Source organism: Oncorhynchus nerka, linkage group LG24 (genome assembly GCF_034236695.1).
Source record: "Oncorhynchus nerka isolate Pitt River linkage group LG24, Oner_Uvic_2.0, whole genome shotgun sequence".
Taxonomy (NCBI): domain Eukaryota; kingdom Metazoa; phylum Chordata; class Actinopteri; order Salmoniformes; family Salmonidae; genus Oncorhynchus; species Oncorhynchus nerka.
Genome location: NC_088419.1, coordinates 56,571,078 through 56,636,490, shown reverse-complemented (window position 1 = coordinate 56,636,490; position 65,413 = coordinate 56,571,078). Strand labels below are relative to the sequence as shown.

Below are 65,413 nucleotides of genomic sequence, written 5' to 3'. Positions count from 1 at the left end.
CTCAACTGGCCAGTGTGATTTTTTTTTGGAGAGGGCAGGACAACAGTGACATTGGCCAAATGTATATGCTTTTGTTGTCAGGATCATTTACACTTCAAGGATATTCGTACAAGATACGTCTTCGACTACCTCCGGAGGAGGTGAGGAATATCTCATCACAATCAGGTCACTATGCGTCTTTTGATTGTCTACACCTGTCGACAAATGTTGGCACAATCAGAATGTGGACAAGATCAGGACTACTGACGCATGTTAGAACCAGGTATAAACAGGGTTTTAGAGAGGCTGTTGGAGAGGACTAGTTGTAGGCTAGACCAGACCCTTCTACCGTATTTACAGTAACACATAACCATAGCCAACAGATATTGTAGAGACGTGAAATTAAATCTGCAATAATGATTAATCACTCAAATTAAATGTATTCATTGTAGATTCAGGACCACGTTTGTAATGTGTGAGGGCATATACTCATGTCAAAAGATTTCAATAAGCACATCTTAGAAAGTGAGTGAACTCACAGGGATTTTTGAGAAAGTTACAGTATACATAAACTCAAAGAAAAGCCCCCATAAATCAATCTGTATTAAAATCTTAATCCAACTTTTTTGCATTGCATTATTCTTCCAGTGAGCGATCACAAACGTATGATACTTTGCTGTTTGATATTCCAAATAGCATGCCTGTCTCAAAGGGGTTAAGTTCGAGCCAGTTAAATGGACTTTAAGTACAGCAGCTCTGACTCCTGAAGGTCCTGTCCATATTTAATGTCTAATGTCTCCTGCTATTGCTGTTTCTCCATTGCCTGATGCCACCTCTGTGCCTGCCAAGTAGAGGTCAATGTGACGGCACATTATTAATAGAATCAACTGTCGGTCTCTCTGTAAAATGGAAAGATATAGTACCATGATGCGCTACTGTCTTGTCACTGTCAGTAAGACACCTCCAGAAATATACTATTCAGGATGGGATGGGGGGTGAGGGGGGGCTGTACTGCATTTCCCCACACTGATATTAAAGCTTTTTTAACATTTGATGACTTGAGAAGACCATACTCTGGTCTGACCTCTTTGGGCAGCCTGGTAGCTTATGTAAGTGAGTTTGTTAAGAGTTCTGTCCTTTGGTGGCCCTGTCAAGTATACTGTGATGGGAAGTGAGAGTTACAAACCTTCCCGTGGAAGCTAGGTTGGTGAGTGCTTCTTCTACACGCCATTATGTCAGAGCTGGATGCCTTAACTTGTCCTGATATTACAGTTATTCCTCGAGAGTCACCATGCCCTCACTTAAAGTGACACGTCACCATTTTTGTAAATGATTGATTCATATTTTTCTTACATTGGAATCCATCTAAATCAAACACAAATTAGCTTACAATCACATAATCTACTCTCACTGGGACATGAAGGCAGTGGCAGAGAAGCGTACAAACAGTTTGTTGTTTGATGCTCTGCAACTAGTGTTGGATTTATAGCCGGGGCCCATTGAGGAAGAGGAATGATCTCCTGGAGGTAAGAGTGATGCCTCTTACCAGGTCGATGTTAACCATATATGGGCTTCTGGCGAGGAAGAGGGTTCAGTAGATATAAAAGGCTATTTTCATTAAGCTGAGCTTGCTGATCCTCTGCCACCCCATTTTACCAACCTGGGAAGTAGAGTGGAGTACGTCAAACGTTTACTGTAAATGTGCTAACTCATTTAACACATACACCTACATGACCTGATTTGGTTGACTCAGCGGAAGAAACTACTATAAAAGAAGTGACCAGATGCTGATCGAATGGAAAATATGCATTCTGTGTTTCGCTGAATCGGTGCATTTCATTTGAATCCTTGTAGAGGAGATCAAGCCAAGGAAAACAAATCAATATAGAATGGAAAACGCACATCAGCCCCTTTTCCTGCAAACTCATTAGAATAGGAAGCAGGAGTCAAATGACTATAGCCCTGGCTGTCACTTACACTGTGTATTGATGTGTTCAATAAAAAGTGAGAAAACTGAAGTCAGCAAGCTCCAGGCAACAAATACTTATATTTTAACTTAATATGCAATATTGATATATTTGACACTATGAATCAGTAATATTGATTTACACTGTATGTTGAAGGTTTGTTACCTTGCTGGTCCATTTTGACAAAGACTATCAATACCAGCACCAATTCAAATTCTTAAACAAGATAATACAAACCTTAACTATATTTTTATCAAATATACATTTTGGGGCTAGATGTTTGGAATCGAAAAACTCATATATATATATATATATATATTTGGCTCAGTGTTCCAAAAAGGCCATTATTAGTATTTTTACTTCCTGCACCTCCTATTGAATATTAGCTCAAACAATTGAGGAGTTCCTGTACCTACAGCAAGTATAAAGGGTATCGGCACCTACAGTATTTCAGTCCAAGTCAAGCACTGGCCTAAACATGCATACATCATCAGATGGAATTAAAAGCAAGCAGTAGGGAGGGGGTAGAAAAACAAAAGGGATATATGTTGACAATAATAAATAATAATACATTTTCTTTGGAAGATGCCTTTCAGGACACTTAAGAATATGCTACATAAAATCTAATCCTGTACATAAAATACATTTAAGTTAGGCTTATGAATTGAATTTGAATTATGCTTGGTTACTTAACAGAAAAAACTAAAACAAATTGTAAAAAAAAAATAACATTCAGCTTTTCAAATTGAAAAATAATGGGAGGGTTCTGGCACGTCACTTTGCACTGATACCATGTGCAGTAGCTATCGCTGTGTAGGCTAGGCTACACTGTGTAGGCTACTCACCGTTAGCTAGCTAGCTAACACTCACAAGCTAACTTGGCTAGCAAAAACAAGTAAAATGGCCAAACAAAGCTCCGTTTTTTTCAAGAGACCGTGTATAGAAGAGGATGTTATTCGATGTCATAGAGTCCCCCTCTATGTCAATCAGTTTCAGTACATTCAGAGACAATGATCAGCACTAAGATGCTGTTTTTAGAAGTCATGAAACACGCTCCACTTCGACTCCCTCCTTCCACTGAGACATTGACCATCAGTCCAGTGAAATAAAAAAACAAGTTATTTACATGTATTTTTAAAATTTAACTAGGCAAGTCAGTTAAGAACAAATTCTTATTTACAATGACGGCCTACACTGGCCAAACCCTAACCCGGATGATGCTGGGCCAATTGTGCGCGGCCCTATGGGGCTCTCAATCCGGTTGTGATACAGCCTGGAATCGAACCAGGGTCTGTAATGACACCTCTGAGATGCAGTGCCTTAGACCGCTGCGCCACTTGGGAGCCTCACTTATTTAAATGTATGCTCTGATGTGCCTCACAAGTAGTAGGCTATAACAACTGACCTTTTACCAGTGTTATCTTATAGCCTAGCTACAACAACTGACCTATTACTGGTGTTATCATATAGCCTAGCTACAACAACTGACCTATTACCAGTGTTATCATATAGCCTAGCTTGAGAGTCAAGTTTTTAAATATAAGGGACTCTACATTATTTATAATATGGGGTAGGCTAACATAGAGGAAATTGAACCTCTCTTATTATATATGAAAATAAGCAAATTCACGAATCAATATTGATTTCCAGTCAATGTAAACAGCCTATAATTTCTAGGAATTGAATTGGAAATAGATCTTTGCCCCGTGCTTCTCTGCCCATGCACTATAGTTAGGCCCTATAAGCTAATGATCATTTAACTGATATCACAAAATCCATTGTAGATCCACTTGATCACCCACGCCCAGCAGAGAATTGCACTCGGCTTGCTCTTTGACTCATAAAGTGATCTTGACTAAGAAAAGGTTCTAGTCTATACAAGCCATGGCTGCCTGTTGTGATTATTACTGTGACATCAGGGCATTATGTCCTAGTCTCACAGTCTATTAATTATATACCTATGGTTTATTATGTGTAGGTCTATGTGAGTTAGTCGCACGTTACAATGCAAGAGTCATGGATTTACGTAGGCCTACAATACTATTTAGTCTGTAAAGCGAAATCGCGTTAGAGGGTTTGTTGTGTGCGATCGATTACAGCCGGGTATAGGGTAGACTATGCTTTTATGATCATTTCATGATGATTTCAGTGCCCAAATTTGGGCCCATTTTTGCTGGCCGTGCCATCAACGGATTTCTGCCTACGTCACTGCTACACATACATGCATGGCCTATCAGCCCATTCATTGCATTCCAGTACATTGTAAATTAAGCTGTGGCGAGGGTCGATGAGAGCTTCCAGAAACGTTGCACAGTGGCCAGTGGTTGATGACGACGTGGAACACCGTAGGGCCAGGACAGCACCATAATTGCGAAATGGATTCAACTTATTCAGGAAAAAAAGCCTTCATGTTGGAAACAAACATCATTATATTGTCATCCAGAGTTACATGTGGTTATTTTTCCAAGCTATAGCACGCAATATTTTACATAGAGAAGGTTTTTAAAGGACCAAAGAGTTTGGTCTGCTTCGTGTTTTCATTTTTGCCATGGAAAAGATATTGTGATGCTGGTATCCTCACAGCCCTAGAGTAGTAGCACGGTGAATGCTTTCACACAGCGATCAGTCACCCTGAGCCCTGAACAGCAGAGCCCTAACCATCTGTGGGGTCTGTATGGGTCACAACCTTCAGACAAACACACTGTTGCCGTTGGTTATACTGAGCATGATAGAGGAGGCTAAGTCAGGTCCGAGGTCAACACAGTTAACAAGGGGGCTGATGGAGTGGCTCATTTTTGACCTGACCAGCTCAAAGAAGAATCAAATGACATGGTTTGGAACATGTCCTTCCTGTCTTAACATCCTAATTGGGAGGTTGAACTTCCCAAAACCAGTTAGCTCAGGGAGAATATGTGCAATGTTGAAACAAAAAATCCTTTGGGAGACCACCCACTGGGCACACGCTGGTTGAATCAATGTTATTTCCACGTCATTTTAATGAAATTACGTTGAACCGACATTGAATTGATTTCTGCGCCCAGTGGACAATTTTGCTATGAACTTATTATCATAATGAGTAGCCTGTCTTTGAATAGACTGTGAGAGTGGTTAGGGTAGCCTAGTGGAGAGCGTTGGACTAGTAACCGGAAGGTTGCAAGTTCAAACCCCCGAGCTGACAAGGTACAAATCTGTCGTTCTGAACAGGCAGTTAACCCACTGTTCCTAGGCCGTCATTGAAAATAAGAATTTGTTCTTAACTGACTTACCAAGTTAAATAAAAGGTGAAAAAACTATGCAAGCACTTACATAAATGTACATTACCTCACTTGGGAACAATTTAGAATCACACACATGTCGTTGTTTGCTTATGTTACATTTTAGTGGGTTGAGTTGTATATATCAATGAACATGACATTCTTTCTTCTTAAATCCTGAAACCCGTTGGCTAATTGGACTGAGCACATTTACCTTCCCCGCGAGCATCACTTTATCTGCGCTTAAAACTCCCCACCATGTTTATTTGACAGAAAATTACGAGGCCGCTTGTTAGAGATAGTCCAAACATTTGTAATCCAGAGGTTTCTTCTCTGACAGGTAGGCCTCTAACCCTAACCTCCTCTGTCTACCCCCAATCGGGATCACCAGATTTCCTGAGTATGGATGGTTTCCACCAGCTCCTCCCAGTTTCCTAGTCAGTTGTGTTTTTGTTCAGGTTGTGTATATTTTGACAGAGACGCTAATGGAGAAGAGGATTATAAGTCCGCTCTTTCCACCCACCACCTCTGTCAGAGACCCTCATCGGCCCAACACACAGGACAGGTCACAGGTCAGATTACTGTGGCTAAATAACCTGAGGATTACAGTGGTCAAACACACGCTGTAAACCACGTGTCAGGGATTCTTAAAAGTAGCACAGTTAATACCCATTACCCCATGTCATTTACCTTTCCGATCAACAACTGAACATCATGTTCATTTTATACAGAGCAGGGCAACGGGGTATTTGTTGGCCACTGATGTGGTCTGATTTGAACCAGAGCGTTTACAGATGATTAACTATGCCAATGTTTATGAAGTCTCTGAGTTTTCTTTGAATTACCCCTCAACCGGCAACATTCCCTTGTGGCATATACAAACTCTCACAAGTTTCCCCGAAAATGAGTTGCATGACTCACATTTTCTTTTTTTCCCTGACTTGTTTTTTTTTACTCTCAATTTCATTTCTCCCGAGGGATTCATTTGGACAAGCATTGATATTATAATAAAAATGATAATAAAATGATTATATATAAAATGATCATAGTTTTGATAATCAATATAAACATAGTAATAATATTATTTACCTAATTGGCTGACAAAGTTGTGGTATTGAGTTGACTGTACCCAGTTACACATATTGTCCTTTTCACTCACATCCACTAGACCAAGAAAGATCTGAGAGTCAGCAGACCTCCCCTCAGTGATATTCAAGCTGCATGGGGAAAATATGTAAAACAGAAAACACAAAAGTCAGTCAAATGTTCAAGGGCAACATTTCCCAACCATTGACCCAGAAAAGAGTCTCTAAGAGACTGTAATATGACAGAGAGGACACAAATGGACCACTGTTTGTTTTGGACCACCTCTGCCAACAGACTTATCCTTTTAGAATAAAGGTGCATAATGTTAATTAAACATTGCTTAAAACAATAGTTTCTGGTTGGAAATGCAGCTGTGTTGCATTTGGCCAATAACAAATCAACATTGGCTCATGAAGAGTATTTGGTGGAATCAAGCACAACCTCTTTATCTCTTTGTTTGACTGGCCCAATAATAAGTCACAGTTTCCCTTAAAAGGAGTAGATAAGATGAGATTTTAGGAGACATAACCTAAGTATGTGAAAGAGGCTCAGGGGGTACTATTTTTAACCAGCTTTAACAAGTCTGAAAAACAAGAATGAATATCAAGTTAGTGAGAATGTAGGCTTAATAATAACAGCTATTCCTGATTATGCTGCAGTGAGGTATAAGGAGCTGTGTCACAACACACAATGGACAGTCAGCTAATCATCCTCCAAACTAACAGTCCCACCACTGAATAATTTACCGAATGCTGAGCCCAGGGAATCCAATACACTCTGATAAACAAACTTCTCAAGTTTGGCTGGTTGAATCCACGCACGCACCAGTGGCGGTCGATGCCGTTTAAGATGAGAGAGGACCAAGCCAAACCTTCATATCATAACCACTAACTGCTACACACATCCTACATCAGTGTCACCATATTAGCTAAAGTCATAGTCAACATAGCTACTAGAACTAATGTGTTAATAAACCCGCTGCAATCATGCAGTACAGTGCACAGTCAGTAAGCAGTTTAGCAGTTACACCGGTGGGCCCCGGTGGCAATAAATTAATCAAATCAAAAGCTTACCTTGACTTGAAAGAGTTCCAGTGTTGGATAGCCAGCTAGCTAACATAGCATCCCTCTCTGTTTGAACTGCATTCACTAGCTAAGTGAAAATGAAAAAAATACAACTAAATCTCTCTCTTACTCTTGCTTCTCCATAATGTTTAAATAAATACATTAGTTTAAAACTGTTCAACTATTGTTTTTCTTTTTGAGTCAGCTATCCACCACATTTTATGCAATGCAGTGTTGTGCTTTCAGTACTAGATTATCTGATCTTTTGATTGGGTGGACAACATGTCAGTTCATGCTGCAAGAGCTATGAAAGGTTGGAGGACGTCCTCTGGAAGTTACTGTGTCATAATTACTGTGTAAGTCTATGGAAGGGGGTGAAAACATGAGCCTCCTAGGTTTTGTATTGAAGTCAATGTACCCAGAGGAGGACTGAAACTAGCTGTTCTCCAGCTACAGCATTGTGCTACCCTACAGAGGGCTGTTGAGGCTACTGTAGACCTTCATTGCAAAAGTGTGTTTTAATCAATCATTTGGTGACGTGAATATGTTTTATCTAAAAATAATCAACTTTAATGTTTCACTATTTACATTATGAAATTCATTGAGGAGGATAGTCCTCCCCTTCCTCCTCTGAGGAGCCTCCACTGATACACACTCATACACACCTAAGATAACTAAACACACACACTCACCTACAGAAGCTAAACACACCTAGGGTAGCTAAACACACCAACTCCCTTTCCCAAATGCATGCATTTGCACACACACAGACACACGTGCACATACACTTCAACAGAAAAGTAAAATATGTCCCTGGGGCAATATTATGGCTGTTAAAAGGTTCCTCTTGCTCCTTTCAGAGGAGAGCTCTCTCTCCCAGTCCCGTGCAGAACCTAATCTGAGGGAAGATGACACAGTTCTGCTCTCTGATAGATGGGAGCAAAGGTACTCTATAGCCCACACTGATTAAAATCACGTTTTAATCCCTCCACTACAGAACTGTAATCGGAGTGATTTTACGCTGACATTTTCTGTAATGTATGAGCTATATGTCCAATATCTAACAATTTCTTAGAAAGATTGACTTTTTAATGTGGTAATATCGTAATCATACTCTGTATCGTACCTTACGTTGTGTGATCGTACTGGAAAGATGTAGCTACAGTACCTTTTATGATTTGTTTTCCACTGAATGAGCTGTGGAAAAAGGTGGCAGTGATGCATGGCTGAGAAGTTAACATGCTATTATTTTCTCTGTCTGATAAGCCCTCATGGAAAAGGTGTCATGCTAATCTTGACCGGTTAATTGCAATCAACGCGCAGCTGCAGTTTAGGGCTGGATTTCTCCAAATGCGACCAACGGGAGATTACCTGTACATGCGTGTTAAAACAAACTTGCTTGCAACAAAGAACTGACAGGAAGTTGATCTTCAGTTGTTACTGTATCAAATTAGTTAGGTACCAGATGGCTGCGTCTAGGTTATTTACTCGCGGCCCCAATGAAAAGAACAAGGCTGGTAATTAATCAAAAATATTTATTATATATAGACTGAGTGAATTGTAAGAAACTCGAATAGAGTATGGTACAGTATATTATAGTTCAGTAGAGTACTCTACTGTCCTGTACTGTACTGAACTATACTCTACTCGAGTTTACTGTTGAGTAAAGTACAGTATAGGAAAGTACATTATAGATGTCTATGTTCAAATATAATTTGTCATTTGACATATACCTTGAATAGAATATAATTTAATGAAAACATTCATGAAAACAATTTTAGATGTAGACAATTCAGGAATACTTTATTTTTCCTTTTTGATAAGAAATTACCATACTGTATTAAAGAGATTCTCCGGTACTTTTATATATCTTTTAGACAGTATTTCTGAAAGTAGCCTCACATAGAGTGCATTCGTAAAGTATTCACACCCCTTCCCTTTTTCCACATTTTGTGTCGAGGCACAGATCTGGAGAAGGGTACCAAAAAATGTCTGCAGCATTGAAGGTCCCCAAAAACACAGTGGCCTCCATCATTCCTAAATGGAAGACGTTTGGAACCCACCAATCAGGCCTTTATGGTAAAGTGTCCAGACGGAAGCCACTCCTCAGTAAAAGGCACATGACAGCCCGCTTGGAGTTTGCCAAAAGGCACCTAAAGGACTGGGAGAACCTTCCAGAAGACCAACCATCTCTGCAGCACTCGATCAATCGGGCCTTTATGGTAGAGTGGCCAGACGGAAGTCACTCCTCAGTAAAAGGCACATGACAGTCCACACCTAAAGGACTCTCAGACCATGAGAAACAAGATTCTCTGCTCTGATGAAACCAAGATTGAACCATTGGCCTGAATGCCAAGTTGGAGGAAACCTGGCACCATCCCTACGGTGAAGTATGGTGGTGGCAGCATCATGCTGTGGGGATGTTTTTCAGCGGCAGGGACTGGAAGACTAGTCAGGATCGAGGGAAAGATGAATGGAGCAAAGTGCAGAGAGATGCTTGATGAAAACGTGCTCAGGACCTCAGACTGTTTACCTTCCAACGACCCTAAGCACACAGCCAAGACAATGCAGGAGTGGCTTCGGGACAATTCTCTGAATGTCCTTGAGTGGCCCAGTCAGAGCCCGGACTTGAACCCAATCTAACATCTCTGGAGAGACCTGAAAATAGCTGTGCAGCAACGCTCCCTATTCAACCTGACAGAGCTTGAGAGGATCTGCAGAGAAGAATGGGAGAAACTCCCCAAATACAGCTGCACCAAACTTTTAGCGTCATACCCAAGAAGACTCAAGGCTGTAATCACTGCCAAAGGTGCTTCGACAAAGTACTGAATGTAATATTTCATTTATTTTTTTGACATTTGCAAAAAATCTTAACCTTTTTTGCTTTGACATTATGCTGTGTTGTGTGTAGATTGAGGGGGAAAAACTATTTTAGCTATTTTAGAATAATGCTGTAACGTAACAAAATGTGGGAAAAGTCAAGGGGTCTGAATATTTTCCGAATGCACTGTATGTACAGATACTGTATTAGCACCATGTCATTGCTCTCTCTCTCACTCCGCTGTGTGCATCTCGCTAGCTGTCATTCAAGGGGCTGAAGCTCATTGGCTGGAGCTCAAATTGTGGAAATTTCCATATGGGAGAAAATGGAGCAGCACAGTTTCCAGAAAAGCAGTTGCTTTCAAACTAGGGATTTTGTGGTTAATTTAGGTAAAACAATAATTCTGCCCATGGATTAGGCATGTATAAACTACACATTGACACAACCAGCCCAAAGCGGGAGGTTTAGAAAATACTCAGTAGTTGCTTATTAATGGATTAAATACATTGGAAATGAAAAGTAAACCAACACAAGCTTTACATCAATAAAATGTGGAGAGTAAATTGCCACAGTAGATTATTTCTGGTAAACGAGGAAATACCTAATTTCAGTTGTACGGAATGATAGTCAAATGTCTACATCTGTGCTTATTCTGCTCAAATATTAGGTTTAATTGATACTGAAGAAAACACCCGACAGAGGACTAAATTGTTTAAGAAAATGTTGGCTGCAACCAGGACTTAACACTGACATCAGCTTTAGGGAGTGGTAACATGATGGCCAACAGTGTTGTAATCAATCATCTGTGCGGGTGATTGTAGCGCATATTGATGATTTAACAAGAGATCACCTCATGTTGAGTTGGTGCTCAATGTTGGTTGCGATTGACCCAACATGTCTACATTATGTCTTACCATCACTAGAATTCAACTACTGACATTTCCCCTCACTTCAGTGACATTTCCCAGTTCTCACATGTGTATATACTGTATGTCATTGACAGATAACAATGCTTCCAACTTAATTTAGTGAACAAAGAGCAGCCCTTCAAAAATCAGTTTGAAGTTCCAGAGGTGGATCCAAACTGTTGTTATATATACTTGTGTGCTTAGTCCCCTGCTGTGTGCTCTGTGCTTAGTCCCCTCCTGTGTGCTGTGTGCTTAGTCCCCTCTTGTGTGCTTAGTCCCCTCCTGTGTGCTGTGTGCTTAGTCCCCTCCTGTGTGCTGTGTGCTTAGTCCCCTCTTGTGTGCTTAGTCCCCTCCTGTGTGCTGTGTGCTTAGTCCCCTCCTGTGTGCTTAGTTCCCTCCTGTGTGCTGTGTGCTTAGTCCCCTGCTGTGTGCTGTGTGCTTAGTCCCCTGCTGTGTGCTGTGTGCTTAGTCCCCTCCTGTGTGCTGTGTGCTTAGTCCCCTCCTGTGTGCTGTGTGCTTAGTCCCCTCCTGTGTGCTGTGTGCTTAGTCCCCTCCTGTGTGCTGTGTGCTTAGTCCCCTCCTGTGTGCTTAGTTCCCTCCTGTGTGCTTAGTCCCCTGCTGTGTGCTTAGTCCCCTGCTGTGTGCTATGAGCTTAGTCCCCTCCTGTGTGCTGTGTGCTTAGTCCCCTCCTGTGTGCTGTGTGCTTAGTCCCCTCCTGTTCTCCCTGTTCATGCACGACTCCAACACCATCATCAAATTTGCTGACGACACGACGGTGGTAGACCTGATCACCGACAACGATAAGACAGCCTACAGGGAGGAGGTCAGAGATCAGAGACCACGTTGTGTGGTGCCAGGACAACAACCTCTCCCTCAACGTCAGTAAGACCAAGGCGCTCATCATGGACTATAGGAGAAAGAGAGAAGAGCACACCCCCATCCACGACAGAGCTGTAGTAGAGCGGGTCGAGAGCTTCAAGTTCCTTGGCGTTCACATCACTTAGGACTTAACGTGGTCAACACGCCGAGCTCCCTGCCATCCAGGACCTCTATATCAGTCGGTGTCAGCGAAAGGCCCGAAAAATGTACTGTTCTTTCAGAAAGTATTCACAACCCTTGACTTTCTTACACATTTTGTTTTGTTACAGCTTGATATTAAATTGATTAAATTGAGATTTTAAGACACTGACCTACACACAATACCCCATAATGTCAAAGTGGAATTTTTAAATTTGTTTTATTACAAATTCAAAAAAAATGTAAAGCTGAAATGTCTTGAGTCACTAAGTATTCAACCCCTTTGTTATGACAAGCCTAAATAAGTTCAGGAGTAAACATTTGCTTACCAAGTCACAAGTTGCATGGACTGCAATAATAATGTTTAACATGATTTTTGAATGACTAGCTCATCTCTGTACCCCACACATACAATTATCTGTAAGGTCTCTTAGCCGAGCAGTGAATTTCAAACACAGATTCAACCACAAAGCCCAGGGATGTTTTCCAATGCCTTGCAAAGAAGGGCACCTATTGGTAGATGGGTAAAAAAAGCAGACATTGAATATCACTTTGAGCATGGTGAAGGTATTAATTACACTTTGGATGGTGTATCAATACACACAGTCACTACATACAGACGACCTTCCTAACTCAGTTGCCGTAGATGAAGGAAACCGCTCAGGCATATCACTATGAAGCCAATGGTGACTTTAAAACAGGTACAGAGTTTGACCGCTGTAATAGAACACTGAGGACGGATCAACAACATCGCAGTCACTCCATAAAATACTAACCTAATTGACAGAGTGAAAATAAGGAAGCATGTACAGAATACACATTTTGCAAAACATACATCCTGTTTGCCACAAGGCACTAAAGTAATACTGCAAAGGAACAATCTGAAACATTACATCTAGTATTACAATGTTCAGGTCTTACCAGAACTAATGCACATTTACTTTAGTTATACACTGTTTCTTCCAGCGTAAAGAACCACAAGTTTAAAAAAATACAAATATTTAAAAACCACGAGAGAGAGCATGCCACGCAGGAGTCTCCAATAACAGTGGTCACCACACATGTCAACCTGTCCAATGGTCCTCAACAGCTACAAGTGTGCACAATCTGTAAGTTCAATGGCAGATGGATTCAATCAATGTGCAGGTTGTGCAACGATATTACCACCCAAAAATCATTGGCTTTCTTTGTTTGAGTTCATCTTGAGCCATATGTTCATCTGAAAACTTTTGCATTCTTGAAATAATTAGAAGTTTTATGTGGGGAAGTTTAATGATGTCGTGGTGGGCAGGATTTACTGAATTGTTCAATGGTGGTCCAGGTGGTGCTTAATACGTTTCTATCAGCTTCCCTTTAGCTCTCGAAATACAGAAATCATCCCCGTTTGATGCATTTCGCATCATTTGATGGTGCATTTTGCAACATATGATTCAAAATGCATCGGGATGATTTCTGTATTTTGAAAGTTACATATCTTGAAAACTTGATTGCTGACAAGCAAAACATGTTGGGACTATGTCAACAATGGACGAATGAAACAAATACCAAAGGATCGTTTTTGGGTGGAATTACTGCTTACCGGTTCCTTTTCTGCTACTCTGTGAATCCATATGTGTGCCAGTAATTTTCCTTTAAGAACGGGAACAGTGGCGACCCATCATTCAGGGCATGTGGGCCAGAAAAACAGAACATATGTATGTGCATGCACGGTTGACGTCGGAAGTTTACATACACCTTAGCCAAATACATTTAAACTCAGTTTTTCACAATTCCTGACATTTAATCTCAGTAAAAATTCCCTGTCTTAGGTCAATTAGGATCGCCATGATTTATTTCAGCTTTTATTTATTTTAACACATTCCCAGTGGGTCACAAGTTTACATACACTCAATTAGTGTTTGGTAGCATTGCCTTTAAGTTGTTTAACTTGGGTCAAATGTTTCGGGTAGCCTTCCACAAGCTTCCCACAATAAATTGGGTGAATTTTGGCCCATTCCTATTGACAGAGCTGGTGTAACGGAATCAGGTTTGTAGGCCTCCTTGGTCGCACGCGCTTTTTCAGTTCTGCCCACAACTTTTCTATAGGATGGAGGTCAGGGCTTTCTGATGGCCACTCCAATACCTTGACTTTGTTGTCCTTAAGCCATTTTGCCACAACTTTGGAAGTATGCTTGGGGTCATTGTCCAGTTGGAAGACCCATTTCCGACCAAGCTTTAACTTCCTGACTGATGTCTTGAGATGGTGATTCAAATATCCACATAATTTTCCATCCTCATGATGCCATGTATTTTGTGTAGTGCACCAGTCCCTCCTACAGCAAAGCACCCCCACAACATGATGCTGCCACCCCCGTGCTTCATGGTTGGGATGGTGTTCTTCGGCTTGCAAGCCTCCCCCTTTTTCCCTCCAAACATAACGATGGCCATTATGGCCAAACAGTTCTATTTTTGTTTCAACAGACCAGTAGACATTTCTCCAAAAAGTACAATCTTTGTCCTAATGTGTCCCCAATCCCAGAACAACAGCAAAGGACCTTGTGAAGATGCTGGAGGAAATAGGTACAAAAGTATCTATAGCCACAGTAAAACGAGTCCTATATCGACATAACCTGAAAGGCCACTCAGCAAGGAAGAAGCCACTGCTCCAAAACCCCCATAAAAAAGCCAGACTACAGTTTGCAACTGTACATGGGGACAAGGATCATACTTTTTGGAGAAATGTCCTCTGGTCTGAAAGAAAAATAGAACAGTTTGGCCATAATGACCATCGTTATGTTTGGAGGAAAAAGGGGGAGTCTTGCAAGCTGCAGAACACCATCCCAATGCTCTGTGTTCAAAATAGTCAGACGAGGACACCAAAACCCTCATTACTCTTCGAACAGAAAATGAGGAGTTGTTTACAGGGAAACTGAATGCTGCAAAGATGGGCCGGGACTAAGTGGGGGAAGAGGATGGAAGTCCATACTAACCACAACAAATGAAAATGTAACATACTAAGTAATAAGTTATGGATTAGTAGTAGCACTACAGCAAATGTATAAAATATTGGTCAACAAGCTGGTGTGTAAGGAAATGGGTGTTTGCTTTGCATAACAGGGACCCGGGTTCGCTTCCCTGCCCCAAAAGTTCCCTAAAATATAGTATTTGAGCTGTCAGGTTCTTGTTAATGTATGATTACTTAATGTAAAAATGCTTAGGAACAGTGGGTTAACAGCCTTGTTCAGGGGCAGAACGACAGATTTTTAAAATTAATTTCTTTACCTTGTCAGCTCGGGGACAAGATCTTGCAACCTTTCAGTTACAAGTCCAACGCTCTAACCACTAGGCTACCTGCCGCCCCATAATGACTGCAATAGCATCGAATAGCCCCCGTGATATGCAACTGTTCAGGGAAGTCAGGAACCAATACACGCAGTCAGTCAGGAAAGCTAAGGCCAGCTTCTTCAGGCAGAAGTTTGCATCCTGTAGCTCCAACTCCAAAAAGTTCTGGGACACTGTGAAGTCCATGGAGAACAAGAGTACCTCCTCCCAGCTGCCCACTGCACTGAGGCTAGGTAACACGGTCTCCACCGATAAATCCACGATTATCGAAAGCTTCAATAAGCACTTCTCAACGGCTGGCCATGCCTTCCGCCTGGCTACTCCAACCTCGGCCAACAGCTCCACCCCCCCCGCAGCTCCTCGCCCAAGCCTCTCCAGGTTCTCCTTTACCCAAATCCAGATAGCAGATGTTCTGAAAGAGCTGCAAAACCTAGACCCGTACAAATCAGCTGGGCTTGACAATCTGGACACTCTATTTCTGAAACTATCTGCCGCCATTGTCGCAACCCCTATTACCAGCCTGTTCAACCTCTCTTTCATATCGTCTGAGATCCCCAAGGATTGGAAAGCTGCCGCAGTCATCCCCTCTTCAAAGGGGGAGACACCCTGGACCCAAACTGCTATAGACCTATATCCATCCTGCCCTGCCTATCTAAGGTCTTCGAAAGCCAAGTCAACAAACAGGTCACTGACCATCTCGAATCCCACCGTACCTTCTCCGCTGTGCAATCTGGTTTCCGAGCCGGTCACGGGTGCACCTCAGCCACGCTCAAGGTACTAAACGATATCATAACCGCTATCGATAAAAGACAGTACTGTGCAGCCGTCTTCATCGACCTCGCCAAGGCTTTCGACTCTGTCAATCACCATATTCTTATCGGCAGACTCAATAGCCTCGGTTTCTCGGATGACTGCCTTGCCTGGTTCACCAATTACTTTGCAGACAGAGTTCAGTGTGTCAAATCGGAGGGCATGCTGTCCGGTCCTCTGGCAGTCTCTATGGGGGTGCCACAGGGTTCAATTCTCGGGCCGACTCTTTTCTCTGTATATATCAATGATGTTGCTCTTGCTGCGGGCGATTCCCTGATCCACCTCTACGCAGACGACACCATTCTATATACTTTCGGCCCGTCATTGGACACTGTGCTATCTAACCTCCAAACGAGCTTCAATGCCATACAGCACTCCTTCCGTGGCCTCCAACTGCTCTTAAACGCAAGTAAAACCAAATGCATGCTTTTCAACCGATCGCTGCCTGCACCCGCATGCCCGACTAGCATCACCACCCTGGATGGTTCCGACCTTGAATATGTGGACATCTATAAGTACCTAGGTGTCTGGCTAGACTGCAAACTCTCCTTCCAGACTCACATCAAACATCTCCAATCGAAAATCAAATCAAGAGTCGGCTTTCTATTCCGCAACAAAGCCTCCTTCACTCACGCCGCCAAGCTTACCCTAGTAAAACTGACTATCCTACCGATCCTCGATTTCGGCGATGTCATCTACAAAATGGCTTCCAACACTCTACTCAGCAAACTGGATGCAGTCTATCATAGTGCCATCCGTTTTGTCACCAAAGCACCTTATACCACCCACCACTGCGACTTGTATGCTCTAGTCGGCTGGCCCTCGCTACATATTCGTCGCCAGACCCACTGGCTCCAGGTCATCTACAAGTCCATGCTAGGTAAAGCTCCGCCTTATCTCAGTTCACTGGTCACGATGGCAACACCCATCCGTAGCACACGCTCCAGCAGGTGTATCTCACTGATCATCCCTAAAGCCAACACCTCATTTGGCCGCCTTTCGTTCCAGTACTCTGCTGCCTGTGACTGGAATGAACTGCAAAAATCGCTGAAGTTGGAGACTTTTATCTCCCTCACCAACTTCAAACATCAGCTATCCGAGCAGCTAACCGATCGCTGCAGCTGTACATAGTCTATTGGTAAATAGCCCACCCATTTTCACCTACCTCATCCCCATACTGTTTTTTTATTTTATTTATTTATTTACTTTTCTGCTCTTTTGCACACCAATATCTCTACCTGTACATGACCATCTGATCATTTATCACCCCAGTGTTAATCTGCAAAATTGTATTATTCGCCTACCTCCTCATGCCTTTTGCACACATTGTATATAGACTGCCCATTTTTTTTCTACTGTGTTATTGACTTGTTAATTGCTTACTCCATGTGTAACTCTGTGTTGTCTGTTCACACTGCTATGCTTTATCTTGGCCAGGTCGCAGTTGCAAATGAGAACTTGTTCTCAACTAGCCTACCTGGTTAAATAAAGGTGAAATAAAAAAAATATATATAAAAAAATAATGAGAACCTCAAGGTGACAGCCCCAGCCGTGCAGTTTGTGGACATCAAGGTGACTCAACTATGTTCATGGCCTCTCTAGACAAACGGAAATCACAGTTCATGTCTTTCTGAAAGTCACGGTAGATCTGAAGAAGTGGCACAATGGTGTTCATTGTGGTGTAGTGCACCAAGGGAACTCTCTGTAGAAAACAAACAATGGAAATGTTAAATTGGTCATCTTTTGAAATTAAAACAAGTGGCTCATACTTATGGTGCTTTCAAGACAACTTGGAACTCTGAAAAATATGAGGTCAAATCATGACATTACTAATCTTCAGGTTGGAAAGTCGGAACTCTAGAATGAGGCCCGACGTGGCGATTTTCCCCAGTCGGAGTTATAGTTTTTTTCAAAGTGGTCATGAACGCACATACTGTAACAGTTCCCAGGTGTTTTAACACAGGCGCTACTGCCAACATGAGCATCTACTGTAAACAGATTTAAAGCAAGTGTTTCAAGCTAATTTGACTTTGATATACATTTCAGCCATATAGATGTTGTCGCGTAAACACTGCAGTTAACAGAGGGTGCTAACATTGCTAAATTTGCTAACTTTCCCTGACACATTTATACATTATAATTTTCAATTTACCTGATATGTTCGGTTGGCAAGCATTCTAAATCTGTGGATGCATTGACTTTTGGCCAAGATAAGGAAGGCTATCGTTATTGACTGTAGAACATATAAAGCACACACAAACAACAGTTTCCATGATGACTGACAACACAACCATGGAACAAACGACTGACGAATTTCCGGCCAAGGGTGGTCCATTTAAAAATCATTCCTTCCTTCCTTGCCCTGCAAGTTTCTACTCTTCTGATGATGTCATGATACGTCATCAGAAGAGTCCACTTAATTTAAGGGCTGAGGGGCTAGGGTGTGTCTTTTAAGTGTTTGGACCGCAGCCAGTAGCTTTATGCTCTAAAATGCAGGTGTTTCAGCCTAGCTCAGGGCTTTCTGTGGTTGTGGGGCAGGCCAGCAGAAAATAGGAGGCGCTATGATTGGCTCAGCATTGCACCGGGATTGTCTCAGTGTTCTGTCACTCATGGGGAAACTACATCACCCGCCTTTAGTAAGGGTAGACATCAAGAATGTGAGCCCTTTGGGTGCTGCCATAGAGTTAAATTAGAAGTGCCCTTCCAAGAAGGCTCAAGGTCATTGGCCACAGATAAAATGACGTAAAATCACGTTATATCTACAATAGCTTTGATTGGACTGATGATGCTGAATGAACTGTTTAACTACCAGACAAGTCTCTGCTGAATGCCAGGTTTAGCAGTGGTAAGATGTTGGGACTCTGCTGTTGCGACAGCTTTATGTAGGCCCTAACAGTTTGTGGGCACCGTTTGTCACTGTTATTGTGCAATTAATGTATTATTTAGTGTTGTGTTGTGTAGTGTAGTGGCTTTGCTTGCATGCATCCCACTTTTGTTTTTTGCCCCACCAAGATTTACATGCTAAAATCGCCACTGAACGGGAAGCATAGAAATAGCACACATAGAACAGTTCTACCGCTTCATAAACTTGCTTTCAATGAGAAAGGCAGACCTACAGTATAACTTACTATAATGGCTGGGCTAAAACGGTGTTCTTTAAACCATCACATTATGTCGAACATTGAAGTAAACACTTTGATTGCAAACAAAACCAACTTTTCCTTTATGGACAACAGATCCATTAAATATGTCAAGTTTCAATGGAAAAATGTTTTATTTTATCTCATTTTATTTGGTCTACTGCTGAGCTACCAACCATAGTAGCTTTAACGGTGGTAATATCAACAGTTTTCTCTTTATATAACACATCCCATGTTTTCTCCTTCTCATGGCTGCTGGATCCAATTAGGTTCTGGCTGCTTCTATAAGGTCAAGTTTCAACACAAATTTACCAGTTAATTGAACTCAGAGCCAAATATTGAGAGAGTTCGGCCAGGTTTCAGAACAAACGCCATGTTAGTGCCTTTATTCTTGAAATGTTGGTGATTTAACAATACTAGAGCGCCTCCAACAATTCCCCAATGAAATGACCTGCTGTAAACAAGCAAAACAGAGCAGTGAGTTTAACAGATGTTTTTATTGATTAGCATTCTGGATCATTTGTATCCAATCTGTACCGTGTTGTGGTGTCTACAAATTGAATATCTACTTTTGGACATCTTCATAGCTTTTCAAAAGCTATCAGAAATAAATAGCACAATGTGTCATGCAATAAAATGCAAATTAGTTACTTAAAAATCATACAATGTGATTTTCTGGATTTTGTTTTAGATTCTGTCTCTCACAGTTGAAGTGTACCTATGATAAAAAATGACAGACCTCTACATGCTTTGTAAGTAGGAAACACTGCCGATTTTGCAGGTTATCAAATACTTGTTCTTCCCACTGTATATGACTCTCCTTGAACTGAATATGATCAGTTGTGCCAATTAAGAAATATGGATATAAATACTACGAGTAGGCCTAGGGAAGGGTGGGGTAAGTTGAACCACCCTTGTTTATAGGAAAACATACACGAAATGTATAATTTGAACAAATATTTGATGCTGAATGTAAAAAATGGCTCAATTTACCCCACTTTTATATCACTACTGTTACACCAGAACCTGTACTACTACAGCAACAGCTTCTATAATAAAAGACATAACTGCATTTCAAACAGGCATCAATTATGTTTCACAGGAGTTAAAGCAGGGCTAAAAGAATAGAGTAGAGTCTTTATTATCCCGAGTGCAATTCATTTTGCAGCATGTAGTGAAAAACGCAAACGTATGACAATAAATATACACAAAAACAAAGGATGAAGTAGAGTGTAGACCTGTTTTGTTTTAAACTTAGGGAGCTTGTATCTGCGCTCTGAGGGAAGCATCGTATATTAATCAAATAAGGGATGCTGGGACTTCCTTAGAACGGATTGAGCCTTGCGTATGACTCGTGTCTGATACAGGTGAGAGAACTCAGACCAAAGATCCTGCTACTTTGTTTCACAATGTTACCCAGCCTGTTCTTACCCTTTAAATGAAGATGACCAAAATATCAAAGCATATCGAATGTTAAAATGGATTCAATTAATAATCTGTAAAAGATGGTCATCAGCTTCCTTGAAACTGCAGAGTTTCCTCAGGAAGAGCAAGGGCTGATTTCTCTTTGCACAGATAGCATCCACATTGGCCTCAACTCAGTTTGCTGTCAAAGAGTCTGCATGGGGCATTTTCCTCATGCAGAGGAACAATACACATATCATTGGTGTTATTGACATCAACCTTTACACTCGTGGGAATTGACCTACCATAAATGGATAGGGATAAATTACAATGTTTCTTACAAAAGAAATATGAAAAGCAAAACCATGGTAGCAATTGAAAGTGAACAGTTTGGAGATTATTGGAAAATAATTAAACTAAAGGTGAGGACAAAACAGTTAATCTGATACAATGCTGAATCCAAACATTGCACTATGTGCATTTTACATTTACTGTAGTTTTTGCCATATTTGTTGATAATAAAATCTGAAAATACTCTGGATACAATCAGTAACATGATAAGAATATTCATGAAAATACAGGGGTAGGTGCAACATAAGCAAAAAAACAAATTACAAGGGTTTGAGTGAGAGGTCTAACTGGAGAACTATAAGGTTTTGAACTATAAGGTGCTATTTTGAGCTCTCCTAGCTGTGCTGTTGAGGAACTAAAGCAATCAGACTTGTCGTTGTTTTGTTTGGAACACAGCCCTACATCTCCTCCATCACACAATTACTGTTGTTTACGTATTCCAAAAACGATCCTTTTTAAATCCCAATCTAGTCAGGTAGTCATAATTTGAAAGCATGTTCTACTGCCAACATGGATAGGTTAGGTATGAAATACAATCTTACAGTTTTAGGCTTTCACAAAGCAATTCAGAGAAGCTGATCGTAACTTTGGTGCGTATAGAATAGTCACGAGTACATTCAGATGTGTGTTCCCAGCTAAATTTCTTCACAATATGACAAACAGGCTCATTCTGTTCAGAACAACCCAGAGTATGACACCATGTCATCTCGTAACTGTACACCAAGCATAGTTATCATACACTTTGACACTGTATATAATATGAGTTTTATGATATGGAATTGTGAAGTGCACATTTGGTGTTTGGCTTGCTTCTTTGACATCAAAGCGCTATTTATTATAATCCTCAGTCTCATCTTTCAAAATGCATAGAGTCCTCTTTATTTACAGCATTTCCCTCAATCAGAAAACAAAAAATGTCAAAAAGTTGCTCAAATAGTGGGAGGGAGGTGGGCAATTTCTTGTCTCACGTGGTGTGGAAGTTCAGAACCGCTGTCACGGCTGAGATCCTTTGAACATGTAACTTTGGATAGCCATGCTAGATTTTCCTTCATGCCGGTGCTAGCAAGCAAGCAGATATCAACAGTCAATCCAGTAGTGGCTGAAAACTATAGTGAGCTTCGATTTGTCAATAGCAACGCAACGTCGTTGAGTACGCAACAAAAGTACAGCTTTCCCAAACTTTGGTTCCCCCCTGCTGGCATTACCCAACGGTCCCCTGGCCAATTCGCTTCCCTTCATTGAAAATGAACGGGCTCCGTTGTTTTATAACCCCCAATGCATTCAAAAACCAACACTGCGCTATGAAGCAGAGACCTCAATCTCTGACGTCATGTATAGCCTGTTATTGTACAGCTACTGCGTTCCAATTTAGGTGCTTATTAGTGTTCAAATTTACTTGGCTGATTACGCTCTAGCGACTCCTTGTGGTGGGCTGGGTGCCTGCAGGCTGATGACGGTCATCAGTTGAACAGTGTTTCTTCAGACACATTGGTGCAGCTGGCTTCCGGGTTAAGCGGGCGGGCGGGTGTTAAAGAGAGAGGTTTGGCGGGTCATGTTTTGGAGAACGCATGACTCGACCTGGGGAGTTGCAGAGATGAGACAGGATTATAATTAAAATTAGGAGATAAAGGGGGTAAAATATGAAAAGTTCATAAATGCCTTATTTAAATAAGTATTCAGACCCTTTGCGATGAGACTAGAAATTGAGCTCAGGTGCATCCTGTTTCCATTGATCATCCTTGAGATGTTTCTACAACTTCATTGGAGTCCACCTGTGGTATATTCAATTGATTGGACATGACTTGGAAAGACACACACCTGTCTATATAAGGTCCCACGGTTGACAGTGCATGTCAGAGCCAAAACCAATTAGTGAGGTCGAAGGGATTGTCCGTAGAGTTCCAAGACAGGATTGTGTCGAGGCACAGATCTGGAGAAGGGTACCAAAAAATGTCTGCAGCATTGAAGGTCCACAAGAACACAGTGGCCTCCATCATTCTTAAATAGAAGAAGTTTGGAACCACCTAGACACTTCCTAGAGCTGGCCTGCCCGACCAAACTGAGCAATCGGGGGAGAAGCGCCTTGGTCCGGGAGGTAACCAAAAACCCAATGGTCACTCTGACAGAGCTCTAGGGTTCCTCTGTGGAGATGGGAGAAACTTCCAGAAGACCAACCATCTCTGCAGCACTCCACCAATCAGGCCTTTATGGTAGTGTGGCCAGACGGAAGCCACTCCTCAGTAACAGGCACATGACAGTCCACTCGGAGTTTGCCAAAAGGCACCTAAAGGACTCTCAGACCATGAGAAACAAGATTCTCTGGTCTGATGAAACATCACGTCTGGAGGAAACCTGGCACCATCCCTACAGTGAAGCATGGTAGTGGCAGCATCATGTTGTGGGGATGTTTTTCAGCGGCAGGGACTGGGAGACTAGTCAGGATCAAAGGAAAGATGAACGGCCAACAGGACAATGACCCTAAGCATACAGCCAAGTACTGAAGAAAGTGTCTGAATGTTTTGTTTTGTCAGTATCTGGTATTGTATGTAGATTGACGAGGGGGAAAAACAATTTAATCAATTTTAGAATGGCAGTAATATTTTTATTTATGTTTACCTTTATTTAACTAGGGAAGTCAGTTAAGAACAAGTTCTTATTTTCAATGACGGCCTAGGAACAGCGGGTTAACTGCCTTGTTCAGGGGCAGAACGACAGATTTGTACCTTGTCAGCTCGGGGATTTGATCTTGCAACCTTTCAGTTACTAGTCCAACGCTGGCTACGCTGCCGCCCCAATGTATCAACATGTGGAAAAATTCAAGGGGTCTGAATACTTTCCGGATGCACTGTAGTTATGAAGAGTGATGGTTGTATCTTCCCCACCTCTCCCGGCACAATAAACAAACTGCAATGGGTCTAACCGGTCCTGAACCTTGGCCATAATCTCACCTCTAATAATATGTTCAAAGGCTTCCCAGGACATACATATAAAAGCACACAAGACATGCATGTCCTCACTGTATCTCATTTCGGTGCACTCTGCCTAATTCTGCTGAACATGTTGAAGTGGAGGTTGAGGTGACAAGTAATGAGAGTGTGTCAGGGAACTGACACACCTTCAACAGAGTCATCCCCAACCAGCAGCTAATCATATTATCTACAGAGCCAGTCATCCGCGGTCATCAACCAATCACTGTACACCAACAGACCTGGATAGCATCCAGGCAGTGCAGTGACACTTCTGTTCACACTCCAGCTTGTTGGTTTTAGCAGTATGCACATACACTATTCTAATAGTGTACCAGCTCAACTTGAGTAGTCTTCTATCTGGGCACATTGGCCTCCCTCTGCACCCAGGAAACAAGTGCAGGCATAGGGCCTTTCTCATTTTAGTGCATAGCTCCCAGTCCACTTCACTCAAGTGTTTATTTTAGCAAACAGGGAAGAGGGTGCTTACCTGGCGGCTTGTCTGATTGTCTGCTGGGACAATGCCAAACACAATACAGAGACAAGAGTTCCTTGTAGAGTTATAGTCCCTGCTGTGAAATATTGGATTGACACTGAAACACAGTAGTTGATAATTCACTGAGGTGGAATAATTCCTATTTTCCACCCACTGAGGCATTTTAATGTGAATTTGCAATTGATTTTCAATTGATTGGACATGATTTGGAAAGATACACACCTGTCTATACTGTATAAGGTCCCACAGTTGACAGTGCATGTCAGAGCAAAAACCAGGCCATGAGGTCGACGGAATTGTCTGGTCATCACCTGGCCAATACCATCCCTACAGTGAACTATGGTGGTGACAGCATCATGCTGTGGGGATGTTTTTCAGTGTCAGGAACTGGGAGATTAGTCTGGATTGAGGGGAAGATGAACGGAGCAAAGTACAGAGAGATCCTTGATGAAAACCTGCTCCAGAGCGCTCAGAAAGTCAGATTAGGGCGAAGGTTCACCTTCCAACAGGACAACGACCCTAAGCACACAGCCAAGACAACGCAGGTGTGGCTTCAGGACAAATCTCTGAAGGTCCTTGAGTGTCCCAGCCAGAGCCCAGACTTGAACCTGATCAATCATCTCTGGAGAGACCTGAAAAATAGGTGTGCAGGGACGCTCCCCATCCAACCTGATCGAGCTTGAGAGGATCTGCAGAGAAGAATGGGAGAAACTCCCCAAATACAGGTGTGCCAAGCTTTTAGTGTCATACATAAGAAAACTCAAGCTTCTAAAGTCATAACATCATTTTCTGGAATTTTCCAAGCTGTTTAAAGGCACAGTCAACTTAGTGTATGTAAACTTCTGACTCACTGGAATTGTGATTAAGTGAAATAATCTGTCTGTAAACAATTGTTGGAAAAATGACTTAACTGACTTGCCTAACTGACTTGCCAAAACTATAGTTTGTTTTAACAAGAAATTTGTGGAGTAGTTGAAAAACATGTTTTTTAATGACTCAAACCTAAGTGTATGTAAACGTCCGACTTTGTCTGTCTAAATTAGGATAATGTCGATCTGAAAGCCAGTTACTCAATAAGTCTAACTGTGCATATACGTAACTGTAACTGTGAGTCTGTGTGAGAACACTGTAACTGTGTGAGAACATTTGACAACATACTTCAGTGTCTGTGAATAAGTATGGAAAGTCTTTGTTTGAGCTATTGTAATGTCACTGATATAATGAACTTTGTTGCCAAATGAAGCAGAATTTGCAGAAATATTCCATATGTGAATTTGACATAATGACAATGATATCTTCTCATCACCGATGCCCAAAAGGTCACAAGGTACAGGGGAGCTGGAGGGGTACCTTGGCTGTGTGTCAGAAAAGATGGACTTGCTTCATTCCTTTCTATACTTAAAGAAGCTGTCCCTCAAACTGAACACATGCCTGCTTGCCTCTGCTGCGTGTAAGCATCAAATCAAATCAAATTTATTTATATAGCCCTTAGTACATCAGCTGATATCTCAAAGTGCTGTACAGAAACCCAGCCTAAAACCCCAAACAGCAAGCAATGCAGGTGTAGAAGCACGGTGGCTAGGAAAAACTCCCTAGAAAGGCCAAAACCTAGGAAGAAACCTAGAGAGGAACCAGGCTATGTGGGGTGGCCAGTCCTCTTCTGGCTGTGCCGGGTGGAGATTATAACAGAACATGGCCAAGATGTTCAAATGTTCATAAATGACCAGTATGGTCGAATAATAATAAGGCAGAACAGTTGAAACTGGAGCAGCAGCACAGTCAGGTGGAAGTTGAAACTGGAGCAGCAGCATGGCCAGGTGGCCAGGAGTCATCATGTCAGGTAGTCCTGGGGCATGGTCCTAGGGCTCAGGTCAGTTGAAACTGGAACAGCAGCATGGCCAGGTTGACTGGGGACAGCAAGGAGTCATCATGTCAGGTAGTCCTGGGGCATGGTCCTAGGGCTCAGGTCCTCTGAGAGGGAGAAAGAAAGAGAGAAGGAGAGAATTAGAGAACGCACACTTAGATTCACACAGGACACTAAATAGGACAGGAGAAGTACTCCAGATATAACAAACTGACCCCAGCCCCCCGACACATAAACTACTGCAGCATAAATACTGGAGGCATCTCTTTAGCTGTGCTGGACTGCTCTTCACTGCAAAGCGAGCCAGGATTGACTCAATTCACTTTGAAAATCAGCTCCTGCTGAAACTGAACAGGAAGTTCTTAGAAGTGAAGGTGTTAGAACAGAACTCCTTTGTTTTTGCTCAAGCAACACTACATAATGTACTCTGTACATGTAGCCTATAGTCGATTAATCGAATACAACTTTTATAGCCCTTTCTCTAGTTCAGGGGGGTTTGCTCATTCATTTTTATTACCATGATGTTCTGTTGCCTCCAGGGCTAATTTGACATCAAATCCTTTTGGTATGTCCAGTGTGCCCTGACACTCCTCACTTGACCTCATGTGAGTGAGTGAGTGAGTGAGTGAGTGAGTGAGTGAGTGAGTGAGTGAGTGAGTGAGTGAGTGAGTGAGTGAGTGAGTGAGTGAGTGAGAGAGCGAGCGAGTGAGTGAGTGAGTGAGTGAGTGAGTGAGTGAGTGAGTGAGTGAGTGAGTGAGTGAGAGAGCGAGTGAGTGAGTGAGCGAGAGAGCGAGTGAGTGAGTGAGTGAGCGAGAGAGAGAGAGCGTAAATGGGGGATTTTTTTGTTTTGTTTATGCACTTTATTTTGTATTGGTTATAATTCATCAAGAGATTTTTATTGCCTGAATGTTTAATACATGTTTTGATATCAATATTATTAGCAAATCCTATATTTTTTATATACAGATGTGGATTGCTGCAACTCAAACAATAAATTAACTTAGTTCTATACATTCATTTCCTCTTCCATGTTCAATGTATTGCATGGAAAAGATCATGTGTAACAATGTTCAGGTAATCTTACTTTTACTCTCAGTACTTTTTAAATGAGATACTTTTTACTTTTACTTGAGTAGTTTTTTACACCAGTGGAGTGTGCAAAGCTGTCATCAAGGCAAAAGGGGGGCTACTTTGAAGAATCTCAAATATAAAATATATTTTGATTTGTTTAACACTTTTTTGGTTACTACATGATTCCATATGTGTTATTTCATAGTTTTGACATCTTCGCTATTATTCTACAATGTAGAAAAACCCTTGAATGAGTAAGTGTGTCCAAATATTTGACTGGTACTGTATATCTTTTTTTCAGGATTTGGCCCAGGCTAAAGGATACAAAGCAGAAAGACAACCATTTCCAAATGTGAGGGACAACAAAACATATTTTAATCCTAAAGTTGTCCGTCTGACCACCACCCCCAATCACAGAATGAAAAATGCAGAGGCCATCCCAGGGGAATGCAGCCCTCTACATGCAATTACACTGTAATAAGAACCCCTTCAAATGAAGTGTCTCAATTAAATTCCTGTCCATTGAATTGAGACCTTTTCAGAATATTTTGATACCTCAATGACTTTTCAGTTTCTCAATCAAATGAGATCACTGGTATATGTGACCTACCCTAGAATATATACAGTTGCCCCAGGTATGCACGGATGATATCAAATCAGTTGTCATGAAGCAGCTACATGGGCGTGGACTCACCGGACAGAAATCCACATGAATAGCACTCCTCTTACATTCACTATTTAGTTCATGCCCTCCCTGCAAACATCATTTATTACGTAGAGGAGAGAGAGTCATTTTAGCAAACAGAGTGATCACTACTACTGTCCATTCTTTTAGACCACACCCACACCCTTCCTTTTTTCATTTTAAATTTTTATTGAACCTTTATTTAACTAGGCAAGTCATATTGGTGTATCTATTGGAAAACAAAATGGAAAATATGGCTTTAATTTTTCATTGTAAGCGCTGTAATCCCAAACAAGTAGAAGCCTTGTGAATGTCATTGAATTTGAGCCAAAGGCTGCATCTGGACCTTTTCCAAATGTCTCCCATTGGAATGGAGTTTTCGACAAAACGCTCGCATTGATTATTCTCAAATCCACATATTTCTCTCCTTAGAGATGCGTGTGTATCCACGCCAGCAATGTACTTAATATGCAATAAAATACGTTTAAACTATACTTTTCATGACAGAAGCCCGGTGTTGTGAATGAGTGGAGTGAATGGTCATGACAACAGGGGTTAGTGGTTTTCATGGGGGTGGCCTTAAACAGACCATTAAATGTAAATGAATAGATCAGCACTGAAACAATACTGTCAGAAGACTCCTCTTCTATAGGTGGGGCCTGTGTGGGCCTATTGGCCTTTTGCTTTGAACCATAGTCTTTAGGCTGGTGAAAAGCAGTTGGAAGGTCAAAGTAAACCGATACCTAAACATTTGTACGTTTTTTTCCAGGTCTTTATGTGTGTGTACATATGTGTTTATGGATGTTAAAGACCCAACCCAAATGTGCCTCCCAAAACCCCTTCCCTCTGCATATTTTGTGTCAGGATATTTATGTTCAGCATAATGGACTTTTCGCACAGTTGATATTGAAAACCAGATTTCATGTCTGGTAACTAGCCTGAACATTTTTTTTTACAAATAATATAACCGATTGACGAAAAGACTAAGGAGTCATTGTATTTAAAGGGAAAGTTCACCCAAATGACAAAAAAACACATTGGTTTCCTTACCCTGTAAGAAGTCTATGGACACGGTACACTATATATATAAAAGTATGTGGACAACCCTTCAAATTAGTGGATTCGTTTGTTTCAGCCAAACAACTTGCTGACTGACAGGTGTATAAAAATCGAGCACACAGCCATACAATCTCCATAGAAAAACATTTGCAGTAGAATGGCCTTACTGAAGAGCTCAGTGACATTCAATGTGGCACCGTTATAGGATGCCACCTTTCCAACAAGTCAGTTCGTCAAATTTCTGCCCTGCTAGAGTTGCCCCGTAAGTGCTGTTATTGTGAAGTGGAACAGCTCAGCTGCGAAGTGGTAGGCCACACAAGCTCACAAAACTGGACCGCCAAGTGCTGAAGTGCGTAAAAATTGTCTGCAACACTCACTAGTGAGTTCCAAACTGCCTCTGGAAGCGCCGTCAGCACAAGAACGGTTGGTCAAGAGCTTCATGAAATGGGTTTCCATGGCCGAGGAGTTGCACGCAAGCCTAAGATCACCATGCGCAATGTCAAGCGTGGTGTAAAGCTTGCTGCCATTGGACTCTGCAGCAGAGGAAACGTGTTCTCTGGAGTGATTAATCACGCTTCACCATCTGGCAATCTGATGGACAAATCTGGATTTGGCAGATGCCAGGAGAACGCTACCTGCCCCAATGCATAGTGCCAACTGTAAAGTTTGGTGGAGGAGGAATAATGGTCTGGGGCTGTTATTCACAGTTTGGGCTAGGCCCCTTAGTTCCAGTAAAGGGAAATCTTAATGCTACAGTATACAATGACATTCTAGACCGTTCTGTATTTCCAGGTTTGTGGTAACAGTTTGGGGAAGGCCCAATCTGTTTGAGCATGACAATGCCCCCGTGTGTACAAAGTGAGCTCGATGCAGAAATGGTTTGTCGAGATCGGTGTGGAAGACTGGCCTGCATAGAGCCCAGACCTCGACCCCATTGAACACCTTTGGGATGAAATGGAACGCCAACTGCGAGCCAGGCCTAATCGCCCAACATCTGCGCCCGACCTCACTAATGCTCTTGTGGCTAGATGGAAGAAAGTCCCGCAGCAATGTTGGAAGCAAGCCACGCAGCAAAGCCTTCCCAGAACAGCACAGGCCATTATAGCAGCAAGGTGGGGACAAATTCCATATTAATGCCCATGATTTTGTAATGAGATGTTCGACGAGCAGGTGTCCACATACCTTTGATCATATAGTGTATGACAGCAATCCATGCTTTGGTTCAGTGTCCCTGGCAGTGGCTGGCACTGTTTCCAAATGCTAATGTTTTAGCAAGTCATCAGACCAATATTAGCATTTTTCTCTCATCATGTTCAAATCATTTATAAATTACTTTCAAATCATCTGTAAATTACTTTCAAATCATCTATCAAATACTTTTCAATTGAGCTTCACAATCAATTTGAGATAGTTTTGAATCATTTGGACATTATTCGACAAAGTTATATATCGATCCCACAATTTGCATGGGATTTGTGCCAGGGAAACGGTACCAGTGAAATTAAACAAAAGCATGGATTAATGTCATACCTTGTCTATAGACCTCTGACAGGGTAAGGAAACCAATATGTAATTTTGTATTTTGGATGAACTACCCCTTAATGAATAAATCAGACCAGCCATCAGCACACAGGATAGAAAGGATTGCATTATGTCCGTTACTCTTTTGGCTCCTGCTATGTACATACATAATTCATGTTCCGTGGTTGCCATGGAGCTGTAAGGCAGCCTAAACAAAGAGCTCTGTACATTTTGCACATATTTGAGATGTTTTTAAGTGTTTCCTGTTTTCTAATCAGCTTTTTTTTTGTGGCATCACCATCATCAAACCATCAAATGACTCAGTTTAGGAGCCTGAGATCACTGATCTACTGAGGGAATCCTTCTCTATGACAATGTTGTCCTGTCCTTTGTTTTATGAACTATACAGTGCATTCGGGAAGTATTCTAAACCCTTGACCTTTTCCAAAATTTGTTACGTTACAGCCTTATTCTAAAATGGATTAAATCGTTTTTTTCCCCTCATCAATTCTGGATCATTTGTATCCAATTATGTACCGTGTTGTGATGTCAACAAATTGCAAATCCCCTTTCATTGGACATCATAGCTTTTGAAAACTATCAGAAATAAACAGAGCAGCGCGGAAGCGTCAATTATCACTTCACAACGGCTATGGAGGAGAATGTGGCACTCTTGGAAAGTTCAGACAGAAGCTGCATTGGCCCAAATCTCTCCATACGGTGCATTCGGAAAGAATTCAGAACCATTCACTTTTTCCACATTCTGTTACGTTATAGCCCTATTCTAAAATGGATTCAATCGTTTTTTTCACTCATCAATCTACACCCTAACCCATAATGACAAAGCAAAAACAGTTTTTTTACATTTTTGAAAATGTATTAAAAATAAAAACGCAAATATCACATTTACTATTCAGACCCTTTACTCAGTACTTTGTTGAAGCACCTTTGGCAGAGATTACCACCTTGAGTCTTCTTGGGTATGACGCTACAAGCTTGGCACACCTGTATTTTGGGAGTTTCTCCCATTCTTCTCTGCAGATCCTCTCAAGCCCTGTCAGGTTGGATGGGGAGTGTCGCTGCACAGCTATTTTCAGGTCTCTCCAGAGATGTTCGATCAGGTTCTGGCTGGGCCACTCAAGGACATTCAGAGACTTGTCCCGAAGCCAAACCTGCGTTGTCTTGGCTGTGTGCTTAGGGTTGTTGTCCTGTTGGAAGGTGAACTTTCGCCCCAGTCTGAGGTCCTGTGCACTCTGGAGCAGTTTTTAATCAAAGATCTCTCTGTACTTTACTCCGTTCATATTTCCCTTGATCCTGACTAGTCTCCCAATCCCTGCCTAAAAAAAAATTCCCACAGCATGATGCTGCCACCACCATGCTTCACCATAGGGATGGTGCCAGGTTTCCTCCAGACGTGAAGATTGGCATTCAGGCCAAAGAGTTCAATCTTCATTTCATCAGAGCAGAGAATCTTGTTTCTCATGGTCTGAGAGTCCTTTAGGTGTGGACTGTCATGTGCCTTTTACTGAGGAGTGACTTCCGTCTGGCCACTCTACCATAAAGGCCTGATTGATCGAGTGCTGCAGAGATGGTTGATCTTCTGGAAGGTTCTCCCATCTCCACAGAGGAACTCTGGAGCTCTGTCAGAGTGAACATCGGGTTCTTGGTCATCTCCCTGACCAAGGCCCTTCTCCCCCGATTGCTCAGTTTGGCCGGGCGGCCATCTCTAGGAAGAGTCTAGGTGGTTCCAAACTTCTTCCATTTAAGAATGATGGAGGCCACTGTGTTCTTGGTGACCTTCAATGCTGCAGACATTTTTTGGTACCCTTCCCCAGATCTGTGCCTCGACACAATCCTGTCTCGGAGCTCTACAGACAATTCCTTCGACCTCATGGCTTAGTTTTTACTCTGACATGCACTGTCAACTGTGGGACCTTATATAGACAGGTGTGTACCTTTCCAAATCCAATCAATTTAATTTACCACTTGTGGACTACAATCAAGTTGAAAAAACATCTAAATGATGATCGATGAAAACAGGATCCACCTGAGCTCAATTTCAAGTCTCATAGCAAAGGGTCTGAATACTTCTGCAAATAAGGTATTTCATTTTTAATACATTTGCAAAAAAATCGAAAAAACCCTGATTTTCACAGTTGTCATTTATGGGGTATTGTGTGTAGATTGATGAGGGACAAAATTATTGTATCAATTATAGAATAAGGCTGTAACGCAACAAAATGTGGAAAAAGAGAAGGGGTCTGAATACTTTCCGTATGCAGTGTGTGTGTAACCCAACTGTGTCTGGTAGTCTGGTCTGTTATGTTATGATTGTTACTTTTTGAACCATTTATTTAAGAAGACCACAACAGACATTTTTTGTCAAACTGTTTTGTGTCGTCCTCGATTTTACATGCATTATCCACGTGTGGTTGTATTGTATTTTAAATGATCAAATCTGTCTCTGTCTGTCTGTCACACGCACACTGACACACACAGACACCGACACCGACACAGACAGACACACACACAGACAGACAGACAGACACAGAGACAGACACACACATACAGACACCCACAAACACACAGATAGTGTGAGACACACACACAGATAGACACAGAGACACAAACACACACACACACACAGACAGACACAGAGACACAAACACACACACACATACAGACAGACACACACACACACAGACAGAGACACAGACACACACACACACACACAGACAGACAGACAGACACAGACACACACACACAGACACACACACAGACAGACAGACAGACAGACAGACAGACAGACACACACACACACAGACACAGATACACACAAATACGCACAAACACACAAACACAGACAGGCACAGACAGACACACACACACACACAGACACGTACACACACAGACACACACACAGACATACACAGACACACACACACAGACAGACACAGAGACACAAACACATACACAGACAGACACACACACACAGACAGAGACACAGACACACACACAGACAGAGACACAAACACACACACACACACACACACACAGACAGACAGACAGACAGACAGACAGACACAGACACAGATACACACAGACAGACAGACACACACACACACAGACACACAGACAGACACACACACACAGACACACACACACAGACACGTACATACACAGACACACACACAGACAGACACACACACACACACACATACACATCAACTGCAGTCCAGAGATATTCCAAGCCAGAGTCTTTTGATTTGACTCGAGTCTGCCACTGGCCTGAGCTCTGGAGAGGTGGAGCTAGCGTGTGTGGGTGCGCGTGCATGCACGTTTGTATTTATGTCTGGAATGGGAAGGGAGGAAAGGAGGAGGCTGAGGGGGGGGTCAAAATAGTGATGAGGCCATTCAATCCCTCACCCCGCTTGTTGCACTTAGCTCCCCCCTCTGTCCATCCTGCGCTCCCATCCCTCTAAACAGTCTAAAGCTGGGCGCTCTGATAGGAGCAGGCTCGAGCCAAGCAGGAGAGTACTACTACATTACACTGTACATCAACAAAAGAGGATACTTTGAACTTTTCCAGAAGGAACATTGCTTCAGTGTCTGCCTGTTTCTCTCTCTCTCTGTGATTGACATGTAGCAGCTGCCACACTTACAATCAGCGGGGCTCCCACTTAGTCGGGCACTCAGTATCTCTGACACTCGGTATCTCTGAAGTTTCCATCACTGGAGCGCCGAGATTCAACACTGGAGTTATTCTCTCTCTCTCTGTCTGTGAGTGAGGACGGAGCTGGAATTAACTCTCAAGGACCCAAAGGAGGATACACCTTTCATGACGCACATTGATACAATATTTGTTTCAACCTTCATTGATGTTTCATATGAATGGAAAACTTTTGGAGGTTTACTGGAAAACCTATACTAACATTAAGAGGTCTGGAAGAGCGTATCATTAATCAATTATGATCCTCTTTTCCCTCACTTTTCTGCAGTGTTGAAGAAATCGAGCTCTCTTTGAACATCTCGTGTTGTTCAGAGATTGTTGTGCTATAATCTAAACATAGGGAAATGGACAGACTGAACTCATCTGGATCTTGGAGTTTAAAAAAAAGTACTCTCGTGAGATTTGACCATATTTCAGTCCTGCGTAAATAACATGATGTTTATTTAACAACGCACTGCAGGAGATTTCGAGAGAATTGATGTTGTTTTCCACATTTGCTTTTCTTTGAAACACAGTGTTGGTGTCTGGGAGCTGTGGGCTGATTATTTATTACCATAAGAGGTGCTGGATTTCCAGGGCTGGTTCTCTCTCGGGGAGTCTGTCAGGTCTCCTTCAGCATATCTGACAGTCTGGCTGTGTGTGAAGGGGGAAGAGTCATCTGGAGGAAACAACTCTACACCTCAGGGCATTGTGTTTTATACCTTTACAAGACTATATCTGACCTAACACCTTGGCTTTACTAAGGCACTCTGAGCACCTGGAGGTAAAACTATGGGGATTCTGGGCTTCTTCCTCCGCCAGCGGAGCCTCTGGATGTGTGACGACGGTCTTCAGCAGATGCACAGACGCAGCAGCAGCCTGGTAGTCCTGAGGGAAAGCCCCGCTACTCTTTGATTCTGACCACCGAGTTGGACTGCTTGACCACTGGGCTGAAGGGAGAGCTGCTACGACTCTCTCCTCTACTCTGCCTCGCCTGAGCGGAGGTCAAGCGAAGAGTTAGACACGCAGACGAGTCTGGATAAGCCGGGCGAACGGTAAGGACACGCGGTATCCTCTTTTGTCTGATTAAGCTTGGGGCTTAGGTGGGAGGACGGTAATCACTGTTAAGTGTTTAATTTAAACATGAGTGGACCAACAGAAGTAAGGTGCTAAGTGGCCATGTTCAAATCACTGTCCCAGAAGCTATTGTTAGTGCTGCAGTTTCAAAATTGGTTTGGTTCTGTCCTGCTTAGCAGACCTGTACATGTCTGACCAACATCATAGTATCATAAAGTAAATCCCCAAACAACTCTGCTGGCTGTATTTTCTGTCCCAGAAAACAATTGGAAAGGGCAACCCTTATAAAAACTTAATTCAACCTCAGAAAGATACTTTAAGACAACATTGTGAAAGTCAATGGGCAAGGAACTGAAATCTCACTTGTATTAGTAGCCAGCTGCTTAGGGAGATATTCTGAGGCCGTCTGTGAGGACAACATGGTCAGATCAACAACGATTGACATACGATTGATACACGAGCATAGAGCTGAATGTATTACAATCTCAGGGGAGGACGAGCTCGTGTTAATGGCTGGAGTGGAATGGTATCAAATACATCAAACGTGGTTGATGCCATTCCATTCACTCTGTTCTCGGCCATTATTATTAAGCTGCCTCCACTGATTACACATTATGACTGGCATGCGAAGTAACGGGGGAGGCATGTGAAGGACTTTGTCTGGGTTAGAAGCTATTGAATCTGGTCATATTGGATTAACCCAATAATAAGTCAATGGGAAATGAGTGCCTCCCCCTTGTCTCAAACACATGTTGCAACACTATGTTGAGGGAAGAGGAAGACCTACATTGTGTAGGAAGTGCACCAACATAGCTGAAATCCACCCATGCGAAACCGACAGGGAATAAGTCAAGCCCATGCTTACCAGATAACTTAAAGGACATTGCCGACATTACAGTCTACGTATGTTTGTAGCCAGTCAACATCACATCAACTTTGGTAGCATCGATGGTCAGTCATGTTTAGGACCAGTTGTGCTTATAGATGTATTGATTTGTTTGTTAGAGACGGAGCAGATATGAGCCTGTTCACTTGTCTCTCAAATGTATCTTCCAGCTGTGATATAATTTGCAGACAAAATAAACGCTTTTCCATCTTTTCCACTTCTGTGGCGAAGGCAGAAGCTCCTGCAATAGGTGATGACTCTTTTTGAGATATGACTCTAGTACTAACTATACTTCCAAATACTAACCACACTTCCAAATACTATGGTATTGTATCATATGTTATACAATGCAATATCATCAGTCTTCCGCAAAACTAAACAACATACATGGTCTGGAAGCTTAACCTAGCAATGTATCGGGCATATAGGCTATAGTATAGGCCTAAATGGACACCTTACATAGACAAATGCACCGGCCATAAGCGGGAGTACATTTTAGTAGCCTCGATCTATTGCTAAGATAAACAAATCTAAAAACTATTTACGTTGATTCAAGGTCACGGCTTGAGGCTGAGTTTATTTTAGTAACAGGCTCCAATTCATAGGCCTTTCTCTTCCGTTTGAGATGAAAATAGTGTGCTGTATGACTTAATGGTGCCATTCGTGTAGGGCACTAAATACCTATAGTGTTTACAGTACAGCCTTTACAGTATGGAAGCGTTGCCTTAATAACAATTATAATAATGCATAGAATTTATAACACGCTTTTCATTGAAAAACCATTTCAAAGTGCATTTACTATGCATTCAAATAAATGAAAACAAAAGATGTAGACAAGAGAATGGCCATAACTAGACAGGGCCACTCACACAAAGAACACAGGTGACTCTACAAGGGACAAGGACAACAAGGAGCACAGGTGAGTCTACAAGGGACAAGGACAACAAGGAACACAGCTATAACTACCAGAAGGCCTTCCTGAAGTTGATGTTTTTTAGGCCATTCAGGTGGTCCGGGAGTGCATTCCAGAGACGGGGTGGTGGTCAAGCAGAAAGCCTGCCCCCCATTGAGCAGAGCTTGGTCCTGGGGACGTTGAGAAGGCTATCGCTCGACTAGAAGTTGTGGGTGGGGTTCTGGGATAGCAGCGGGTCTTTGAGGTAAGGATGGGTGCACTGGAATGTCAGCAAGAGGGTTTTGAATTTGATTCTGAGTGAGACACGGAGCCAGAGCAGAGATCCCAGTATGGTGGTTATGTGTTCAGGCTTACTCACGCTCATCGGGATCCTGGCAGCATTGTTTTTAATGTACTGGAGAGTCTAGAGCTTCCTGCCAGGGATCCTGAATAGAGTGCTTTGCAATAGTCCAGCCTTGAGGAGCCAAATGCATGGTTGAGCTTATCTACATCAGACTGAGTAAGAGTGGGACAGAGTTTGGCAATGTTTTTGATGCGACAGAATTATGCTTTGCACAGCTGTTTGAAGTGATCATCGAAGGTCACAGAGGAGTTAACACTCAGATTGGAGATTGAAGATGAGAGAGGGATGTTCTGGCCTGCAATGGTGAGGTGGGTTATGGGCGAGTGCTGGACCTGGAGAGGGGTGCCAACTAGAGGTGTTCACGGATCCACCTGTACCCTATAATTGGCCAGAACATCCGGGTCCAGGTTGGGCTTCTGTAGAAGGGGGCTGATGACCGCTGTCTTGAGTGCAGGTGGAGAGGTATTTCCTCAACACCAGGGAGGAATTAATGAAATACCTCCCTGAGTGACTTCTAGGAAGCAGGAGAGAAGCTAAGGTTGCGTTGGTCGAGGGTGGGAGGAGACAGAGTAGTAGAGTTTGAGATGAGAAATTGAACTAACCAAGCGATTCAGACCCCTGGCTCTTATGGTAGATTGAACAGTTTATTGATTCGTTTTTCTAGACAGATTGAACATTGAGATAACAACATGTCCTTGAATCCCCCCTTCACTTTCAACCTGCATGCCATCTTGAATGGTCACCTTCTCTGAAATGTAATACGCGTCTGAGGACATTTCAGATGGAGATATTAATTGGTGTATTGCATTGGTGCAGATTAGGATGTGCATTGGTGTATCAATACAGTACAGATTGTTCAGTTTGGATTGTTTAAATAATTGCTGCAGTAGTAAGATAAAATATGACTAGAGAGCTCAGTAGACAGTTGCTGTTGCTTTAGCTGAGTGGGAGATATATTTACAGTATTAGAAAATACAATAGTTTAAATAAATATTGCCAGTGTATATTCTACACACTTTACACATCTATCACTAAAAGGAAAATAAAGAATATTAATATAGCCTAACAATACTTGAGATGGCAATGGGTTTTGACTTGAGTTTTTGAATAGTTTTGAATAGACTTGAGCAAAATGACCATGCATTCGTGTGTTTACAACTTGCCTGCTAGTGCTTTGCTGAAAGGAAAAACAAAATGGCAAGGCGTTAAAACACAATAAACTACATCATAACACAACAATACTGTGAGAATGGCAATTCCCTCAGCATATCTGCTAGTAAGAGAAACAAAACTATTACTGAGTGGTCTGAATGTGGTCTGAATGTGTTACGACAGCGCAGCCACACCTACAACGTGAATGGAATTGAATGGAATTGAGAGAAAAAAAGATGTCAAAAAATGTAATATATAGTTGGCATCTGTCCTGAGGCCATGTATTGTGTAAAGGGGGAAATGAGCGATATTTACTGCCCATATCCACTGATCTTTCACCTCCACTTGGGAGACTGCATCTGAAAAGGATTACTTTGCTGGAAGCCAAACTTTTCGTCATTTGTATTTGTATTAGTCCCGCTTGTACTCTCCAAGAGATTCAGAACCCTGGGCCAGCATGTAGGGTAGCCCAGAGGAGTGAGTGTTTGAGTGAGTCAGGAGTACGCCCTCTGCAACCCATGACGGGGCGTAGGCCACATCTCATTTGTGAGGTCATCACAATGAAACCACAAATGAACTGGGATCTATTGGTCTCGGGGCAGAAGTCACCCCTGCTCATCAAAAAACACTTCAGCCTAGTTAAATAAAGGTTACATTTAAAAATGTTTTTAAAAAATGTATGTCTTTGAATCTCAGGTCACATAAAACACCTGGTGGTCATGATGAACAACAATATCAGCCTCCAGCTCCAGCGTCAATGTAAATGTTACATTGCCTAATTGTAAAATCAGGAAGGGAACTAAACTGATAGTGTTATTGAAACAACCATTCCAACCACAGTATGGCACAGTAACAGAGGTTCCTCCGTGAAGATGTTATCTAATCAATGTAAGCTCAATGTAACATCAATAGGTTTAGGCTACTACATGGTGCTACAATTTGCCCTTTACCCATCACGAGGTTGCTACAACCTAGCATAAAAAAATGTATAATGTAGGTGCACAGGTCTAGAGACAAATTGGAGTACTACCTCACACACTCTTGCCTGCATATAGCTGATCTGGGGTGTACTCATTAGTCCAAAATGAGAGTTTCTTTCGAACAAATTCAGATAGGTCCTCCTCGTTTTGTTCCGCTTGCTTCCGTTTAAGAAACATTTTGCAACAGAATCGGCGGAATGAATACACCCCTGATCCCCTCACACACAGTTCACTTTCATAGCAGCCACTTACAGCATCATCACTTTGCTTGTTGTATAATTCCTTCTCACATCTATGTGCTCTCCTCCTCTCACCTTTTCGCTTCCCTTGTGAACTTCAGTGCACAACACAACAGCTGTCTGTCACCAGGCGCAAAAATCTCTCCAAGCCAAATCTTCATACCATAACCGCAAACCGCTACACAGTCTACATCATTGTCACCATATTAACTTTATAGTCAACAAACTAGAACTAACATGTTAGTAAACCCAAAATTCAATCCATGTGTCCAATCACGCAGTACAGTGTAAAGTAAGCAGTTTAGCAGTTACACCAGCGGGCCCGGGTTCCAATAAATGAATAAAACCGAAAGCTTATCTTGACTTGGAAGAGTTTCTGTGTTGGATAGCCTTAGCCAGCTAGCTAAAATAAATAACATTCCTCTCTGAGTCAGCTTGTTGAGTAGGCTAAAACAGCTGCATTAGCTAAGTAAGTGAAAGGTAAACTGAGAAGAAACAAAATACAACAAAATATAGCTAGCTCTCTCTCTCTCTCCTCTTCAAATTTAAAACTGTTCAATTATTGTCTCTCTCTCATTGAGTCAACTACTCACCACATTTTATACACTGCAGTGCTAGCTTGCTGTTGCATATGCTTTCAGTACTATATGAATTATCTGATCCTTTGATTGGATGGACAACATGTCAGTTCATACTTCAAGAGCTCTGATAGGTTGGAGGACGTCCTCCAGAAGTCGTCATAATTACTGTGTAAATCTATAGAAGGGGGTGAGAACCATGAGCCTCCTAGGTTTTGCATTGAAGTCAATGTACCCAGAGGAGGATGGAAAATTGCTGTCATCCGGCTACACAATGGTGCTACCCTTAGGGGTAGGCTTCTGTTGACCTTCATTGCAAAACATTGTGTTTTAATCAGTTATTTGGTGACCTGTGAATATATTTAGTATCGTTATATTTATTTTTCTGAAATTCTGGTCCTACCCTTCCTCCTCTGAGGAGCCTCCACATTGTGAACTAAACCAACCAGAGGTTCCTTTATTTAGCTGGGGAGCCTACTAGTATTTCCCCTGATCTGCACCACACATAATGGGAACTGTGGTCAGTGCCCTCCATCTAGTCCTCTTTCGACATGTCTCAAAGCAGTCAGGATCTGCCCCCTTTAATACTGACAAAGTACCTTTAACCCTCTCTGTTCTCTGGCAGAAGCACCAATGTGTAGATATAATGCGGTGACTGAATTGCATTAATAGTATCTTACATCATGGAAACCAGTTATCCATACCCTTGTCAGAGAGAGGATTTGGGGGTTTCGAGATTGTTGTGTGTGTGTGTGTGTGTCTCATCCTGAGTCTGACCATCCCAATGGAGGACCATACTATAGTTACTGACTCCTTCAGCATGAGTAGTGGAGTGCTCTCTGAATCCTGCAGATGAGGCTCATGGTGGTGGTAAACAGATTACCCCTCACGGCCATCCCCACACCTCCAGGCGGTGACTCCCTTCAGCCAGGCTGGGTAAATCGCAGCCCACGTGATGGAGATAAACTGGGAGGCATTAGCAGCGCTAATCCACGCCTGATCTTAGGAGCCATGCTGCTCTCTATAGTCCTCCCTGGCTGCTGCCCTGCCGTTTGGCCTTGAAGACATCTGACCGTACAATAACGTAGACCATTAGGAATTCAGCCCAAGCCTTCTCCTCTGCTTGGGAAGAGAAAATGTAGGTACTGTATCGCTTTTCTTTGCTCCTGCTGTGATGTTCTCGGTGTAGTGGGTCGAGTTTGAGTCTTTTTGGCTTGCGTTTTGGTGCCTTTCTCAGGACGGTTGGTTACGGAGGGACCTTTGAGCTAAGTGATTGTGCTTCTGTAGAGGCTTGCAGCCATTGACATTGCTGTAAAAACCTGAACATTGTGTGTCAAGTAATGGACTGCACCTGAGGGCCCTTTATATAGCACATGCCTTCACCTCCTCCAAACACTTAACCCTTAAATGACCAAAGCTTGTGGACCTCACTGTGGATGTACATTTGATTCTCTTGTAGCACTTGGAATGTTCCTACTTTTTATACATTTCCTTATAATACTGCAATTGATCCATGGCATAGAGTCTAGTAGTAAACCCAAACAGTGTTCACATTCACAGTGATCCAACTCAACAGAATTAATCCTGATTTGTAAAGTGCTAAACAGCAGATTGTGTTTTTATCTCTACCAAGAGCATGGCACGTGCTCATCAATGTCCTAGAATTTAAAATATAAGGTAATCTTTCTGAATATAAATTCTGAATAGTTTTTTGTTGTTGTTGTGAGAGATCATTGTAGAGTTGAGTTGATGATGTAAGGTTGCATGTATGGACAACTCCCATTTGTGATTTACTTCCCTCTTGCACTTGTTTATTGGTTACTGAAAGACCCCACTTTATCACGTCTCCATGTATTTTTACTCAAGTGATTACAGAACGTAAACACAAAACAAGACAGACAGATGGGCTGAATTCGTCTCTCTATTGTTGTTGAGGCCTGAGAACGCCTACAGAGGAAGAGTGGCCTTGGAACTACATTGTGGATCTTTACCAAAAGTGAAGGACCTACTTGACAATAGGAATAAGAAGAATTTGGTTTATTTGAGTTTGTTTAGAGTTATTCTATAAATACGCATAAAGTGAATTGATTTCATTTCCTTTGAGTTTGGAATAGATATGTATAAAACCTGACATTTCAATTTACAGCTTCTTTCCCAAAATGTCCTATGTGAATTGAATTGTCTTCTTATGAAGGGAGAGGGTGTGCTGTTCTTGGATAAGTGGTCTATGAATTATGATCCTAGTTGTTTTCCAAAAGATATACAAATGTGCATCATGAGAAAAGAATGCATTTTCTTTTAGGCTTGTTGATGAAAAATGCATGGTAAGAGACTGAAGATAAACAAAAATCCATGCACACATACTGTATAAACCCCCCCCCCCCACACACACACACACACACACACCACACACACACACACACACACACACACAGCTGAAGTTTATGCACAATTTGCAGATATAAGAAGTTATTTACATGACAAAGACATCCAACCTTTAAAAAGTCATCTTTCACAGAGGCTGGCACACTCCTCTGTAATGAATGCAAAAGTCTGAGAATATTACCTGAGGAAATTCTCTACTCTGGCTAATCTCCATTGAAGAGTGAATGAAGGATTAAAACATAGTCCTGTGGAGTCAGGAGATAGAGACAGAACAGAGAAGACACAAAAGAAGCCCCATGCTGGATCTGATAGAGCATTGGAGGTCAAGAAAGACATTAGAAAAAAAATAGACTCTGAGGGCCAAGATGACATCACACTTTGCAAAGCACAATGGGGAGCCAGTTTGCTACAGCAGGAAAATAATATTTTTTATTTGATCAGGTAATTTACACAAATGACCTGGGGAATAGTTACAGTGGAGATGAATGAGCCAATTAGAAGCTGGGGATGATTAGGTGGAAATGATGCTATGAGGGCCAGATTGGGAATTTAGCCAGGACACCGGGGTTAACACCCCTACTCTTACAATAAGTGCCATGGGATCTTTAGTGACCATAGAGAGTCAGGAACCCCATTTAAAGTCCCATCCAAACGACAGCACCCTACACAGGACAATGTCCCCAATCCCTGCCCTCGGGCCTTGGGATATTTGTTTTAGACCGGAGGAAAGAGCACCTCCTACAGACTTCTTCCAATACCACTTCCAGCAGCATCTGGTCTCCTATCCAGAGACCAACCAGGAACAACCCTGCTTAGCTTCAGATGCAAGCCAGCAGTGGTATGCAGCAACAGGAAATGGGAATTATTATATGGATTATAATTAACAGGCCATTTTTTTAGGGGTTGATATATTTTTAAGGGAAAATCAAGTCTGAAATTGTGGAAATTACCAACTTCAGACGCCTTTTTAAACATCAAATACACTACAAGTTTTACATTTCCTGCATTGCAGGGAAGTTCTCCTGCAAAAGGGTGATCAAATTAAGATCATACATCTGTACACCACTTAAACTGCACAAAAGCTGATATGATTTAGTGTCTGGATCACTGGTGTTTAATTGTGGATGCCAAGAGAAGCCAGGTTACCCCCAAAAAATTACCAAGAAAAGAGAAAAAATGATTTAGTCTCTCTGTGTTTCATTCTCCTTCAATTCGCAAGAGGTTGAATGTATCTCACCGGAGATAGCATCCAAGCGAGTGAACGAGCACCCCCCTGTCTCTGTATGTGTAGGCAATCGATATGATGCTGTCTGGTCAAAAAGCTTATGATATTGTTGCCGCCGGTAGCATTGAATACAAGGGAAGCCAGTGAGCATTTGGCCTCCCTTGATAAAAAAAGTATAACATAATAGCCTATCAGCAATGGGTGAGCTCAACTGTGAAAGGTACTGGTGAAGAAAAAAAGTTTGTCATTGGCTTCCCTCCAATCACATCCCATGAAGTGCAATACGTCATTGACAGAAACATCTCGTTGTTTTCTGGTGGATAGCTAGCTAGCTAAAATGGTCTCTTTTCTAAATTAGCTATGGATGGAGATAGGGATTTGGACTTGTAGTTTTACTTAATTTTCCGTACTGGCCAATGCTTACAAGGGCGATTCTGGATCCAACCATAAATTCAGACATTGTGCCCCTGGCCTGCGAGGATGGAAGTTCAATATGTAGCTAGTTGTAGAAGGCTAATGTTGAAGAAGGCTAGCTAACATTGCACATGAAAGGAAGTCAGGCTAGCAGGCAAGTATTTTAGCCAGGTAGTCTAGGACAACAAAACATAAAAGTGTGTACTGTATGACAGAGTCATAGACCGGTTCGTCAACATGAAAGAGAGGAGGATGGCATTGGTATTTCTTTACAAGTAGGGTAAGTCAACATGTTCTTTCTACTTACACACACACACACACACACACACACACACACACACACACACACACACACACACACACACACACACACACACACACTCACACACAGAGAGAGAAATCAGAACCATGGACAGCCACATCATATTTAGCTTACATTGATTGGACTAAATTGTTGTTTTGTATAGTAGTCCGAAAATGTCGGAAACATGAACTTCCTTGACCATGCTGTTTGTTACATGCAAAATACTCTGTGGACTTCATCAGAGAGATGTTGTCCTCCGGTTTTGTGATGAAACAAAGGTGTGGTTGAATTTATTCTGCCACTGTGTCTTCTTATTGTTTTAGCCTTAGGCCTATATATGATGGTGGCAAGGCAGAAGAACTAGCAGGTTATAGAGAAAGCAACAATATCACATAGGTGGTAAAATAGATTTTTTCCTGGCTTGGCTTTCCCACTGATTTTACCCACGCACCACTACTGGTCTGGATTAAGACCCTTTCTCCCATTGAGGCCTGTAAGTCAACCACAATATGGAGGTAATGCTTCTGTTGTACAGAGATCCCAGAGGAAACATTTAGCTTTACCACACCTTTTACTGTGTCTCAGTGATGTACAGAGACACACAAGCAAATGAGCGACTCGAAAAGGAATCTGTAGCTACAATTTCATGTAATAAGAAATGAATGCCACGTAATTCATTTGCAATTAATTTGGTGTTAAACCTCAAAGCATGTTTCTGCTGGAAATTGACATGCCATCCACTCAAATGGGTTTTATTCAGGGAGGTAATACAGAGTCGTTAAGGCCATTTGTATTTTGAATTAGCATAGTAAGGGCCTACAATATAGTAGTGTGGTATGGATGAAAATGAATAGGAACCGTTTGTGTTGTTTGAATGCCTTTCACTGAGTACCAAACTGGCAATACAGTGCCGTACATATAGTGAGTAATCCTTTATCGCGTGCTTTGCAAAGGCGACTGCAGACTAGATTCTGTTTGCTCCTAGCAGAACTCGGCTAGGCGTAAGCAAATGACTGTGCTCGCCTACATTTTCTGGTGTGCGCACGAACCAAAACGAAAGAATAACGCACAGAATGTCGTCACAATATATGCACGAAACTGCGCCACAGGTTTCAACTGGATAGTTTGCGACTGCCTTTAATCATGAGGAGACAATGGGGCACATTTATGGGACTGGTAGTACCTGACTCAAACAAAAATACTCCACAACAGGAGGCTTCTGTTGACAAGGCAGTAAACCATAAGTGACGTTTCAAAGACATTCGCTGGTCCCAGTGGGTAGTGTCTCTGACTAAAAGGCAAATAACCAGTGCGTATTGACAGGAGGCCTGCATTCTTTTCATTTCTCCAAGCACGTTTTCACTCCTAGCGTGCCACACTACAGAGAAGACCAGAAAGACAGACCCTGACGAAGCCCCTACAGAGGCCAAAGCACTCACCCCCTGTCTTGCAAAACACTTTGACAGAGCTGGTCTGGATATGTCCTCAGCCACTGTCAGTTCACCATTTCCTGATCTGGAGAAATGTTTTGCACCCCGCCATGTCTCACATGTATTTGCATGGAAGAACATTTACACACACAGGCGCTCGAGCCCACAAACAACCACACACACACACACACACACACCTTGTAGGGACACACAATTCAGTCCCATTCAAAATCCTATTTTCCCTAACCCCTACCCTAACCCTAACCTTAACCCAAGAACCTAAACCTAACCCTAGCTCCTAACCTTAACCCTAAAATTAACTCTAGCTCCTAAACCTAATTCTAACCCTAACACTAATTCTAACCTTAACCCCACTAGAAATATAATTTGACCTTGTGGGGACAAGGGGCTTTGAAGTCTGGAACCATACTGGAAGAGGATTTTAACCTATTTAGGAACCAGGGCTTATCACTCCTTTTGTCTACACTGACAATTAGTGTAAAGATTCCAATTATGAAAATGACTGCTAAGATTGACATGTGATGGTATTGATTAGCAGTAAGCTTCTAGAACATTAGCCATAATATTTTTTTGCACAACAACAGAAAGAACTCGAAAACCCTCCTACTGTGAACAGTAGGGTCGAAGGGTTTGCAAATGCTTTCTGTAGTTGTGCAAAAAAATATTATGGCGAATGTTCTAAAGCCGAAGGGGTTATAATTCAACGCAGACCAATCACAGTATGGAAGCATGCAACACAACACCAAACACTTAAAAGAGCTTTCAGGATAGTTACCGCAGAACATCATTTATGGTTGTGAGACAAGAATTGCTTACACACAGAGGCATCGTTGAGAGATACCACAACAATGGGAGCCTAAATCAAACTGTGAAGCCAATAAAACACTCTTGAGAGATAAATAATGAAAACAAAATCTCTTGCTGCATAGTTCAGTTTAAACCATTTCTACGCAGCCAAGCCCTCAAGCAAAGCCAACTAGAAGATTGTGGAAATTCATTATCGCTCAGATCTTTCAAGGAACAATTGTGCAATTTTCTTCTTTGGCCGGGGTTTCAAGGTTACATATTTACGTGTTTCTTGTGACGGCGAGAAGTATCTTCTGTAAACTAATGCAAGGCTGGCTTACATGACAACTTCTGTACATTCAAACACAGACATACCCGACATGTCTCTGTCCTGCGAAATGGAGACGACAACCGGAACAAGATAAATCTTGCTGTGGAATTGAGAGATTTCTGGAGGCTACTATGGTAATAGACTTTTCATCTGGGACTTGACATGATGCCAAAGGAGTATCCGATCCATGCTCACAATATAGAATCCCATCCATGCTCACAATATAGTATCCCATCCCATGCTCACAATATAGAATCCCATCCATGCTCACAATATAGTATCCCATCCATGCTCACAATATAGTATCCCATCCATGCTCACAATATAGTATCCCATCCATGCTCACAATATAGTATCCCATCCATGCTCACAATATAGTATCCCATCCATGCTCACAATATAGTATCCCATCCATGCTCACAATATAGTATCCCATCCATGCTCACAATATAGTATCCCATCCATGTTCACAATATAGTATCCCATCCATGCTCACAATAGACTCACAATAGTATCCCATTGGTCAGCTTGTGTAACCTCCCTCACAGAGCTGTATGCTGACTGCAATTCCCTGTTCACTTTTGATTAACTGAAAGGTACAAACAAAAAATAAAGGTGATCGGGGAACCTCTTGCATGGGTTGCCGGGATTGAAATACCTATTTTTATCTGGGCTAAACCACACTTAGAAAACCACACTTAACAATCCACACCTGTAAAAGAGCCACTGCAGAATGGCCTCAGCAGAGGGACAACACATTTTGTTGAAGGCAAAAATACTTCAGATGACATCTTGAGAATAAGATCTGTTGAAATGAAGACCACTAATAATGAGAGGCTCGTTCCACTGTTTATGGTAGTGGGACTGTGAAACATACTGTAATATGTCATCAATTGCATGAAGTTCAACACCGAACATCATTTTATGATGTCCGGTGTTGCATTGAAAACATTCCTCTTAACTTCTTTCCTTGTGGTTCCTTGTCTTTCAGAGTGTCAATGCTCCTACTTATTCTAAGATGAAGTTATGGAAGTGCGTCGCCATCGCCTTGACTCTCTGTGGAGCAGCACTGTCCCTCTTCCTCACTCGAATCATGGTTCCCACGCCGCCGCATCACATCCCCTCCTGGTACACGTCTTCGTCTCGGACGTCCTTGTCCTCCAACTCCTCCCTGATCGGCGGCCGTCATCGCAAAGCGCGGTCGGTGGAAGGCGTTGGCAACATTTTGACAGAATGTAAGCAAAATCGTTATTTTCAGTCACTAACTACTTTGGTCCAGATGTTCTGATTGGTTTGGATATTCTCATTGACCCTTGCTAAAGCTCTGATGTCATTGGTCTGTGAAGAAAATGTCGGGGTGGAGACCAGTCAAGAGAATGTATGCTTTGTCACCCATGTGTTGGTGTCAACAGTAAATTGGATAATTCTCAGCCAATCTGAGGGTCACCATTAGTGTCCCTTTACAGACAAAGCCACGGTACATCTACTGACAGAGCATGACAGCATAGCTGCCAACCGCAGCTTACAGACAGACAGGGTAATCAAATCAAATGTGATGTCCAGAGAGCAGATAACTCCATTAAGGTCTGGAGCGTCATCTCAAAATCCCAGAAGCATTTGCACTTTGAACACCTGTAACGTCCTGATATGGTTTTAGAGGGGATGCAGTATTCATGAGAAAATGTGACATAAAAGATTCAGCGATGTAAAATGTCAGTGATGGTCCCGGGGTATGTCCGTTGGGATGGGGATAAGAAGAGTTTCAGATAGTCCCACTAAGTGAGTTAGTGGAGGCTAGAGAGCTAACATCCCTGGCCATGTGGTTGAAGAGCCTGGTGTAAAGACAAAATGTACACACTGTCCCTTTGGCTTTGGGCTGTACATTACTGTGGCTTCTCGTTATCACTCATCCGCTGACGTCAAACTATTTTCAAACGAATAGAAAGTTGGCTGCGAAACTGAGCGTGACTGATTTGGAATTTCTCTAAAAGTCCTTTTTACCAGACCGAAACTTTCTATCCAGTGTCCTTTTTCTGGCCTGGACTCAGAGTGTGACTCTCAGACCATTATTCAGATTATCCAGTAGAGATTTTCAAGGCCAGGTCAAGCGTAAAATCAGCTAGCCTAATCACCTAATCTGTGATGCTACTGGGGAGATCTTCACACGAAACAAATGACCGAATTTCCAACCCTTTACTTTGGGAAGGCCTTTTTCAATTTCATTTGTGAATGCAGAGAACGGCGAAGTGTTATTGCTTCAAGAGCACCATTGATTACAGAGTGTCAGTCAGTGAGCCAGGCTAATACAGGGCTATTACTGTCCATGTCTTTCAAGTGTCTGAGTTTATAGGGTTTAGGATTTAACATGCCCCCTGGCGCTGCAAAAGACCCTGAGCCTTTTAAGTAAATGTTGTGTCCTGGAGAGGATAGAATGAACAGTTAATTACAGCTCTATCTAACTGGAGAACAGTACAGTGACCCTAAGGGGCAAAGTAGAACAGAATCGTCAGACAGAAAAGCATTGTTTTCCATGATATCCTAACCTCTTGTGAAGGAAATAACTGAAAGTATCTTTAAAGGGGTAATCTGTGATTACTAAATACATTTTTGGACTTTTAAATTAATGGTATATATGCCCATCGATTCTTAAAGAATATAACTTGGAAATGCCTCATGACCTTAGTTCAACTAGCCAGCAGCATACCACCCTGCATCCCACTACTGGCGTGCTTCTGAAGCTAAGCAGTGTCACTCCTGGATGGGAGATCAGGCGCTGCTGGAAGTGGTGTTGAAGGACCGGTAGGAGGCACCCTTTCCTCAGGTCTAAAATAAAATGTCCTAGGGCAGTGATTGGGGACATTGCCCTGTGTAGGGTGCTGTCTTTCAGATGGGATGTTAAACAGGTGTCCTGACTCTCTGTGGTTTCTGAAGATCCTGTGGCACTTATTGTAAGAGTAGGGGTGTTAACTCTGGGGTCCTGGCTAAATACCCAATCTGTGTCTCATACCATCATGGCCACCTAATCGTCCCCAGCTTCCAATTGGCACATTCATCTCCCCTGTAACTATTCCGCAGGTTGTTGCTGTAAATGACAATGTGTTCTCAGTCAACTTACCTGGTTAAATAAAAACTGTTGAACCCCAAATATAAGCCTATTTTCCCCCATTGTTTGTAAACAATGTCCTTGTAAAGAAATACTGTACATCTGCAAAACATCTTGATCTCATGGTCAGTCCTTGCATCCATATCTCTGTCTATGAATTAAAGAGTGGTTACATTTCTCCTGCCCCATCCCTCAGCTCTTTACCAAAACAGAGCCAGGTGAACGCTTTGTGATTGTTTGAACTGCAGATCGCCCCTTTTAATTGATATGCATATGTTTTGGTATTTGGTAATCCCTCTGGCATGAGGTTCTGGATCAGGTGTCCAAATGCGCTGGATACGTTTCAATGCGCAACGTACATCTCACTCCACTCCTACACATCTGGGGAACAAGTTTCATTGACTCCTAATGTGTTAAATGTGCTTATATTTAACATGTGTAAACTTGGCAAATATAGTTCAACAAAGACTCAACCACTGGTGTACCAGCCAAATTGCCATGGTCTGAAAGGGGATATTCCATTTCTATGGACTCTGCAGAAAATATGACTTTCTCAGTCAAGTATATAGCTAGCAGCTGGACTGGAGCTCAATATTTGCACAACTGACAACGTTTTAACTTTGGAAAAGGCTCATGTCACTCCCAATGTATGTGTGCATGTACAGCATGAGAGATACTATGTCCACTCTGAAAAGGTCCTTGGACTATCAGTTTTTGGAAGAAAAAAAAATCACTTAGTTAGACACACCTGTCATTGATGATAGATAAGAGACTGATTTTAGAGAACTTGTGGTTCACCAAGCCAACGATCCGTGCAAGTGGAAAGGACGAACATGTTTCAGTCGTTTGCAATTCATCTCTACAAACTGAGGGAAGTCTAAAGCTAGCATTACACAGGTACTGTTACTGCCAAAATAAAGGAAACATGAGTAAATGAGGGATACAAAGTGCTGTATATTGAAAGCAGGTGCTTCCACACAGGTGTGGGTCCTGAGTTAATTAAGCAATTTAAACATCCCATCATGCTTAGGGTCATGTATAAAAATGCCCAGTTGCTCATTATTTTGGCTACCACGGATAAAAGAAAATCTCAGTGACTTTGAAAGGAGGGGTCTCAAAGGAGCATAGGGGGTTTAAAGTGTGTGTGTGTGTGTGTGTGTGTGTGTGTGTGTGTGTGTGTGTGTGTGTGTGTGTGTGTGTGTGTGTGTGTGTCAGTCACCAGACCTCAACCCAATGGAACACTTATGGGAGATTCTGGAGCAGAGACTGAGACGGCGTTTTCCACCACCATCAACAAAACACCAAATTATGGAATATATTGTGTAAGAATGGTGACGCATCCCTCCAATAGAGTTCCAGTCACTTGTAGAATCTATGCCAGGGCACATTGAAGCTGTTCTGGTGCTTCCTGCGGCTCGTGTCCAACGCCCTATTAAGACACTATGTTGGTGTTTCCTTTATTTTGGAAGTTACTTGCATATTCCAGTACATTTGACAGGTACAGGTGATGCAGCTGTTTTCAAAGCCACATTACTAGGACTTGAAAACCTGTACCAACAACCGTATGGATCTTTTAATTCTCAATTTTCCAAACTGACAATGGTTGAGGCTGGGGTCTCGCAGACATTCCCAGGCCATGCTGTATATTCAACAGATTGATTGGACGTTTCTAATGGTTGTATCTTCCTCTAGCCTAACACCATCTCTTCTTCTCTTCTCTGCAGTCATGCACATGTTCCAGAGCTTCACAGAGGGGGAGCTGAAGCAGATGATCGGGACTCTGGTGGAGAAGAAGGCACGGCAGGAGGCCAGGCAGGAGGCCAGGCAGGAGGCCAGGCAGAGCAAAAGGACTAAACGGGCTAAGAAAGCATCAAAGCCATGTTCCCTGCGGGAGGTGGAAGTGACTGTCAGTGAGCTGGGTCTGGGCTACCACAGTGATGAAACGCTGCTCTTCAGGTACTGCAGCGGGAACTGTAAAGCTAGCCGACGCAACTACGACGTCATACTGAAGAAATGGACGAGGAAAGGGATCTCGAAGAGGGAAAGGAGCCCGTGCTGCCGGCCCAAGGAGTACGATGACATTTCCTTCCTGGACAACAATAACAGATACAAGACGCTCCATAACTTTTCTGCTCTGGCCTGTGGCTGTGTATAACGCCTCTATAGCCATTTTGATTTCCCAGATACTGTGTCGAACATGGGAAACGCAACAACTACTGCTACAAAATCAAAAACAGGAGTACACAAGAATCGATCCCTACAGTACAATGCCAGGGAATAGGGACATTTAAACTACTACTATTTAAGACGGTTAATTTTGTGTTTGTTTTTAAAAGACATCAGCAAACGTCTGTTTTGCTTTCCTTGCCTTTCATGGGATACTTCTCTGTCGGTTGTGAGGGTAATATATTATATGACCTATGTGTCATCATGGGGCAATAACAGTTACTGCAATGATTTGCTGCTTGATTGTGGACTATGGAGCAATGGCTCCATTACCTACATGTATACAAAATACCAGCTGAGGTATAACTAGTGCATGCTCTATTGCCAGTCTGGTCTGATACCACACTTGTACATTTTTTTTCAGAAACGAGTTTGTAGGAGTGTGTTCATGGAAAATACTAGAATAAGCTAGCGAATGCAATATGAAGCTTCCACAGTAGGCTTCCCCACAACGTCTTGATCTGCACCATTAATAAGGCATGAGATATCACTAAGGCAAGTCCAATGGAGCAGCAACAACAGTACAGGAGACTAGGAAAGACGAGAGGGCCTGGAGAAACATGGCTTCGCACAATATATTGTGTGTCGTTCCTTCATATCACCGGTAATGAACTAAATAATGAAATCTCCAGCCTTTATCAGTAACCATGAAAATCTACCTCATTAATGTCGAACAATAATGGAAAACACCCAGTATAAAAGAACCGTTAAATGTTCTCCTACTGCTTCCTCTGTATTCATCGCTAGAAACCGACTGAAATAAGATATTTTAGTCGTAAATACACTAATGACTTGTATTGGCATAAGAAGTTGCAGGGTAGAAAAACAACCACAGCCATATGCTTGTTGCATGCATTCTAAACAGAGCCTGTATGGGTGATTTAATCTTAATGACAGCAGCTTGTAAATCAAATGGAATGGCTATGGCTGTATAAGCCCTTTCCCGGAAAACAGAAATCCAACAGAAAAACAACATGCTATCAGAAATCCCTATCCTTCTGCAGCAAGATCACTATAAACTCATCAAATACAACCTAGATGGTAGAGTAATGCAGTCTTGTTTGATCATCTCGGCAGAGTGGTGCATTAACTGGGTGACTGCTGCATCGTAAACGTGACTGCGAGAGGGATTGTGCTTCAGTCTTACCCTGAATTAGCCTCCACAAATCCATACCATTTGTCCAAATCCCATAATAGACTACCCTAATCCACTTACCTCCTTTTTAACTGACTTGGCCAAAAGCACTGAGCACAAAATAGAGAAATGCAAGCCACTCTGCAGCACTAACAGCTATTTTTAGTCACTACACGATTAGGGAACACTGGAGACATTTTGAATTAACCACACATGTGATGTTACCATAACAGGTTTGATAGCCTAATACGTGTTTCGTTAAACAGTCATTTTGAAAACAAAATAGAAATCATTCTCTTAGATTAATTGTGGCCAAATATACTTAGAATAAATAACCTTATCGTAAAACACCTTGAACAGGTTCAAGAGCAAGACAAAAAAACTCAAATGACATGAGTTCAGAAACAATCTTTCATACTCGAAAACTGTAAACAAATCATTTTAGACTGAGAGCTGCATCGAAATGGTAACTTCATCCCAATTAGATATTTCACCTGAGCATCTATAGTATAGTGAGAGGTACAGTAAGGTTTAAGTCTGAAACCAGTGGAGATACCTCTTAAGTTAAAACCAATCATATAGTTAGAGCAGAAAGTTCATTAAAGGCCCATGCTGGCGTTAAGCTAAGAAAACAGGCCTCTCCAGCCCAGGACCATAATACCCTCAAGTCTAAATGTGCTTAAAAACCAAAGTATTCCTCCCTTTCTGAATAATCAGTACACAGACACTTGCTGTCCAGATTAGCTGTAGACTGCCCCTTGCATGTAGAGAAATTACTATATCTCTGGCATGTTACAATGGTCCACATTGTTGAGGACGTCTCAATCAAATAATTAAAGGGATAGTTCACCCAAATTACAAAAGGACACGCTGGTTTCCTTAACCTGTAAGCAGTGTGTGGACAAGGTACATATGACAGCACGGCAATCCATCCTTTGTTTCCTAATGTTTCCTAATGCAAATGGCACAAATCCCATTCAAGTCATGGGACAAATATTAGCATTTTCCAGGTATCATGTTCAAATCATCTAAGTGGCTTTGTTGAGCTTCACAGTCAATTTGAGATACTTTCGAATTATTTGGACATAATGCGCAAAAACGGCTTACATCGGTCTCATGACTTGAATGGGATTTGTGCCACAAATGCTAAAATGTTAGCATTTGGAAACAGGGCCAGGGAAACTAAACCAAAGCATGGATTACTGTCATACCTTGTCCATAGACTGCTTACAGGTTAAGGAAACCAATGTTTAATTTTGTAATTTGGGTGAACTATCCCTTTAAGTCTTTTTTGAAGGACAAAAATTATAAGTAATTTATTTTTGCCTTTTCAAATGGATGACAATTTAAGAGAAAAGAGCAGCTAGAAAAACAAATTGCTGTCTTAATGTTGATGATATATACTATATGTATTTGTCGTTATATATTTTCATAACCCTTATATTTGCCATCACGAATTACTAAGTCTATTCAGCACTATAATACAGTATATCTATGGGTTGAAATTCCCTCAGGTTTCCTTAGTTTCCTCTCGTTTCCTCCCTTGAACTCCCTCTCAAAATGGGAGGGAAACGTTTGGGAAATGACAACCAACACCCTTCAGCTCTGGCATTGTTGGACTACGTTGACCAACTGCAGTAAAGTTGATGCAATGCATCTGTATTATAGATCCTGTATATTTATTGGAGAGTAAGTTATGGTTTATTTATTTAGATAGCATCATCGAAAAAGAGGAATATGTTTATTTATTGAACTATTGGTGCCAAAGTGGACTTTACATGTATGATATTCTACATATTATGACCGTTGAATAAACTTAATCGTGTTCAAAATATAACGTTGTATGTTGTTCTTATACAAAGTCTCACTGAACGATCTGAGTGTATCTATTATTGGGTCAGTTACAACAAATCATGGTTCTAAATCCCGCACAATGGTACACATATGCCAGAGGAAGCTGCTTTTCAGATTCTCCATTGGCAATGTGGTGTAGGATATTGCATAACTGTTGCTAATGAATGAGCATCGTGACTCATTGAATCTACTTGTCTGCATTTCAAGTAAAAATATACTAAATGATATTTGTAGTAAAGGAAAGCTACAGCCCATGCATCAGACTATGCAGTAGGCAGGTTGGTGGTTTGGAGGCCTCTCCCCTCTCATATGTATTTTTTAAATGGGTTTTACAGTAAAGACATGCAATTTAACTTGTAAAAGTGTATTACCTTTTAATGTGACATGAACCCAACCAGTCATGAAGTTTTCATCTGATTGTCAAACAAATCACTTAAAAAGTAGGTGACCATTTTCATACAAAATAATCCCAGCATCCGAACAGTGAACTGTGCACCCGCCAACTTTCCTTCAATTCACAAGTAGCTGAAACTATCTCACTGGAGAAAGCATCTGAGCGAGCGAAACAGCACCCTTCTGTCTTACTATATGTGGCCCATGTATCTGGTGGTGTCTGGACAAAAAAAAGAGTATGATATGGCATATACTCTTTTTGGCCAGTCAGCATCACATACAGTACGTGGGCTACACTTCCAGGGCCTTCCATAAGTATTCACACCCCTTGACTTTTTCCACATTTTGTGTCACAGTCTGAATTTAAAATTCATTAAATGTCTTTTTTTTTGGCCACTGGCCTTTAATATCCAAGTGGAATTATGTTTTTTAAAATATTTTTTAGAAATAAATCCCCCTGTCGATGGGGTGGTAATAGGGTCGCCTTCTTCTTACTGAAGGCGATAGCCAAATCGGCATACTCGGCGGGAATGCGCACGGTGGAAACCTGATCTGGACTCTCCATCGTTGTCCACCGATGGAAACTCCTAAACACCTGCCTGAACACTCATCAGACCACCCCTGGAGAGCTCCCTGTCTCCACAAAATTTTAGGATTGTGAATAGCCAGCCAGGGAACCCCCAACACCACCGGAAACGCAGGTGAATCGATAAGGAACAGACTAATCCGCTCCTTATGATTCCCCTGCGTAATCATCTCCAGAGGAATCGTGGCCTCCCTGACCAGCCCTGACCCTAACGGTCGACTATCTAAGGAGTGCACGGGGAAGGGGGGGGGGTCTACCTTAACTAACGGAATTCTCAACCTCTGGGCGAGTCCGCGATCTATAAAATTCCCCGCTGCGCCTGAATCGACTAGCGTCTTATGCTGGAGAGAGGGGCAAAACTTCAGGAAACAATTTAACAAAAACATGTGACCAACAGGAAGCTCTGGGAGAGTGTGGTGCTGACTCACCTGGGGTGACCAAGGATTGTTCTGCCTGCTCTCTCTACTCCCAGATGGACTCCTCCAGCACCGACCGGAAGTGTGCCCTCTCCGGCCACAATGGGTACAGGAGGAGCATCCTCCTCCGGTCTCCCTAGACGCAGCCCCTCCTAGCTCCATCGGGATGGGAGCGGGGAGGCCAGGAGGTGGAACTGACAGGACACTTTCAGAACGCCCGCGAGCAGCCAGCAGATGGTCTAGCCGGATAGACATGTCGATCAGCTCATCCAAGCTGAGCGTAGTGTCCCGACAAGCCAGCTCCCTGCGGACGTACTCTCTTAGGCTACACCTGTAATGATCTATCAGGGCCCTGTCGTTCCACCCCGCTCCAACGGCCAAGGTCCGGAATTCCAGCGAAAAGTCCTGCGCACCCTGCCGCCGCTACATCGTACTCCCTCTGAGGCGTGATGAGCAGAGCGCTGGCACCGGATCCCGCTGGAGGAGATGGTAGAGTTGCTGGTGGGAGGGTAGGTGGGGTAGTAGGGAGACCACTCCTCTCCCAACGGTCCATCCTCTCCATCATTTGATCCATTGCTATTTGATCCATTGCTGAACCGATGCGATGGAGGATGGACGTATGATGAAGGACTCTCTCCTCCATCGTGGGGAGAGGGGTGGTCGCTGCTCCTGCTGACTCCATCTGGTGGTGTGGGCTTCTGTAACGGTGGGTGAGTGATGGGTGTGGAGTCAGACGCAGAGAACAAAAGTAAACGGGGAAAAAACGCTTTAATGTCCTCTACAAAGTAACAGGTCCAAACATGGGTGAAGCCCTAAACACAGGTGCAAAACAAACCCAAAACCTTAGTTACAAAACCCGGACAGCGAAAACCCAAAAGACAACGATACACCACAAACGTAACAATAACAACAAGCCCGCACAAACACCAGCAGGCAAAACGAACTTAAATAACACCCATCCCAAAACCCCAACAAGGAACGGGTGAAAACAATTAGACAAAAACAAACGAAAAGGAAAAAGAGATGGGTGGCAGCTAGTAGACCGGCGACGACGACCGCCGAGCGCCACCCAAACAGGAATACCTTCGGTGGTATTCGTGACAGCGTGATCATACAGTCGTCTGATACAGCTGGCGCTCTCACACGTTCCACTAGATGTTGGTACATTGCTGCAGGGACTTGTTTCCAATTCAGCCACAAGAGCATTAATGAAGTCTGGCACTGAGGTTGGGCGATTAGGTCTGGCTTGCAGTCGGCGTTCCAATTCATCCCAATTCTGTTAGATGGGGTTGATGGGGTCAGGGCTCTGTGCAGGCCAGTCAAGTTCTTCCACACCGATCTAGACAAATACTTTCTGTATGGATGGACCTCGCTATGTGCACAGGGGCATTGTCATGCTGAAACAGGAAAATGCCTTCCACAAACTGTTGCCACAAAGTTGGAAGAACAGAATCATCTAGAATGTCATTGTATGCTGTAGTGTTAAGATTTCCCTTCAATGGAGCTAAGGGACCTAGCCTGAAGCATGAAAAACAGCCCTAGACCATTATTCCTCATCCACCAAACTTTACAGTTGGCACTATGCATTGGGTCAGGTAGCGTTCTTCTGACATCTGCCAAACCCAGATTTGTTTGTCGGACTGCCAGATGGTGAAGCGTGATTCATCACTCCAGAGAACCCGTTTCCAGTGCTCCAGAGTCCAATGGCGGCGAGCTTTACACCACTCCAGCCGACGCTTGGCATTGCGCATGGTGATCTTAGGGTTGTGTGCAACTGCTCGGCCATGGAAACCCATTTCATGAAACTCCCGGCAAACAGTTATTATGTTGACATTGCTTCTAGAGGCAGTTTGAAACTTGGTAGTAAGTGTTGGAACTGAGAACAGACGATTTTTCTGCGCTACGCACTTCAGCGGCCCCCTTCTGTGAGCTTGTGTGGCCTACCACTTCACGGCTGAGCCGTTGTTGCTCCTAGACGTTTCCACTTTACAATAACAGCACTTACAGTTGACCGGGGAAGCTCTAGCAAGGCAGAAATTTAACGAACTGACTTGTTGGAAAAGTGGCATCCTATTGTGATACTACGTTGAAAGTCACTGTAAGGCCATTCTACTGCCAGTGTTTGTCTTTGGAGATTGCATGGCCGTGTGCTCAATTTTATACACCTGTCAGCAACGGGTGTGGCTGAAATAGCCGAATCCACAAATTTTAAGGGGTGTTCACATACTTTTGTATATACAGTATAGTGTATTTGTTTTGAAATGATTTGTTTATCTATCATGAATTAATATTTGGCTGTATGGATTTGTTATACTATCTGTGCGCCTTCTTTTGTAAACAATGTGGTCTCATTCACCTGGGCACAATGAACAGGCAAAACCCCCCTCCCTCCTCATTTCCTTTGGAACTTTGAAGCTTCCCACAAAGTTGCTATTGCTGAACCAACCTGCTGTAGCGAGACAGAAAGAGAGTGATGAGCTGAGCAGCCCACAACAGCAGGAAGTTGAAAAAGATGACTAGTATTATTGTTCGTATTATGCACAGCTCATGAGGCCCTTGATGATGTGAGGCCTGAGGCAATTTCCTCTTCTGCATAATGATAACTATGCCACTGGGGGTAGGCCACATCAAACTAAGAGGTCATGATGAGAGCATTAATCTCAGTCCAGAATCATGCAATGAAAACATGACTTGCTTCCTGAGTGGCGCAGCGGTCTAAGGCACTGCATCGTTGTCAGGGATAGGAGAGGGTTTGACTGGGGCGGATTTCCATGGCTCATCGTGCTCTAGCGACTCCTTGTGACGTTGCGGGACCCAGCAAGCTGACTTCGGTTATCTGTTGGATGGTGTTTCCTCTGACTTCTGGATTAAGCGAGCAGTGTGTTAAGAAGCAGCAGGTCATGTTTCGGTGCATGCATGACTCTTGACCTTCGCCTCTCCCAAGTCCGTTGGGGAGTTGCAGTGATGAGAGAAGATTGTAACTACCAATTGGATATCACGAAAAATGGGGTAAAACAGATGTGTATACATTATGTGTCTTGTACTTGTTTGAAGTTTAATTGGAAAGGGGTGAAGTGTCATTTGGAAGGGAGAAGTTACTCATTCATTGTACTAGCTGGTAAACCTGTTTGTAGACCTACACTACATAGGAACGAAAAAGAAAGCAACTTTGGCGTGTCAACCTTTAAAACTATGTTCTTAAGAATTTCTTCAGAAAACGCTATGGTCATGAAAGTCTTCATAGGATTTGCACTTGAAATGAGTGTTTTTATGCACCAATCTTGAACTTGAAAGATGCATAGTCCATGCCAAGTCTCTTCTGTAAGGCTACTATCTGTCTATCTTCACACTAGTATCCAGACTTCAAAAGACATCAGGGCGTATTTAATACTATTTGTGTTTTATTGTTAAGGCCCTAGTGACAGTGAGTAAGTGGTTTAACTGGAAGAGGGTGATAGCATCTCTCTATCTCTACAACCATCTTCAGTTCTAGCTGGAAGTCAAGTATCTGGTAGCTCCATAATGATCAGGGTGACAAAATAATTGATTTTGCCTGCATATTAATCTCTGACAATAATTTCAGGGAAGGCTGTTTTGACAATTCACTCCTTTACTGTTAACACCTGTATGACATTTCTCTGCTTCTCCTGTTTCGATAAGAGATCTGAACGTGATGACAGACTAGCGTTAAGAAGCTAACATGCTGTTCTTTCAGGTATGTTCTACAGTTACTGAATAGGTCTATCTGTTTTCACAAAGTACTGTGAGGAGTGATGGGTTCGTTTATTTGCCCAGAGACATACAGTTGAAGTCAGAGGTTTACATATACTTATGTTGGAGTCATTAAAACTTGTCTTTAAACCACACCACAAATTTATTGTTAACAAACCATAGTTTTGGCAAGTCGGTTAGGACATCTACTTTGTGCATGACACAAGTAATTTTTCCAACAATTGTTTACAGACAGATTATTTCACATTTAATTCACTGTATCACAATTCCAGTGGGTCACATACACTAAGTTGACTGTGCCCTTAAACAGCTTGGAAAATTCCAGAAAATGGCTTTTGACATCATTTGAGTCAATTGGAGGTGTACCTGTGGATGTATTTTAAGGTCTACCTTTGCTTGACATCATGGGAAAATCCAAAGAAATAAGCCAAGACCTCAGAATTTTCCAAACGCCTGAAGGTACCACGTTCATCTGTACAAACAATATTCCGCAAGTATAAACACCATGGGACCACGCAGCCGTCATACCGCTCAGGAAGGAGACATGTTCTGTCTCCTAGAGATGAACATGGGACAAAGATCGTACTTTTTGGAGAAATGTCCCCTGGTCTGATGAAACAAAATAGAACTGTTTGGCCATAATGACCATCGTTATGTTAGGAGAAAAAGGGGGAGGCTTGCAAGCCGAAGAACACCATCCCAACCTTGAAGCATGGGGGTGGCAGCATCATGTTGTGGGGGTGTTTTGCTGCAGGAGGGACTGGTGCACTTCACAAAATAGATGGCATCATGACAAATGAAAATTCTGTGGATATATTGAAGCAACATCTCAAGACATCAGTCAGGAAGTTAAAGCTTGGTCGCAAATGGGTCTTCCAAATGGACTATGACCGCAAGCATACTTCCAAAGTTGTGGCAAAATGGCTGAAGGACAACAAAGTCAAGGTATTGGAGTGGCCATTACAAAGCCCTGACCTCAATCCTATAGAACATTTTTACTTGGATTAAATGTCAGGAGTTGTGAAAAACGGAGTTTAAATGTATTTGGCTAAGGTGTATGTAAACTTCCGACTTCAACTGTATGTTTAATGTTGAAGTTGAATCACAGATGCTTTGTTGTACACTTGTTCGAACATTAGTATTTTATTAGGATCCCCATTAGCTAATTCCAAGGCAGCCACTACTCTTGCTGGGGTCCAAACAGGAACGAAACAACACATCACAACTACGGCCATGGCGGTCACAAAATATTGTCAGCCGGTGATTGTCAAGCAAATAACTGTCGGTTTTACGGGTAATTGACCCATAATTAACATAAACACATTTAGTATCTCCTGGCTTGGGTTGAGTTCTCAACTAATGTGAATTCAATGTGAAATCAACAACAACAAAAAACACCATGTCATTGGATTTGGGTTTAGAAATTGGGTGAAAAAAGAAAGAAATGCCCTTTACGTTGATGACTTTTTGCAAATACAATAAGTTTTCCCATCATTGATTCAACCTCATCACATTGATTTTTGGGGTTGAAATGACGTGGAAACAACGTTGATTCAATCAGTTTTGCCCAGTGGGTAATGACTGGTTTGTTCTTTCATAGCCATCATAACAACACTGCTAGAATCTCTATATTTTGCATATTTTACTCAGAAAGCTGAAGAGGGGAGGCCCTCTGAAGGGAGGCCCTCCTATAGAATCATTAGCTTTATACTGTAGGCCTAAAACCAGAAAAGTCATGCTGTCCACAACCTATTTTGAGCTAGCATGCAGCTCAGCATACAGTATAGTCTTGGAAAAGAGGGCAGGCCTCTGAGATGATAACTGAACTGTGTCTTCCCTCTGGCTGTGGTGTTTTGAAAAGTGAGCAGGATAAGACTGCTCCACTCTTGTTCAGTATGTGTGGCCCTTTACTGTAGTATTTTAGGCTACCACAGGCCATCGCCTTTGCCTCCGTCATTGGAGAAGCACATGAACACTGAGGGGCAACACTCTGTTTCCCCTGTTTTTCCATAGCCACCTAACACACTGTTGGACAAGTGTGAACTGAACACACAGTAGCACCGAGAGACTCATTTGTATATAGATCGTTTCACACTCCATTTGAGTACATTGTGCGATGTGTGTCTCTCACCTCGATGTGATAGTAGGCTTATTTTTCCCCATTCAGACTGCTTGGTGTTGAGAAGGATTTATTGATGAACATGATCCCCTATGTACTGTACTACCGTAATACCTCAATTCAGATTGTATGTTCATTAAATCAAATCAAAGTGTATCGGTCCCATACACATACAGTGGGGCAAAAAAGTATTTAGTCAGCCACCAATTGTGCAAGTTCTTCCACTTAAAAAGATGAGAGAGGCCTGTAATTTTCATCATTGGTACACTTCATCTATGACAGACAAAATGAGAAGGAAAAAAATCCAGAAAATCACATTGTAGGATTTTTATGAATTTATTTGCAAATTATGGTGGAAAATAAGTATTTGGTCACCTACGAACAAGCAAGATTTCTGGCTCTCACAGACCTGTAACTTCTTCTTTAAGAGGCTCCTCTGTCCTCCACTCGTTACCCATATTAATGGCACCTGTTTGAACTTATCAGTATAAAAGACACCTGTCCACAACCTTAAACAGTCACACTCCAAACTCCACTATGGCCAAGACAAAAGAGCTGTCAAAGGACACCAGAAACCAAATTGTAGACCTGCACCAGGCTGGGAAGACTGAATCTGCAATAGGTAAGCAGCTTGGTTTGAAGAAATCAACTGTGGGAGCAATTATTAGGAAATGGAAGACATACAAGACCACTGATAATCTCCATCGATCTGGGGCTCCACGCAAGATCTCACCCCGTGGGGTCAAAATGATCACAAGAACGGTGAGCAAAAATCCCAGAACCACACGGGGGGACCTAGTGAATGACCTGCAGAGAGCTGGGACCAAAGTAACAAAGCCTACCATCAGTAACACACTATGCCGCCAGGGACTCAAATCCTGCAGTGACAGACGTGTCCCCCTGCTTAAGCCAGTACATGTCCAGGCCCGTCTGAATTTGCTATAGAGCATTTGGATGATCCAAAAGAATATTGGGAGAATGTCATATGGTCAGATGAAACCAAAATATAACTTTTTGGTAAAAACTTGGAGGACAAAGAATGCTGAATTGCATCCAAAGAACACCATACCTACTGTGAAGCATGGGGGTGGAAACATCATGCTTTGGGGCTGTTTTTCTGCAAAGGGAACAGGACGACTGATCCATGTAAAGGAAAGAATGAATGGGGCCATGTATCGTGAGATTTTGAGTGAAAACCTCCTTCCATCAGCAAGGGGCATTGAAGATGAAACGTGGCTGGGTCTTTCAGCATGACAATGATCCCAAACACACTGCCCGGGCAACGAAGGAGTGGCTTTGTAAGAAGCATTTCAAGGTCCTGGAGTGGCCTAGCCAGTCTCCAGATCTCAACCCCATAGAAAATCTTTGGAGGGAGTTGAAAGTCTGTGTTGCCCAGCACCAGCCCCAAAACATCACTGCTCTAGAGGAGATATGCATGGAGGAATGGGCCAAAATACCAGCAACAGTGTGTGAAAATCTTGTGAAGACTTACAGAAAACGTTTGACCCCTGTCATTGCCAACAAAGGGTATATAACAAAGTATTGAGATAAACTTTTGTTATTGACCAAATACTTATTTTCCACCATAATTTGCTAATTAATTCATTAAAAATCCTACAATGTGATTTTCTGTACCTATGATGAAAATTACAGGCCTCTCTCATCTTTTTAAGTGGGAGAACTTGCACAATTGGTGGCTGACTAAATACTTTTTTGCCCCACTATATTTAGCAGATGTTATTGCAGATGTAGCGAAATGCTTGTAATCCAAAATGTGTGTATCATATGTGTGCATCATATTACAATATAATATACAAGTTAAATGGACACATTAGGTAATAGCCTAACAGAGTACCATGCCTAAATTATTGGCCATGCATGTCTTAGGCACTTCTGGTAAACCCTAGCAACAGTGAAGATGTTTTAAACAAGGGGCATGTGAAAACCTGCTTTGGACTGCTGACATATTTTCAGTACACTAGTATAAATAAATTCATGTAGCACTGAACAAACAAAACAAGACTGCTAAGCAGTGGCATTCCAAACACATTTAACAAACTTCCCAATAGTTTCATAGAAGTAACCGAGCATGAGACTATTGATGACTATACAAAGATTAAGGACTGCATGATCTTGTCCCCCTATTACTGGTGTTGCGCCCGTGTCTGTGTCTTAAAAGTAAAGGTTGCGTAAAACAACTATACCATTATTCATCTGCAACATCTAGTTATTGTACTACAGCCAACACAACAAAGAAAGGAACACCTCCATTTCCCGAAATTAGGAGGAAAT

At 42.3% G+C, this 65,413-nt stretch overlaps 1 protein-coding gene across 1 annotated transcript; it reads left to right on the top strand.

Moving 5' to 3' along the window:
- The first annotated feature begins 34,319 nt into the window (after positions 1 to 34,319).
- On the top strand, positions 34,320 to 55,847 carry LOC115108250 (neurturin-like). Its single transcript, XM_029632378.2, has 3 exons — positions 34,320 to 35,548; positions 48,549 to 48,792; positions 52,385 to 55,847. Exons 2-3 carry the CDS (start codon positions 48,576 to 48,578, stop codon positions 52,813 to 52,815), a joined length of 648 nt encoding a protein of 215 aa, XP_029488238.1. The 5' UTR covers positions 34,320 to 35,548; positions 48,549 to 48,575; the 3' UTR covers positions 52,816 to 55,847.
- Positions 55,848 to 65,413: the final 9,566 nt, after the last annotated feature.

Excerpts from the sequence above, each read along its gene's own strand:
- LOC115108250 (XM_029632378.2), top strand. The coding sequence starts at position 48,576 with ATGAAGTTATGGAAGTGCGTCGCCATCGCCTTGACTCTCTGTGGAGCA. Across the intron at positions 48,793-52,384 it reads TGGCAACATTTTGACAGAAT|TCATGCACATGTTCCAGAGC; the intron begins GTAAGCAAAATC and ends TCTTCTCTGCAG.